We start from the raw sequence: 72,089 nt of genomic DNA on the forward strand, positions 1-72,089 counted from the left end.
AGATATTTTACAGAGGAGGTAATATTTTAACTCGGTCTGAGAGAATGAACACAATTTTATCACAATAAAGAGAAAGGACAAAGCATGTAGAAGGAACAGCATATAACAAGGAACAAAGGCTTGGAAGATCATGCTGTGGGTGTCAAAATGGGAAAATTTCAGTGTTTTGGTTGATAGTGAGATATTGGAATAAGGGGAACCAGATAGTAAAGTGAATTCTTTGAGCAATTGTTATTCTCAGTAATCTAGCAGTCACTATCATATCATGCACTTCCTTCTGAAATTTTCCATATAAAAGCCTTTTCTCACTACCATTTTGAGAGATTTAGGGGGATAAGTAAGTGTGATTTGTTCTCTGAAATGTTTTCTTTAGTCTTATCCTCCACTGGTATTGTAATTCTTTCAGGCTGACCATATTACTTGGGATTGGTATTGTAGATAAATATGATTTCTCAGAAGGGCAGTAAAATGGGCCATTAAAAACTTAGCACAAATTAGCTTTTTCAATGTAATTGACTGCACACAGAGGAACCATAAGGGATTTGGGACATGAAGCAGGACCATTTCAATGCAAATGAAAGGGAACAAAAGTGTGCAGATATAGGATGCTATTCATTCAGAGCAGACCTCAGCAGAAAACTAAAATAGATTTTCTGGATAATTTAAGAGGCAGCATGAGACTTTTAATTATCAAAATGCAAAAGGTCCCTAAAGCAGTGATTGACACGTGAAAGCAAATATGACTAAGCCAGGCCAGGCCAGTGCCAGGTTCTTCCAGGTTTAGTGACTGGAGAGAAAGAAAAACTGTTTTCACTTTGGCTTACTTTCAGCATTGCAGATAAGAAGTGCGAAGGATTCACATAGCATTAAGTTTAATAGAAGCGGATGTGGCATGCTGCTGTTGTCCTCTCTTCTTCATAAAAGCATATTCAATTTTCTCTGGTCCAAGCAATCCTTATGGAATTCTTATCCACAGGTGAGAGAGCCCAAAACCACCTTTGCTTTTCATACTGCTTATGTCTAGAGGATTATTAGGGATATGTCAGCACTCACAGTCTACACAACCCCCATATAAGGAGATATTTTCACATATTTTGTATTGCACCAAGTCATCTCATCTACTAGAGGTTCCCATGTAACTAGCCTGGCCATGTCTACCACAGTGGATTGTCCCCTTTTGTTTCTGCCTAGGGCTAATAGAAACAAAAAAAGATAGGAAAAATAAATCTGTATCATTTTTACATTCTTCTGAAAATCCATCTATAGAGAGAATACATGATTCAAAAGAATTACTTTTGAACAATAAAGATTCTTCTATTTTATTTCATTTCACATAACATTTTAAATTTCTTTATGGAAAGAAATCAATATCTAATTTCTTATTCGATGGCAAGTCATACAAATTATAACTCTTCTTTGAACTTTCAATTTGTTTCTCCAGATATCCCAAACTGTCACCTTTCAATTAACTATCTTTAGGTGACCTCCTGTTACTTAAATAATGCTTGAGTCTGGATAAGATTTTAGCATTTTAGTATTCCTCTTATAATAAGAGGTAATATGTTTAAGAGCTATAAACTTGAAATTTAGTTTTTGAATTTAAGTTCTAACTCCAACATCAATAAACCAAACATGGAAAGTAAACTCAGTTTCTCTCAGTCTCTTTTACATAAAGGGAATGAAAATATTAAAGCCTTTATTTTAGGGAATTTTAAGAGGATTAACCAAGATGAAACACAAAATGTATTAGTGTGCATACTTATACCAATAAATCCATGTGTTGAATCTGAATCATATATAACATCTTTATAACTAATGAGATTGTCTAGATATCTGACATCCTGTATTATTCTCCCAAAAGGGTGCCAAGACAAAGTATCAGAAATCTATTGGCTTTTATAAAGGATATTTATTTGGGGTAAAAGCTTACAGTCCCAAATCCATGAAAAGTTCAACTCAAGGCACCACAAGAGGTACTTTCTCACCAAAGTCAGCTGCCACTTGTTGAAGCAAGAAGTGGACCCTCCCTGCTGGGTTTCAACCTTCCTCTTCCCCTTGAGGTTCCGTGGGCCCAGCTTTTTTCCGATCTCAGTTGCAGGTTGGCATAGGGCTTATCTCTCAGAGCTTCCTATATCAGTCTTGACTCTCTTCCCAATGTCAGTTGTAAGCTATCAGGCAAATAGGTCATCTCTCCCTGGGGCCCCAGAATCAATAACAAGAGAGTTCTCTCTCTTCCCATGTGTCTTCTTGAGTGACTATCCACTTTTATCAGCTCATCAAGGGAACAGGGACTCAATCTGAGTTACATCTTACTGATGAAGCCCAATCAGAAGCCCTAAATAAATTTTACCAAGTAAACTTAATCAGAGGCCCCTCACTGAATTTAATGCAATCAAAGGGTGTCACACCCAGAGGAACAGATTCGTTTACAAACAAAACCTTTCTCTTTTTGGGATTCATAAATAATCTCAAACTATCACACATCCCTACCAATTAATTATTTTAGTAAGCCATATTTCACAATTGATTTATAACTTAAAACTCTGTGTGCACTGAGGTGGTTATGGAGTTATCAAAAGAATTTTTTAATACAAATGCAGAGCTCTGTTTACATGGCATTTAGTATCAAGTATTAAGCAGCTATACACATCAATGTGTGTGTGAAAGAAATAATTTCAAAAATGTTCAGTAAATTTTACTCATGATTCCCATTGTTTTCTGGCCATTTTAGATGATCACATAGCAAACTAAGAGGGAACCTAGATAAAATGGTGAAACAGTAATAAAGAGAAATTCAAAATTCATATTATGGGAGTGGGTATGGAAAAAATATAGATGGTAGTTTAACATTAAAGAGTCAAAAGTAATATGGAATCCTAAAGAGTCAGCTCCAGAGACAGAGAGGTTTGTCTTGCCCATGCTTCAATGTTACTGTTCCATATAATTTTTAGGAGTAATAAAAGTGGCAGAAACCCTTTCTAATATTTCAAGATGATTGATGGAATGAATATATTTTACTTTTTGAACTTCTATTTTTCTTTCAACCCCATTTTCAATTCCATTCCCTTGTAACCACCCTAATGTGCATAAATTAGAACTTTTTGAATTCACACTTGTGTATTTATTTAGATGTGAATCCATGAATGATATTCTACTTTGCTACATGTATGCTTTGATTTACATGCATTTTATGTCATAAATATATCAAGTTTCTCACTTTGTTGTTGAACTTTATTCATTTCAGATCTATACATTTAACTTCAGGAAAATCTAAATATTAACCTTTTTTCATAAAATGTGTGCATTTATTTTATGCAAATTCAAAGATACTCTATAGCTTTTATTGTTATTGAAATAATATACTATTTTCTCTTGATTTTCAAGTTGATTATAGTTGGTATAGAGGAATGCTATTGATTTTCATATATTAACCACATATAATAAAATAATTATTCTCTTCTAGTCCTTATTTCAATTATTTCACATTCTTATTGTTTTGCCGAGGGTCTCCAATACTTTGCTGAACATCAGTGGCGATAGGCAAATAGGCAAGTAAGCATCTTTGTCTTCTTTCAATACTTAAAGGGAATTCATCAAAATTTCTACGTCTAAAACAATACTTGCTGTAGTTTTTGGTATTCCAACTTTACCAAGTTAAGGAGATCCTCTTATCTTTTGACTTTTGTGCTTTTGCTTGTTGAATCGTATGTGCTGAATGCTCGTGAGCCTAACTTCCAACCTGCATTTTTTGCTATTGAATCCCTACACTATCTCTCTACAGCAAATGGTGAAGCTACTTTGCTATCTCCAGCTAAATCATCTACTCTGCTGATTTGTATTGACAAAGTGTTGGGCAGTGATCTCACCAGGTCTGTGTATGACAGATGAAGAGTAATAATTTGAACATACCACCTTTCCATCCTATTCCCAACCCATAGTGCCTAGCCCTCCAGACAAATATTCTTCCCAAAGCAGTACCCAAAACTTTTCTTCTCATTGGGTGGTGTTCAAGTGAAGGAGTGACTGTGTGCTCAAAGTGCCCAGAATTAGTCAGGCAATGCATCTTGGAAATACAATCCATCAAGAGGTTTATTTGGACCTTGATTCTGCCTTCCTTAATTGATTTTAAATAAGTTATTTTTGCATTGCATTTGTTGTGCAAGGATTTTTTTTCCATTCTGAGCCAGTTTAATCCTTCCTGAATCACATAAGATATTGACCAAATACTGAATTATTCATACAAACGCAATCTACCTATAAAATAATTAAATATGTACATTATGTCAGGTAATGTTCTAGATTTGGGGATCTGAATCAACCCAGTGAAAAATCAGCAGGGACACTTTTTATGAAGCTTTTAAGGAGCATAAAGAGAGAAATCAAATAATCACATTAACATATAATGTGAGATAAATATTCAGACCTATAGGAACATGTACACTACCATAAAATAAAGGAATCTTACCACATATGGTATCATAGAACTCGTTTTCTAAGATTAAGGTGGTAGTTTGAGTGTAAAATAAGGTCCAGAAACCTGTAAACGTAGTTGAAAATACATCCTGTAAATTATTTAAAAAATATATCTCAATAATTCAATATGATTCATTCCCATAAATCTATGTCCCATAAAAGTCACATTCTTCACTATTTTCATTGGTTGATTTCAATTCTAAATGTTTACATACTTGCTCTATTTCATGTTCATAATAATTTTTCAAAATGCTCATTTTTTTCCTGTGTACTTCAAGAAGCACACTAATAAAGACACACTGACACTTTTTATTTGAACCTATAATTAGCACTGTATTTGTTAAATGTATGTCCGAAAGACTTAAATCTGCATGCTATTCATATGCCAGTTGAGGCCGGAATCTCAGCAGATTGTAGCCAACACCTACTCTCCAGGTCATGGTACTCACCCAGGACAACTAATGAAAGGATGATGGACAGTACCCATCCCAGGAAGTAGAGAGTGTCTGCAGCTGCAAGCAATATACTTTCATCCACTCACTCCATGGGACCTAAGCCCTCCCTCAATCAGAGGCAGGGTGGGTATCACCATCCCAAAATCCTCAAGACTGAGGAATGAACAAACATAAGTGGGGGAAAGCAACTACGGACTAAAGTAGACACATTGTTATTCTAGCAATGGAAAAAATTGTATCACTGGTATAAAGGCAGTGGCCACCAGAGGTTTTTGAGGGGAGGGAGAGGGAAGAATAGGTGCAACATGGAGGCATTGTTGAGACATTGGAATTGTCCTACATGACATGGCAGATACAGGCCATTATACATTTTGTCAAAATCTATTGAATTGTGTGGAGCAAAGTATAAACTATAATGTAAACTATGGACCATGGTTAGTACAATGCTTCAATATGTGTTCATTAATTATAACAAATGTCCCACACTAATGAAAGATGCTGTTGGAAAGTGTGGGAGGGGTGGGGGTGGGGTACATGGGAATCCCCTTTATATTGCTTATGTCACATTTATGTAATCCAAATCCTCTTTAAAAATTAAAAAAAATTTAAAAAATAGAAGTCACACTGTTTATCAAAATTATAAGCTTTTCTTTTAAAATAATGTTTTTGTTTGCTGAAGACTGGTAAGGTAGCATACCAGAAACAGGTTGACTTTTATAATAGGAATTTATCAGATTAAAAACTTACAGTTCTGAGGCTATGAAAGTATTCAAATCAAGGCATCATCAAGAGATGCTATCCACCAAGTTGCAGCTCTGGGCTGTCAGGGATATGGCAGTGTCATCTAAAGATACTTTCTCTTCAACCTCAACTGTGGATGACCAAGCACATGGCAGATCAGAATCTCCCCTCTCCACCGGGCCTCTTCAACTTTGAGCTCCTCTGTGGGCTTAGCCCCTTGGGGTCCTCTTTTCATGCCTCTGTGCCCCACTGATTCCAGCCTCCAGGACCTCTCCTTCTGTCTCTGGGACTTGCTTTCTGTGTATGTGGCTTTTTAGTCCTCCATTGATAAAGGACTCCAATAAGAGAATTAAGACCCACCCTGAGTGAGGTGGGTCATATTTTAATATCCTACCTGCCAAAAGATCCTATTTATAATGGGTCCACACCCACAGGAATGGATTAATATTAAGAACATACTTCTCTGAGGTCATGCCATTTCAACTATCACGGATGATATATATCCAATAAATGAAATTGATTTAGAAACTTAGTTTCATATTTTCAGTGTGCTGATATTATGATTTGTATTACACTGACTATTCATCCTCCAGTTTCTAACATTTTTTTTTGCATCGGAGAATTTGATGGCAAGTAATTGAATAAGTGATGGATTTTTACATGTCAATTAGTTTTGTTTAAAAAAAATCTGTTTATCCTGTTTAAAGTCTTCAAGGCATTGTAAATATGGAGATTGAATCATGTCCTCTACAAAAGGCCTGTTTGGTCCCAATGCCTGGTCCCGTGGTGTGAACCCATTTGTAAACAGGGACTTTGAAGAAGGTAAGATGGGCCCAATCCAAATGAGGGTGGGCCTTAATCCGATGTGGTTAAAATCCTTATAAGCAAAGGAAATTGTAACGGGAGAAGCAAAAGAAAGCAGTCCAAAGCCAGAAATCAATAGAACCTGGAGGAGAAAGAAGAAGACATGTAAGAGAAAAGTCAAGGAGCCCCAAAGATTGTCAGCCAGCCAGAAGATACTGGTCCTGGCAGGAAGCAAGCCTTTAAGCCGCTTAAACTGTAAGCCAATAAATTCCTGTCGTTAACTCATCCTTTTATATGGTGTTCATTTTAGCAGTTAGAAAACTAAAACACTATATATTGAATTTTGTTCTTGTACCTCCGTATTTGTAACATGAATTTTAATTAAAACCTCAAGTCAAATTAGGATGTAGCAAAGAATTTTAATTTTAAAGAAATTGGTTTATATTATAAAATCTATTCATTAATATTAATAATAATTTTCAAAAGAGCCTTACATATTCTTTCTAATCGAGATTTAAGTGGCAGAGTTACATCAACTTTCTTTTCCATTGCATATTTGACAATGGTTTTTAATTTATGTTTGGTGAAGGTGTTTTTCCAGAAGTTTATGATACCAAAAACAATTGTAGAGTTCTTGAGCATTAGGAAACAGTTTAATAATGTCAAATAATATTCTGCTGCTTTATTTAATACCAAATTTAAAAACTGTATTGAACAAAGGTTATAGAATTGTATAGATTTTTTTTTTTATTTTAAAATTTAAAATTCTTTCCATTATGACATTTTTATATGCCGGGTCACTCAGAGTTTTTGTGGGTATTTTTCTAAAAATATATAATGCTTTTCCATCTGTTGGATAATATGTCCCCAAAATATTCAGCTGTAGACATTTTTACTTTTGGAAATTTGAAAATGTAACAATGATACTTACCCATTTTAGATAGTTTACACCAAAGGCTGAATATAAAATAACTGAAAAATGCTTAGTATTTCTTACCTAATTGAAAAATGTTTTAATCATCACATGTACTAAAATATTATTTTTACTACTACTTATTTTCCTTTAAATAATATATAGTATCATTTTGTAGCAGTGATAATGTTCTGTGTAAATTTTATCATATGAAACAATCCGAATTTGCTATGCATTCTAGTCATTTAAAAAAATTTCCCTTATTATGTTCCTAAATTTCTTGGATGGTCTTCAGAACACTAGTCATTTCCTTGCAGAAAAAAAATTGATTTATATATAATATTTATACTTTATTTTATTAGCTTTTCTAATTTTCATATACTGTTATGTACCATCAATAGTTTTACATTTTCAATTCATGTATCTGCTTGAAAACTCAACAGTATCGTTAATGTGTATTTTACCTTCTTCATGGTTACTAAGAAAGCTCCTGAACTCTGCACTCACTCTCATTCTTGAAGTTACTGTTCTGCCTTAACAAAGTTTCAGTTACACAAAATATACGCTCTTCTGAGTTAAAATAAAGTACTGATGATCTAGTGGGGGTTTTTTCTACCCTTTGGAAAAAATTCCTGTGTGGTAAGTTTTCATTGACTTCTTTTAACTTTTTTTGGTGAAGTTTATCTTTCTTACTTTAAGTGAATAATTTTTTTAAAAGTTGCTAGTCAATTTTAAAAAGCATTGTACCTGTATTGGCAAAAATTACACTTTGTTTAATAAATTCTTAGGGTTATTATCTTTCCTTCTTCTAGATGTTTTTGAATTTTCTGAAGGGATGACATTATGGTAGGTGGCAAATTCACATCCTGCTTCAATATCTCTGCTCCATTTTACTGGAATTGTCTCTCTTTTCTTTGGTGCTCAACTTATTTTTTCAAAACATATTGAAAAACTTAAACAGTTTTACTTCACCTTCTTTTCTAAATCTTTCTGTGTTCTATTTTCTGACCTTCTATTTTAATTTTTCTTTCTAGCATTTGGGGAGAAATAATATTAGTTTACAATCTTATCTTAGAACTTGCATCCAAATCAGAACTATGAGAAAGAATCCACTTAATTTTGAAAATATGTAGTATGTGTACTGAATAGTTTTCCATAAAAATATTTTTTAATATATTAATGGGTCATTACATAATAATCTCTACATACTATATGTACAATTAATAGAATATAAATCCTAGTTATTATGTAGCAACTCATTTCATAATAAAGGTTCTCAGAGATTTAACTGTTATAATTTTCAGACAGTAACTAAGCAAGCAGCAAATACCATGAGCTATCACATAAAATGTAAATTTAACCAATGTCTTAAAACCAATAGACTTTTAAAAAAAATTTAGGATGCTCATCAATTGTTACCTCAGACATTAAAACATCTCAGTAGCATGAAATCAAGTGTCTTTCAAGTAGAAAATTCATTTCCCCTTTTTAAGTCAAAGCCAAGCAATATACAGCGATTGATTTAGAATAAGATACTTTACTTCCATCTGCTGGAAATTATCATAATAAAAGTGTAAATCACCCACTTTTGAGTCAATAAAGACATAATATAAATATGAGACTTTTCAAAATAATAAGAGTTCTGTACTGCAAATTCTGCTGTTTTAGTCATGATGTCTGTGGATAGTATACTATCAGAACAACCACATTAACACTACCAGCTGCTGTATGCAGAGTAAAAAGGGTACAAGGACGAGATAGAGAGGAGGTGCAGTGGATTCTATGGTATGTCATCCAGAATAACTCCATCAGGACTGAAGTACTCATTCTTCCAGAAACTGGGAGTGTTCGTAGTCAAAGACTTTCTGCTGTGTCTTCTTTGAGAATTGTGTCAGCTGACAAAAGCAGACTTATCCAAGGTCATCATCTCCCAAGGGCTGTCTTTCTCAAAAATCAGGTTGGAAATGGGGTTGTAAAGGTGTGGTCCATTTATTTCAAAGTGGGACAAATCAGAAAGGTAATCTTAGTTACAGAATTCCCTGTGATTGACTGACACTTTGTTGCTTCTGCAACATAGTCCAAATCCCTCTCAGGCTAGCCATTTTTTAAAAATTAATTATTTTTTTAAAAGAAACTTTAAATTACATAAATGTTACAGAAAAAATATAGGGGATTCCCATATGCCCCACTCCCTCCCATACTTTCCTACATTAACAACATCTTTCATTCATGTTGTACATTTGTTACAGTTGATGAACACATATTGAGGCATTGCCACTAGCTATGGATTACAGTTTACATTATAGTTTATACTGTGTCCTACACAATTTTGTAAGTAATGACAAAATATATAATGGTTGGTATCCATCATTACAACATCATGCAGGACAATTCCAATGCCCCAAAAATGCCCCCATATTACATTTATTTTTCCCTTTCCCTCCCCTCAGAACCTCCCGTGGCCACTGCATCCACATCAATGATAAAAGTTCTTCCATTGCTGGAAAAAGAATGCGTCTATAGTAGAATAATAGTAAGTCTACTTTAGTCCATTGTTCATTCCCCAATCCTAAGGATTTTGGCATAGTGATGCCTACTCTGCCTCTAATTGAAAGGGACTTAGACCCCATGGGGCAAATAGATGGGACTATCTTACCTGCAGTTACAGACTCTTTCTGTTCCTTGGGATGGGCAACTGTTCATCATCATCTCCTTTTTAGTTGTTCTGGTCCTGGGTGATTCCAATGAACTAGAGAGTAGGTGCTGCACCTCTGTTGAGATTCAGGGTCTGACTGACGCATATAAAGCCCAAAGATTTAAATCTCTTGACATTAACCTATCAACTCTAGTACTAACTATAGGTTCAAACAGAGGGGGCAGAAAAGCCATGTGCAGGGAAACCACAACTGAGTCCAACTATCCCACACTGGGGAGCATAAATTCCAAGGTAAGACTCCCTGGCAGGGCACCAAATACCTGAGCTGTCTGACCTACCTATAGTACTGGGTGTCTCTAGAGCCCTTGGGAGCCCTGATAACTGAGGCATTATTTACTGTGCCCCTCTGCCCAGTCTTCCTTCACTCTCCCACAAGTGTTGATCCAGGGATAGTCCCCAACACATTTCCTGCATGCAAAATGTCATCTCAGAGTCTGTTTTCTGGCGACTTCAGAAGTACTTTGAGAATTCAGATTCTGAAATGGGATTTTGGAGCTGGATGTTCTGTCCACTCCCTGACGATGAGGACCCCATCACTGGAGGTAGGGAGCATTGACAGCCCTTCTATTCTGAATCAGTGCAATTGTAAAAATATCCCTGTGGTGAAATGGAATGTGATACTTGTTGAAGGTAATGCAATGCCATGGCAAGAACAATATTTTACGTTTCTAAGAGACTCCAGTAAAAAACTAATTCTATAAAGAATGAAATCAAATAGGTATTGCTGAGTGTCTTCTCTGCATTAGAGAAAAACAATGGAAATCTGATGGTAATTAATCATCCATAAAAGGTGAAGTCTGAAAACCAGAGAGATTCCTTGGATGCATATAGAGAAACTCATAATTTCTTCACCATAAAAAGCTGATGTCTTAAATATAGGAATAGCAGAACTCCAGAGAATGTTGAATTCTCAGTCTTAGCAAGTCTACTGTGGTAAGGTTAAAACACTGGTCAAAAAGGAATTGGGCCCTGAAGCTTGGAATTGATTGAATAGGTATAACATGGGATGTTTTGGGGGCATTGGAATTGTTCTGAATGGCATTGCACTGACAGATACAAGGCATTATACATTTTCTCAAAACCTATAAAACTGTGTGGTGGAAAGTGTAAACCATAATGTAAACTATATAACATGGTTAATAGCAATGATTCAATATGTGTTCATCAATTGTAACAAATGTACCACATTAATAAAATATGTTGTTAATGGGGGAAAGTGTGGGAGGGTTAGGGTATGGGTACATGAGCATCCCCTATATTTTCAATGTAGTGTTTATGTAACCTAAATCTTATTTAAAAATAAAATAAGAAATAAAAAAGAAAGATAGTGGTTCAAGAATAAAAGATGATAATTTCATTGTCAAAACCCCCCACAAAATCCTTAATGATGCACTCAAAAACGTCAATGGCCCATGTCCCTTGAACACTCTGGGCTTGAAGAAGTGGTCTAATTCTCCCTGACTTCTGGTCTACAGCTCACTGACTTAAAGAGAGGTTGGTTTCCCAAGAAGAAAGAGACTCTGACACCAAAAATGTAAACTGTTAAGTGTTCCTTTAGTTCTTTTCCAAAGAGACCTATGGCTATTACTTGGGTAATTGTACACTGAGCAAATGAGAAAATACACATACATTTCAAAGACTCACAGACGGATGGCTCAAGTCATCACTGATATCCATGGGCCTGACATATGTTCAGGACCACCCTGTTGATTACTTGGCATATATTGTTCAGGTAATAAATGGAGTCCTGCCCCAGGTTTTTTACAGTATCGTTTCCCTAGATGTATTGCCCAGTGATGATTTTACTGGTCCTTGAATGTGTAATTGGAATGGACATACTTGATAATTGACAGAAGCTCACAATGGTTCCCTGGCCTGTGGGGTAAGAGCTATTTTCATGAGGTAAGTTAACTCAAGGCCTTTAGGGCAATTCCCTCCCCCCAAAAAAAAGATAGTAAATTAAAAACAATATCACATCCTGGAAAGAAGGATAGGTATATATGGTAGAAAACTTAAGACCTAATAGCTGCATGGTTGAAGGAATCCATTTCATTCGCCAGTTTGCTCCTTTAAAAAAAACAGACAAATTTCAGCTCATGACAGTGAGTAGAGTAACACATGCTCATCTAAGTAGCAGATCTAATTACGGCTACTTTGCCATAAATCACATCTTTACTACAGCAGATTAGCAGAGTCTCAAATGCATGGAATTTGGCCATTAAATAGGTAAATGCATTATTTTCTGACTCATCAGGATAAAAGAGTCAGAAATTGATTACATTTACATGGGACAGACAGTAGCATAAATTCATAATCTTACCCCAGATTTACACTAACTTTCCTGGCCTTTGTTATGATATAGTGCAAAGGAAACGTCATTGTACATTTTACTGAAAATTATATTTGCCCCTATAATGATATGAAAATTTTTGTGTTTTTTTTTTTGTTAGATTTCAAGAATTGGCAACTAAGCTTACAGAGGGTGAGAAATAAATTCTCTGAAATTTCAGAAGTCTTTCAGATCATTGACATTTAAGCATCCTTTGTTCGGGCTGTGCTGGAACATCCTCTCCAAAATAAAAGACAAAATATTCCATTTCACAACTTTCAACACTAAGAAGGAAAATAAATGCCTTCAATGTCTTCAGATTTTGGAAGAGGCTTATTCCATACTTAAGAATATTGTTTTAACCAATTTACTGGGTAATACAAAAGCTGCCAGTTTTCAGTAGGATGCAGAGCTGGAAAGGGCTCTGTATCATGCCCTGAATATAGTGCAGATGGCCATATCAATGGTGGGAAAACTTGCAGTGTGGCGTTTATGGGAGGTCTAAAAGGAAATCACAATGTAAAAGGGAAATCATGTGTGCAAAGTTAGGGCATGCCATCCTCAGTGGAGAAATAGACATCATCATTCCAGAAGAAAGAAAGTTTGATTGTGGGACTTCAAATGACCATGATTTCACACATGAACTCTCCTCTTGTTAATTTTGCCAGGAAAAGAGGCCACCAGGATCCTGAAAGAACTTCTCCAATAACTAATTTTATACAAGTGTCGTTGCTATTGTGTCACCCAGATCCTTCCTTCTGAACTGAGTACTTATTTCCCCAGCTATTGGGGAGTGTTTGTACTAAGTGCTCTCAGCTAATGAGTGTTACACTGGTCAAAACCGTGTCACCTCTCTATCAGCTGTCTTAATAACAGCGACTGGTAGATGTTGGAAAGTATAAAATCCTGGAGCTCTTACCTCAAGATGGTACAATAATGAAGACATTGAAGCTCCAGAACAACTTGATTTATCAACTGAGGTCTTTGTTATGATTGAATAACAGTTCAACTCTTGATTTTGAGGACAGTCTCAATAAAATTCTTCATTGTGGTGCTCTGTCTCTGAGAATGTGACCTAAGACAGAATTATTTAGGCATGATATGGTGATGATCAGCATTGGCCAAATTAGTATATTACAAAAGTAAACCCAAAGAATTGCTGATGGATTATATTATAGTGAAAAGTAAGAGTTATTCTGCTAATGTAAGAGGAAAGAAGGATGGAATTGGTACAGATGTTTGCAAGATTATTGAAAAAGCAACAGTATTTCTATCAATGAACAGCTGAGAAAACTGTAACCTAATGCTATGAGCAAACTCTGTTTTAGAAATTTCTGCTTCAAAATTCCGTGCCTGTGATACCATTCCTGAGAGTGGACCAATATGGTTTCCCACATTACAGAAATTTCTTTTTCCATAATTTACTGTGTGAGAGAAGTTTTATTATTCACAAACATTTAGATTCACAATTGGGAATAAGATAACTATATAACCAGTCATATTGGCATTTAAATGTTAACATAACAATGGGTAACGGCAAGGAAAATGTGGAGGTGTCAAAAATCTTCGAGTGAAAATGATTTTAAAAAATGCATTTCCAGTACTTTTCAACGGCTCCTCATTGACATTAAAATAAAATCCATACTCTTTACCAAAGCCCAAATAATCTTATCTAATCTGATCCCTTCTCTGTCTCCACACTTATTTCATACCACTTTCTGCCTTTTTCATACTCTATTATTATATTGGACTTTTTGCATTTTGGCTTACGAATTCTGTTATTAGTCAGCCAGAAGGGGTGATGATGCAAAATACCAGAAATCTGTTGGCTTTTATAAAGTGTATTTATTTGGGGTAGAAGCTTACAGTTACCAAGCCATAAAGTGTAAATTACTTCCCTCACCAAAGTCTGCTGCCACATTTTGGAGCAAAATGGCTGCTGATGTCCTGGGTTCCTATCCTCCCAGGGCTCGTTTTCTTCCAGGCTCAGCTGCTCTGCTCTCTCTACAAAGCAAGCTGTAGACTGTCAGGCAAACAGTTCATCTCCCTTCGTGGGGCCTCTGCCTCTAAAGGAGCCGCCTCTCCTTCCTCATATATCTGCTTCTCTGTGCATTTACTTCCAGTGCTCCAATATCAAAACTCCAAACTCCCGTCTCTGTGATGTGGTTTCTCTGTGAGTCCCCACTCACCAAGGGGGCAGGGACTCAATATCCTACTGATGTGGCCCAATCAAAGCCTCAATCATTATTTAATCAAGTAGAAGTGAAACCTCTGAATCCAATATAATCTAATATTCCCAGAGGAACAAACCAGTTTACAAACATAATCCAATATCTATTTTTGGAATTCATAAAAAGTATCAAACTGCTACAACTTCTAATTGTTATTTCTTTTACCTATAATGCTCAATCCCTAAATTTTCATGTGGCTATGTTTTTCTCATCATGCATGAATCAATTAAAATTTCAGCACTACCTGTAGAGGCCCTCCCAGATGCAGCTATTATTGGTACTTCTCCAAATAGTATTCCTCTGTTCTACATTTTAACACTCAGAACATGTGAAATTACATTCACTTGTTCATGTACTTATTGTATAACTTCACTCACTTAAATATACACTCTGTACAGACAGGACCCTAAAGTTCAGTAGGCACTCAGATATATTTTGAATGAATAAATGGTGTATTTTATTAACTTAATCTTATGGTGTCTTAGTTGTACTTATGTGTCAGATGGTAAAAGAGAAAAGGAAATCAACTGTTGAATGTCCATTTGGATTAATTTTTGTTTGGCAAGTGTATATATCTATATCTCTATATTTCTATATCTTTATCTATACCCAAGGCATTCCAAGCACCTCAGTACTTCAGAATGGCCAAAATATGAAGATTAAGAAGTTCTATACCAAATCACCAAAATCTTGATAATGATGTTGATGACCAACACTTGTTTGGGATATCACATTTAATCCATGCTGCTATTCTAAGATTTTATTTATTCCTCTTTACCAAGGTCAAAACAGATTCTAAGAGAGTTTAAAGAACTTGCTCATAAAAGAAAAATAAAGCAAAGCTGGAATTTAAACCCATGTTTTCATTTCAAAATCCAAACTTTTAGCCCTTGTATTAAATAATAGTTTCCAAAGGTGGCCTTGGGATTTCCCCATAAAGAGTAACATTGGACTTGGCCAAAGATCATCTTCAGATAGCTGACCAAAGTTTTAGCCAATTTTTTAATGTTCCCTATTTCTGATTTCAAGAATTGGAACACTAACATCCATGTGGAATCTGAGCCTCCTCTTGACATAGAGGTGCAATGGACACAACCAATCCAATGTCCACATAGAAGAGGTGGCATTGGATTGGGAAAGTGGACATGGTGGCTGATGGGTATGGGGAAAGGCAGGAAGAGATGAGAGGTGGAGGCGTCTTTGGGACATGGAGCTGCCCTGGATGGTGCTTCAGAGGCAATCACTGGACATTGTAAATCTTCACAGGGCCCACTGGATGGAATGGAGGAGAGTATGGGCCATGATGTGGACCACTGACTATGAGGTGCAGAGGTGCACAAAGATGTACTTACCAAATCCAATGGATGTGTCATGATGATGGGAACGAGTGTTGCTGGGGGGGGGGGGGGAGAGATGGGGTGGGGGGGTGGGGTTGAATGGGACCTCACATATATATTTTTAATGTAATATTATCACAAAATCAATAAAAAAAAAAAAAGAAAAAAAAAAAAAAAAGAATTGGAACACTGAAGACACAAAATCCTTTTTCCAAGTCAGGTGAGATGCATCTCTAAGCTATCCCAACTATGCTGGGTTAGATCTGACTGCTATTCAACACTATTCAATTGTGGTTGGGGATCCATTGTTGAGGAATCAATAGGATCTGTATGTAGAAGTGCACATACAATTAAATTTGTTTGCTACATCAGAAAATCCATGAGCCTACGGATCTTTATGCCAAAGATGTATCCTAAAACAGACAGAGGAGAGAATAATATCTTGTACTATATTATTCCAATGAACACTTTAAAGTAATCATAATAAATACTTGTTTGAAGAGCACAGATTTTAAAGCATATTATTAGAATAGTCCACGTGATGGAATTAGGGGAAAATAGGATTATGCTTCTCCTCCTGAAAAGTAAAGAATGCCTCCATTTTTCTCTCTGAAATGATGTCATTGAATCTTTTGTAAGAAGTTCCAGGAAAGCAACATTCAGAGAACCCATTTGAAATTGAGATTCCTAGTGTCATCAGAAGCACTCATTCTAGGAAGTAATGTTTGGAACTCAGATGGAACTGTATCTGAGAAGACTTTCTGTGTGTCTCATGCACATTACCTCAGTTTCTTGTATCCCCCAATTCAACTCCACTTTTCCCACTTCCAGGTCCACTCCCCCAACACACAGACACAGATACTTAGCTACGCAATCCAGGATTCATTGAAGAACAGATATTACAGGTTTAAACCAATGAACTAGAAGAATATGGAGGAAAAAACTACTTCAAAATCGTTCTAAGGGACTTAATTCACTAGTTTCCCCTACTGTCATTTTGTGAAAATTAGGCAAGGGAATATTTCTTTCTTACAAAAATTATCACAAGATATTTAGTGGAATGCATGAGTAAAATATATAAGACAAACTATTATAATTTTGTGCAGAAATGGATGTTTATATTTGAAATGATGAGTAGAATGACATATTGGAGGCCATAAGCTATGATAAAACAAGAATGGGTCTGGGACAAGATAACTGTAGCAAAAACTTTTTGTCCTACTAAATAGTTTTGCCATTATTTATCCCACTCGTAAATGAAGAATTTGGACTTTGTGACCTTTGGTTCTCTTCTTGTTGGCCTCTATAACTATTAGAGAGAGAAAGCAGAAGAAATCATAGCAGCAGTGAATATATTTCATAGTTTCATATGGGATTTTTTGTTTACTTCATAAAGTTCAATAGCTTTTCTATTGATCAGAATAAAGTCTGACAGCTTTATATAAGTGGGTTCGTTGGCAGTAAAGCCACAGTTGTATTTCACTCATAAAATGCATAAGTATTTACCTCTGAAAATGATTACATTAAAGCAAAGGTGATTTTGAAAGCATTAAAAATATGCTTTTAAAGAGAAGTATGTCCTTCCCCACAGAGATGTGAAAAGTTAATTATGATTTTTGAGACTCAGGACTTCCAGAAGTAGAAAAATTCAGTAGAGCACAGACATTTTTAAAAAAATTCCACAGTCTTTTGCTACCACCTGGCAGTCATTAGGAAGTTAAAGGAAGATGGCAGAATTCACCTTCTTACACCCTTCTTTAACATGATTTAAGTGGAAGCAGGTGTTTGTACGTTATTAGATGTAAATGACCCCTTGCAAACACCTGCCAACTACAACCCTGAGTAGGATCCTTAAGTTTTGGTTTGCCACCAAAACTTATCAAAAAGTGAGTTTATATTTGTACATTCCAGTTCATCTAACGTTGAATAGATTTTCAACAGATGGATCTAGATATGAGAAACAAGACTTAACATCATTTTAATGTACCAAGACAAATATGGGGTCATTGAATATGTCTAGGAGAAAAAAAAAAAAAACAACAAAAAACCTTGTCTTTAATAGCCTGAACATATGGGTAAATCATTTAAAAATGCAAAAACAGTTGAAGTGATTAGTATGCTACATAGTTAAGTTTGAACATAAATATAAACAATCGGTACAGAAAATAAATTAATCTAGAAAGTCGCTGAACTACTTTATGTAGATTGCTGTACTCAATGCCAAATGTGCTCAGAGTAGAAAAAAATAAATTTGTGCATTGTCAAAGACATTTATAGAGAAATTTTACATTGTCAAAGACATTTATAGAGAAATTTTACCTTGACCATTTGTTCCCTCTTCCCATGATACACTTACCCTAAATCTGACATGACTTGTTCCTTCTCAGCATTTTGGTCTTAACTGCAACATGAACTACTCTGTGATGTTTTCCCCTCCTGGACTGCAAATACCTTAGTTTTCATTCTATGTATAGCAGCAAGTATCTTAAACAGTGTTTAACATTCAGTCATTTTTTAAAAGATTAATGATGTTTTGATATTCATTAAAACTCACTTAATATCTTAGATGTTAAGTATTTTTGAGGCATGGCCCAACATCCCTAACATAGCCTAAAGAGGCCCTCTATCTGACTTGGGACTGGCACAAAATTTGTTAACTGGAACTCATAAATTTTATATTCTTTCAAAAGCAGGTTTCACTTTGGCCTAGGATGTAGGTTTCACTCTCTGGATTCATAGCTACAGAATATCTCCCATTTTATACTAACTGTGCGTTATGAAGCTCTTGCCTGTGTGCCACAACATTTATTTATATATAAATATTTTTTCTTCCATATTCCCAATAAATGCTATTTATCATACCTGTAGAGCCAAGCAGCCTGACACAGATTATTGACCTGTATTACTCCTCTCTATGACTATATACTAACATTCTACATGGGAGTTAAGACCAGACCATGCATCTCATATTTTTTTGAGTCTCCCTTGTTGTTTAGTTAGTGCATGGAAATAAGCAAGCAGTGACTTTTGGTCAATATGGCATATTCATGAATTGAGAGCCCCTCTGCCATATGTATGCATCAAATGTAGATGAAATGTAAATGGAAAAATTTCAATACCACAGCAGTTTAGAAAAATATGATAAACATATCCATGAGCCAGAGTAGAACAGAAATGAAAAGAGATAAACAGGACCAAATGTCAGCCCCTGCAGGGCTCCAGTACCAGAAAAGGGCAAAGAGGTTTTGGACTTCATCTCCTAGATGATAAGGATATATTAAAACTGCCGACATGGGAAGCAGCTATGGCTCAAATAGTTGGGCTCTCATCTACCATATGGGAGGCCCTGAGTTCATGTCCCGGGGCCTCCTTGTGAAGGCAGGCTTGTCTGCATGCCACAGGGTGCCGCCCGGTCTGCAAGTGCCATGGAGAGCCAACTCAGCAAGGTGATGCAACAAAAGGGAGACAAGTAAAAACACAGAAGAGTGCTCAGCAAATGGACACAGAGAGCAATAACAAGCAAGCCACAAGGGGGGAATAAATAAATATAAAATACAGACACACAGAAGAATGTACAGTGAATGGACACAGAGAGCAGACAGCAAGCAAGCCACAAGGGGGGGAGAATTGAAAAAAAACAAAAACAAAAACAACTGCCCACATTAATAAGATCCAGGCTGTAAGAAACTCTGCAGGACAGATAACCTAGTTTCTTAAATAAATCAATGAAATCTACAAGAAAGGATGAGGAGGAATCTCTAAATCAAAAGACACTTAAAAAGCCTATCGACCAATAACAATGTGAGGACTATATCTTGATTAGGATTCAAACACACAAACCATTTTTAAAAATTACATTTGTAAGATAATTGGAAATTTGAAACTTGGTATATTGGAAGACATTTCAAATACTATTATAAGGTATCAGTGGGGAATTGGTAATTTTTAGGTGTGATGTATTTTTGTTTTCTTAATAATTCTTATTTTTAAAAGACATACATGGAAATACTTATGAATAAATATACATATGAAGTTTCAAAATAACATGGGATGGGATGGATATAGATATAACAAGAATGACTATGAGATGATAACTGTTGAAGCTGAGTGATGGATGAATGTTGTATATGTGTGAAATTCTAGAAAATGTTTCAGACAAGGGTGATGTCCATGGAATTCATAAAGTAAAAATAAATAAATAGAATTAAAAGGACGAATTTCCAAATCACAAACTCTGTAGGAAAGCACTTCTATAGGGAAGTTCTATACTAAGCAGACAGAAAATTAATAAGGATAGAGAAGTTTTCAACAATGCTATAAAGAAGCTTTCCACCTCCCTACTAGAAAATATACATTCTTTTCAAAAATACAGTGGAATATTTATAACCTATTACCACAAAGGAAATTATAAGAATACCCACAATTGATATCATGTTAAACAATTTTTAAAATACAGTAACAATAGGAAAAATAGCCCAGAATTCTTATTCAAAAGAATCTTAATTATTGATGTTTTAGTTTCCTAGGCTGCTGAAAGTAGATATTATGAAATAGGTTGGCTTAAACAATGGGAATTTATTAGCTGTAAGCTTGAGGCTGAGAAAATGTCCAAATTAGGTCATCATCAAGGTGATGTTTGGCAAGCATTGAAGCATCTAATGGTTTCATTTCTCTCTCTTTTTCTCTCTCTCTCCCCCCTTTCTGTAATCACTGTGTTCATAAAGGACCCCAGAAAGAGCATTAAGACCCATCCTGAATGAGGTGGTTCACACCTTTACAGAAGTAGCCCAGTCAAAGTCTCTACTTACCATGGGTCCACACCACAGGAATGGATTACATTTAAGAACATGCCTTTCTGGGGTATATACAGCTTCAAACCATCACATTCTGAACCCCCAAAAGACATGTTCTTTTTACATGCAAAACACATTCATTCCATCACAATATCCCAAAAGCCATAAGAAATTTCAGGAAAGATGCTAAGTACAAAGTCTCAGCTATATTGGTTACAGATGTACTCTGTCCTAGGGTAACATTTTCCTCCATCTGGGGACCTGTGAAACATAGAGAATAAGTTATCTGCTTCCAATATACAAAGTTGGGACAAACATAGGATAAGCATTTCCATTCCCATAGGGAAAAATTGGAAGGAAAACAGGGGTCACTCAAACAATTCTGAAACCCTACATTAGATTTCAAAGTCTGAGAGTGATCTATAGAATGATGTTTTCTCTCCTGAGCCTGCTGGAGCAGCAACCCCACCCTTTCCAAGTACTTACACAACAGTCTTGCTCTCCCCAAACGCTGGGGTGAAGGTTCAAACCTCTAAGAACACTGAGATGGCAGCACTTTTCCTGAATACCAGGTGGAAGGCTCACCCTCTCCAAGATCAAGGGCAGACTCACCCTTTCCACACACATGATTGGGTCTGCTCTCTTGGCCCGAGAAGATGTCTTTGGTTCAGACCTAAGGTTCCATGGTTCTGCCTTGAAGTGATTTTTCCTTCAATCTCTCTCTTTTCTGTTCCTTTTATTTCAGGTTGGCAGTAGTACTTTTCACAGATATCACAAAAAAATCTTGTTGATTTTGCTTGTAGTCCATAGGGATCCAACCCCTTAGACATTAGGATAGTCCCCAGATCCTTCCTGGATAACTATACCTCTAATTCTGACTTGCACTGAAATGGCTAACTGGATCCATGTTCAGTTAAACCCTCACATGGAGCACTATTTTCTGGGGACTTGCTTTCTAGAAGCTCAGAATTTTCCAATCCATCAATTTCTGGTCTCTTTTTGCCCAGAGGTTGAGTTTTCAGTTTATCCCTTTCCTCTCATATTTTTCAAGAAACACAAGGCTGCACTTCCTACATTTTGCTTTAAATCTCCTCAGCTAAATATCCAAGCTCATTGCTTTTAAATTCTGCCTTCCATTCAACATCAGAACTCCATTTTGCCAAATTCTCTGCCATTTCAAACGAGGATCACCTTTCTTCCAGTTCCCAATAACACAGTCATCATTTCATTGTAAAGCCTCATCACAAGTACCTTTAGCATCCATATTTCCACCAACAGTCTCTTCAAAGCTACCTAGGCATTTTCTATCAAGCAGTGCACAGTTCTCCAACTTCTACCCATTACCCAATTCTAAAGCTGTTTCCACATTTTTTATATTTGCAATAGCAGCATTGTACTCCCGGTACCAAAATCTGTTTCAGCCTCCTAGGCTAATTAAAGCAAATATCATGAAATAAGTTGGCTTAAACAATGGGAATTTATTAGCTTACAGCTTGGAGGCAAAGAAAATGTCCAAACCAAGGCATCATCAGGCAAGACTTTATTCCCAAAGACAGGCAAGCCTTGGCTCCTCTGCTATATGGCTAGGGATATGGCAGCATCTGCTAGTCTCCATTTTGTCCCAGGTTTCAGTGATTTCAGCTTCTTGCTTCTGTGGCATTCTTCTCACTCTTTGTATTCATTGTGTTTACAAAGTACTCAAGTAAGAGGATTAGGACCCATCCTGAATGAGGTGTGTCACACCTTAACTGAAGTAGCCTAGTCAAAATGTACTACTTAGAATTGGTCCACACCCATAAGAATGGATTAAGTTTAAGAATGTGGATTTCTTAGGTATATACAGTTTCAAATTACTACAGTTGGAATTGAATGAAATTTAATAGAGATTGTAGGTAAAGTTTAATTTTCGTGCATTATAACCAATAGTAGACCTACGATATAATCTGTGGTAAAGGCTTCGAGAATTTGATTCAGTGCAAATATGTCAACAATGAAATGAGAATAGTATAAAAAGAGAAAGTTATTACATTCAGAGATACTATATAGTATGTAATGATATATATAATACTACTACTATACAAAAATGTAATGTTTATACATAATTACTGACATATGCTCTTTATTATGTAAGTTATTGTAGATCCAAAGGACAAAGATGGAAAACCAAGAAAGAACTCAAAATCGCATCATGCGAGTAAAGAACAAAGAAATGGAGGCTATCTTATCATTACTGAGGCTTAATGGAAACAAAAAGCTATTATAAATAGATACAGGTCTCTCACATGGGATTGGAGTAATTGAATCCAGAATGGACTTTGAAAACTAAATAAATGGACATTCTAGAAATATAGATGTCCTTTCAATATGACAAATAATTCCATAGTAATGAAAATGGAAAATATGATCAACTGTCTCATGTGTTAAAAGATTTTTCATATATAAAAGTGATTGAATAAAGTATAGACAGTGACTTTTTTTCATAAGTAAGTACTGCTTGAGGTAGGGAGATGACTATTTCATATAGGAAATGTTGTGATTCTGTGACCTCAAATGATAAAATTACTTTCTCAGTTCTCTCTCTCTCCCATGACCTTTGTAACCACAACATCCTACTTTCACTCTTTTTGTCAGTCTTTTGCAGAATGTCATTTACTGAGGATAGAAAAAATTCACCTGTCCTTTCACAAGTGTCCTAGAGATTCTATGATGATCTTCCTAATTTTTTTGTTATGACCACCAGGACCATCTCCCACTTTAGAGTCAGAGCCCCTAAGTTTGGGGGATCATATAAAACCTCTGGTCTTTACTAAGCACCAAGATCACTACCAGGTGCTGGGAATACATCAGGGAACAAAAGAGTAAAAAATTATCTGACCTTATGGTGCTTATGTGCTTTTATTGATTTGGCATAATTTCCTCTTTTAGTGGCCACCTATTATTTACCAAACCATCAATGTTCAGATTAGGTCTGATTCATTCAACAATATTCATTCAACAAATATCTATTGAGCACTTACTACAGGTCACGCAATATTCTAGTTTGTGGTGATATATAATTTAATTCGAGAGAAACAAATCTCTAATCTCAAATGGCTTATGTGAGAAGGGGAACTCAGACATTAAAATTTATGTTAAAAATTTTAGTGACAACAATTTCTGAATTCCCTATTCCAAAATAATTCTGGGTACCTTGCACATTACCATAACTCGATTCTCTATATAATGAGGGGTAAGGAGCAGATACTTCATCAGGAGAGACTACTTTCTTCCCATCTGGCCAGGCTTACCCAATTTCCAAACTACTTAGGTAACACCTAGGGGAAATTTTATTTATAGATATAGATATGGATATGGATATAGATATGAATACAGATATGAATATAAATATAAGTATATAGATAAATCTATATGTATACACACATGTATATGGCTATCTAAACATATCACTTTTCCCATCTATGGTCTGTTTTACCATGTAAATAAGTCAAGTTTTAGAGTTATCCTTGGTTAATAGAGCTTTTTAACTCAGCGAGAAAGTATAAAAGTCATTTTGTAGTTATATGGTAAATCTAAGGCATTCTGCTGTAAATTGTTCCCCAGCAATAATGAAGTAATCACAACTGAAATTTTAAGTTCACCTGGCCAGGCATAGTATACTGCTGTTTAATTTAACACTGGATATTTGTACATCAATGCTGATGTATTCCAACCCTGCTCTGTGCCCATTTCCTGTCAATATCCCCCACTCCTGCTACAGTAACAAGCACTATTCTAATTTATGTCCCCTTATGTAAGCTTTTCCTGTTCTTGAACTTTGAATATATGGAAACACATAACATTTAATCTGTTGTGTCTGACTTGTTTTGTACTTCATAATGCTTTTGAGATTCATCCACTTTGTCGTACATCAGTAATTCATCTTTATTTTTGCTGAGAAGTATTCCATTACTTGAATGCAACACAGTTTGTTCAGCCATCCACTATGATGGATATAATGGGTTATTTCCATGTTAGGCATCTTGTGAGTAAAGAACCTATGAATTTTATTGTATGATATTTTTTGTGTATGGATATACATTGGCTGAATTCTTAGGTGTGTAATTGCTACATTAGAAACTGCCAAGCCATATGCAAACATATTCCAAAGAGGTTCTATTATTTTACACTTGCACTAGTAATTTTTGAGGTCTCCATCTGCAACACAATTTTACCAACACTTGATATAACAACACTTGTGTTTTGTTTTGTTTCATTAGCAATTCTGGTGAATATGTGGTGGTATCACATTTTGTTTTTAATTTGCATTTTCATGCTGATCAATGATTTTAACAGGTATTTATTTATTCATGTAGTTGGTATTCCATATTACTATATATATATTCCATATTACTGGTATTCAGTATCAACTGAAGTATTTTTCCTACTTCTAAAATTGGGTTATTTGTTTTTAATGATTTGTAAGACCTCTGTATGTGATTTCATATGATTCTTTGTTGGATAGATGAAATATATGTGCCACAGATAATTTCCTATAGTCTAATGCTTTCTTTTTCACTTTCTTAATGGTCTCTTTTGGTAAGCAAATATTTATCTCAATTTTCAGGTCACGTTCAATTTTATCATTTTAGTTTTAGTTTCCATTTTCTTTTTTTTCTTTTATGATTAGTGCCTTCTATATAGTAACAAAACCTTGCATACCTACCACAATTTCGGAAAGATAGTCTCCCATGTTTCCTTCTAAAATAATAAGAATTTTCACTTTCATATTTATACCAAATATTCATCTTTAATAACTTTTTGTGTTTGCTGACAGAAATTAAACTTTTTCTATAAAATATCCTGGTTTTTAAATACCTTTTATTGAAAAGAATTTCTTTTCCTCATTGATATAACTTGGTGCTCTTGTCTAAAATTAAAATTAGTTAACCACATTTATGATATTATTGTCTAAAATTAAAATGGACTATATAAGTCTATGTTTTAATTCTTTCATCTATTCCTTTGATCTATATATCTATCTTTATGCCAATTACAACCCTAAATTAATTACTGTAACTTTATAGTAAATCTTCAAATCCACCCTGTGATGGTTTGGAACTGTGTATGCCCCAGAAAGTCATGTTTTTAAAGCTATTACATTCCTGTGAGTATAACCTAATGTAAGTAGGTTTTCAAGCTGTTACTTCAGGTAAGGTGTGGCCCAGGGTGGATCTTCATCTTTCTTCTTACCAGATTCCTTTAATAATGGGGTGAAGAGAGAGAAAGGGGGGGGGGGAGAGGGAGACAGAAAAAGAGAGGGGGGGAGAGGGAGACAGAAAAAGAGAGGGGGTGAGAGGGGGAGAAAGAGAGAGAGAGGGAGAGAGAGAGAACCACAAAAACAAGAAGCTGAGAGCAAGGAAACCTGGAAGAGAAAGAACCCAGCAGATGCCACCATGTGCCTTGCCACGTGAAGAAGAGCCCAGGATGACCAGCAGCTGGTCTTTGGGAATAAAGCCTTAACTAATGATGCCTTGATATGGACATTTTTCTCAGCCTAAAAACTTTAAGCTTGTAAACTAATAAATCCCCCTTTTCAAAGTCAGTGCATTTCATGGTATCTGCAAACTAAAACAGTTACACTCTCCAATATCATGTCCTGTAGATTCCAGCTGCCTTTTTAATTCTAAACTCCATCCTCTGTTTTCTCCAACTAGTGAAAATGCTCTTCTTTCTTATACTTAGTTCTTTGCATCAGTTGTAGAAAATGTTTCCAAACAAAAATTTGTGGCAAATTTGAAGCATACTTCATTTCTCTTAGGAATTGCAGTCCTGAACAATGTGCAATATATTACAGTTTCTTCATATAGTTTTACAGTTGTATAGTTGTTTACTATAGAATAAAAGTGTAAAATCAGATATCCCATCATGTATGCTCAGCCTTCAATTGTTTTGATATACCAATTCTTCTGTTCTAACACTTTAATGTACATATACATATATGTGCACATACTCATGTATTCGTACATGTGATAGTTTTTGTTTTGCTAACTCTGCTTCCCTTACTTCCAATACAGAATGACAACCTTAGGGATACCTCTCATTCTTTTGCACTCCACTCTCTATAATTAAACAATAATTGTGATTATTAATGGGATGGGTATGGGCAAGAAGCTATCAAGGTGGAGACTCAGCTTAGAGAGATGTGTTGAACATCCAGTAGTTAATTTATGTCGACAGAGGTACACCTATAATGATGGCAGCAGAAAGAGCAGCCTCACACAGAGATCATAGTTAGAAGAAGCTTGCAGGAGTGTTTTTTGAATAATGTTTTTTTTCCATGAGGTTAGGGCAGTTAAAAGAACAATGCTATGTCTCTTTGGAGATATAAACTTCCACTAGTAACCTGACTTAATGGTAATTTTTCATTTCTTTCATTTTTCATTTTTATCAATTCTCCCACTTTGAACAAGCATGATTTAATCTTTCTGAATGTGATATATCTTAAGATATTTTTTGGTTATGAAAATCCTTTATTTCATGTTGTTGACAAACTTTTACACAACAGTAATAAGAAAAATACACCACCTTAGAATTTTGATGAGATTTAAAGAACCATTAATAAGAAGACACTAGCTAAACATTTGCATCCCATTTTAATAATACTTAATTTAACAAGTATTTGGTGAATGCTTACCTTGTTTTATGAACTTTTTCATATACACATACAAAGAAATGTAAGATGCCATACCAGATTTTGAGGCCCTAACACTCCTGGAGGGAAATATACCTGAGAAACTATTATAAAATGTACTACCAGTGTTAAAATAGATGTATCTTTTTTTTCGAAGAAAGCTGGTGATGGGATCACAGAGAAAGTGGTATTCTTGCTGTCTAAACACATCAGTTATATCCTCCTATGTTGTCCAGTAGGGTGAAGAATCTTCTACATCAAGGAAAAATCATGAGCAAAGGCTGATAATTGTAAATACATATGACATGTTCAGAAAATAATAAGAAAAGAGTTTAAGTTAGAGTATAAATTTTATGGAAGAAAGTGACAGAATGTGATACCAGAAAGAGGTTGGGAACATACTATGGAAGTTTTTAATGCCATTGTAAGAAGTTAGATTTTATATGAATAGAATTCAGAAGCAGATGAATTATCAGATTTTTAGAAAAATATGAGATTAAATATTGTATAGATAATTGTTCTTTTACTGACTGAATTATACTGCTCTCCAGAAAAAAAAAAATTAAAAATCATTAGGTCCTGAGTAACATGCATTACTTTATCACATGGAGGAAAACAAAAATAAATATAATTTTGTACTATTAAAATTATGCATGCACTTCTGGTAGACCAAGGCGGTTCCATAAATTACTCTGGTAATGTTTCCTGACAGAATATTTGAACAACTGACAGAGTCATCTTCCTCAAAATTCCAGAAAACAGTCAAAGGATTACAGTAATTGAACAAGGGCTAAATCAAGAAAACTCAACTTCAAAGACAATAGGAGAAGTTCGTGGCACCCTTGCTGACCCCTCTCCCACCCACTCTCCTACACTGTGTGGAACCAGCCTGCACCCACTGTACATCCCTGGCCCTGTTCTGGAGGGAGAGAGTAACCCTATGCACACTCTAAGTTTCTTTATGACTGTGCTAATCTATCTTGTGGTAGTGTGAAAGACAAACAGGAAACTCCTCCCTGGCTCAACTTTCCAGAACTTGCCCTGGAGGCAGAAGCAGCTTATGGCCGTGTGTGAGGAGAATCTATTTCATAGGGAGTATAAATGAGGGAAGTTCTAAGGCTATGAACAAGTGAGCACAAGCCCAATTCAAGGTGAGGCTCTGCTCAGGAAAGATGGAGAGGACCCTGATCTGCACATTTATCTCAGGCCGATCTTGATAGGAAGGCTAAAATCTAAAGGAGAGCACCAGCCAATCAGAGCCAATTTGCAAAGACTCTGACAGGTGTTTATTGCATTGGTTTGTTTGTTTTTGTTAGCTCTTGACACACAAGGATATCTCTGTCCTATCACTTACTGAATAGAAACATAAAGAACAGACAGCTCAGGGACTGAATCCCAGAGTTGATACATTAAAATATTAAAATCAGCAGTGTGCAACAAAAGATTACAAGACAAAATTATACAAGCATTACATGTCTTAAATATGGACTAAAAGTATTTTATGATTTTAGTTTTTACTGATCAGAAAGAATTTCAATATATTTTTCTGAATCACCTATAATTTTAATTCAGAATGTTGAAGATGTATAATCAATATTGGCTCTTTTTTTCTGCCAGTTATATGAACCATATACTTAAGTTTTGTTGTTCCCCTGAGTTGGTTTTTTCATTTGTTTTGCTTGTTGATTGTTTTTTGTTTGTTTGTTTTTTAGGAGATACCAGGAACTGAACCTGGGACCTCCCATGTGAGAAGCAGGTACTCAACTGTTGAGCCACATCTGCTCCTTCATATCCTCTTTTGATGTTCAAATTCAAAAACCTTCTTTCACATCTTCTACCACTTACTAAAAGGTTATAAGCAAGTCAAGTTACATTGTCTGGGATTAAAGTAAAACTATTCTTATTTTTTCACTCAAAAACATTTATTGATAATTTTTTTCCACATAGTGTCCTCAGCGTCTAAAATTCATTTTCACCAGATTCTTCTTCCAGTCCTTCTGATAACAGAGAATATATTAAGACGTTACAGTCCACTCCTATCTGTTCTCTGGGACTGGGTCTTCTAGGCTCCTGGGCTTTCAAAGACTCTGTGAACTACCCAATATCCATTCGAAATATTTCTTTTCTGCATATATCCTAGTTAGATGTATTTTGTTGCTTGCAAATCAGATATCTGATGCAACATGTGTCATCCATTTGAGAACAGGGACAATGTCTTTAATCTTTGCAATATTTAGGACAACACCTGGCAATAATTGTGCAATTGCTATTGAAAACACATAATCAATATATTATTAAATAAATGATTAGCAAAGATTTATGTTTGAAAATTATGGATAATATTTGCAGGCAGATGTACTAGATACTTTGTATACTTTAAATAAAAGAATATATACTGTACTTTTTGGTACAATGAAGTATCTCAAAGCTTCCAGAGTTCAAATGGCAGCATCTGAATCTGGAAGACCTTTTTATGAGCTACTTAAATTTGAATAGTCTCAGTCTACATAATTTGGGGATCATTGTGAGTAAACGCCATATGGTATCAATAAAGAAGTCCTACGTGGGTTCTCTTATCTACTAAAACATTATAAAAAGGTCAATTATCCCTAATTAAGTCACTTTATCATTTAGTAAGGATGTGTGTATGTGTTTTCCAAACAAGCACCGAGAATTACTGACTGTTTCTCACATGGCTTATTAAAGACATGTCAAAGATATGAGTCGGGAGAAAAGTTGAAATGTGTTTCTCTTGTAAAAAGATTGAAAATTTAAAACAAACACTTATTGGGGTTTTTTCTACTTATTATAACACTCCAACTCACATATGCTCTGCGAAGTTTTTTTCAAAACCCAAAATCTCCCTTCACCTAGTTTGATAGGATGTAAGAATTACCTGGAAAGGGGTCATGCCACTTCCATTTCTTAAGGGCTACCAGGTGCTATATAATGACTTAGGCAAAATCCACAACAGCATATAGCATGTGTTAAGGAACAGACTTTATGGGGAAAGAGAAAACTCTAAATGCCAGGGTCAGCAAAACAGGGATGCACATGAACCCTAATCTCTCTTCTTGCTCCAGAGAGGAATAAGAATGGAAGCTAGACATCATTGAATATACCTTCCTTTGTAGACTAAACTTTGCATATAGGTAAAATAAATCACAAAACAAAATTCAGTAAAAATCAGTCTATAATAATAAAAGCACCATGAAAAATCTTTTTATCTGGTTGGTCTCATGTTCACATAAATAGGAATAATGCCAAGTGATTTTTACATACAATAGATTAACTGTCCATTCTTTATTGGGATATGCCTTAATGACCAAAAGTACTGCAAAACTCTTAAGCTGTTTTTAGGTATTACATGATTGGTAGTATTATTGGAAGTTTTATTCTCAGCCTGTTTTGTATGTATTTTAGAGGAAATTTACTGGTAATTATTTTTATTCCATTGGAAACAGGAATTTTAAGTGTACAAGAAAGGGGGTACAGGTGTAAATTGATGAAATTAAGTAAAAGATCTGTTACCCTGATTTTAAATGGAAGAATCATCATTAGATCAAAATGAATTATGTCAAAAGCAAAAACAAAACATATTTCTTTGCCCACTTCAATTAAAAAACCTAAACATGACGATCAACCCATTTAGCACCCCTGACAGCCAAATTGCTGACTGGATATCATTTCATGTTAAAGGAAATAGGGCTCCTTAGGAAAAGTCTGGTTCCAGGTATAGAGTAGGAAATGTACAAAATGAGTACAGATTATCTTGTCAAATTACCAAGGAAGATCTCAAAGATGAGTACCCAAAATACTCCAACTTAAACTAGTCAAAAATGGATCAGTTTGGACATTAATAGGAATAAGAACTGCTGGATTGAAAAATATAAAAGATGTTGAAATCCATGGCTTAGTAATGATTGATGAGAGAGACAGAGAGAGACAGAGAGAAACAGAGAGAGAGACAGAGAGAGAGACAGAGAGAGTGATAAACTCATCTGTTATCATTTTTGATGATGCTGGAGATACAGCTCATTATTTTGAAATCTGGTAAATGCAGGAAATTACTTTTTCATTAAGAATTCAAATAATCAATGGCTGATGGAGTAAGCTTCCCTTAATAGAAGTGTAGCAACTAACAAAAGGAAAGAGATGTTAAAATTATAATATCGTTATTTTGCAAACTCTACTGAAATAATTGATTTGGGCAATGATCATTCAAATGACTTGTAGCTTACAAGAGAACAAAAGCATCATATTTTTTCCTAATGGAAGTTCACTATACCACCTGTGAAGTGTACTCGGGAAAGTTCTAACCTCACTCTTGAGTCTCTGTAGAGCTGTAACTACCAATTTGCAGGCAATATGGTAGACACAAGAAATGTTGAAAGACAGCACAGAGATGCCATTGCAAAATTCAGATGGAGAAACTACAGATTTTTTTCTAACAAATTAACAGCAGTGATTGAGAGGGAGGGAAGACAGGAGAGAGGGAGAAGAAAGAATAATTGATTGCAATGTATGGATCTCATTTTCATGTTGAATCTAAAAAATAATTTTGGATTGTTAAAATGTCCCCAAAGAAGATGATTATATAAAATATGTTCAAGCAATTTGAGGTAATATTTTACAGACATTAATAATAATGTTTCGAAGGTTATTGAAGAAATTGGAAAGGTTTATGATATTACTTTCATTGACAATAGTAAGTAGAATGACTATTATACCTATCGCTTGATTATATCTAAAAATTAATATATGTGTGTATACAAATATATATTTAGTGTCCAAGAAGCAAAAGTTCGTTTCAAAAAGTAATAAACTTGAAGGTGGTTTTTCTCCTTTTTGGCTTCTGAATTCATATTTTCAATATATTTTGTCTAATTATATATATTAATGAAATAAAATAAAATTATAATTAGTTGACTTTTATCATCTTTTGGACCCTAAATTAAACTAATTTTGCATTGAATAAGAATAGTAGGTAGAAAGAAGAAGAAGAAGAAGAAAAAGAACAGTAGGGTGGGAAACAACAAGATTCTTAAAGTCATACCTGGTTATAAATCTCACATCTTCTATTTTTGTAACCTGGGTTGTGACTTCACAATGTAATTTAACCCTTTAAAGGGTTAAATAAGTGGATATTACTACACAACATCAACAGGAATTCTTTTGCAATTTGGTGTCATATTGTAGCTCAGTACATTTTAATTTTCTTTCTCATATCCTTTTTTTTTTAAGGCACCAGGGCTGGGGATTGAACGTAGGACCTCAAATGTGGGAAGTTGGCACTCAACAACTGAGGCGCAGCAGCTCCCCTGAGTTGGTTTTTTCATTTGTTTTGCTTGTTGATTGTTTTTTTTGTTTTTTAGGAGACACCAGAAACTGAACCTGGGACCTCCCATGTGAGAAGCAAGTACTCACATGTTTGAGCCACATCCGCTCTTTCATATCCTCTTTTGATATTTAAACTCAAAAACCTTCTTTCACATCTTCTACCACTTACCAAAATGTTATAATCAACCCAAGTTACACTGTCTGGGATTAAAGTAAAATTATTTTTTCATTCAAAAAACATTTATTGATAATTTATTACTTTCCACATAGTGTCCTCAGTGTCTAAAATTCATTTTCACCAGATTCTTCTTCCAGTCCTTCTGATAATAGGGAAAATATTAAGAAAATCTACATTCTGGATTTTGATTTTCTGTAGTAGTAAAATCTGAGGTGGTGACTAAGTATAGCTTTTATATTCTGTATCATTTCAGAACTGAGTAAATTACAGCTGTCCTCATTTTTACCCCATAAAATCTCTCAACCTGTCTCCTTTAAAGGACAAATGCTATTTTAAAACTTAAAATTTTGCTTTGGCCTACAATTTAATCAGCTCTCTAAATCCTGTCAATCACCTTTGGACTAAAACAGCTCTTCCGTTCAGATCAAAATATCACCTTTAGTACTTGTCTGTCATTTCAAGTTCATGCCATTGATAGTCAAGTCTGTGTCCTTTGTAGTACTTTACACTGAGAGGACTTAAAGGAGATCTCAGTTTTATTCTGCTTCCCACATTTCAGACAATTTCAGACTTAAAACAACCCCTCTTTCTGAACTCAGTACAGGCTTGCTTCTCTCTAGTTCTGTGATTGGCTCCCTGTTAGGCTGTGTAGAAAACGTTGAAATCCTCCTTACAATCCCATTACCTTCTTATTCATGTTTAGTGGCCTATTTGCATATATAACTTGGAAAGCCATTCTGTAAAACTCTCTACAGGATGCACTGTATTTATATATTGCAGCAGAACAGAGGGCGTCTAGTGAAGAATGGGCTAGAAAGTATTGATTACTTATTAGGGTAGTAGGTTACTCACTACAATTTCCCAAAAACTCTGTCTAACCACATTTAAAAGTGTCAAATTGATGGACATAAATTTAAAAGAGAATCATGTTTACAGATTAAATTAGTAATTCATCCTTTCTGTGTAACTTGCACCTCACCCCTTCAATCCTGCACTCCCTGTCCTTCTACCCTGCTCTACTTTTTCCTTTTCCATAGCATCTACCCCATATGTGTGATAGACTGGAGCAATGCCTGACACATACAGATACTCAAAAACCTGTTATGAAATATATATATATACACATATATATACACACACATACATATATATATATAAAATTTTTGCTTTGTTGGGAAGAGGATATAGAATATTATATTTACATACCCTGTTTTCTTTCATTCAGGTTATTAGAAAACTTTTTCTTTCTGTCCATGAATATGCTTAAAAGTATGTTTTGCTCACATATTAACTAGGACCTGAGAAGATGACTTCCTCACTTTAGTAACACGAATTGGATGTAATAGCCAAAGTGATACACAATATGCTGTCCTTGCTAGTAAAGGTAACATATTTCATAAATAAAGGAGTGGACTCATTCAAATGAAGTGCTCAGCAAGAATTTAATGTAAGGGTAGCTTGTCTTTGGATTTCTTATTCTCCACTTTTCTGGTTCTTTGCCCTTTGGCAGTGCCCTTTTCTCCCAAATCATACATGTTCCATTATTCTTCAATACAAAAACAGGTTCTCAGAAAATGGTTTTTAAATATGGATGCAACACAATGATGCAAAAAGTGCTAAAATTTCATTTATAAACTCTCCAAGAAGAAACTGTATTTTCACATGGAGCAAAGACTTGCACTAAAGAGGTGAAATGGGGAAGCGGACTTGGCCCAATGAATAGGGCAACCGCCTACCACATGGGAGGTCCAGGGTTCAAACCCCAGGCCTCCTTAACCCGTGTGGAGCTGGCCCATGCGCAGTGTTGATGCGCGCAAGGAGTGCCCTGCCACACAGGGGTGTCCCCCGCATAGGGGAGCCCTACACGCAAGCAGTGAGCCCCGTAAGGAGAGCTGCCCAGTGTGAAAGAAAGTGCAGCCTGCCCAAGAATGGCACCGCAGACATGGAGAGCTGACACAACAAGATGATGCAACAAAAAGAAACACAGATTCCTGGAGCTGCTGATAAGGATAGAAGCGGTCACAGAAGAATGTGCAGCCAGTGGACACAGAGAGCAGACAACTGGGGGAAAGGGAAATGGGTGAGAAATCAAAATAAATAAATAAATAAAGAGGTGAAATGGGAAATGTCTCTTGACAGAAATTAAAGTATATAAATGTGGAAACAGAAAAAGATTTTGACAGAACGACCTTTCTTTGACTTTGATGTCATTTTAATTAGTGGTCAACTAATTGAGATCTAACCCTATTGATTCCCCTCACAATCCTCAATGGTCCTTGAAAGACAGCATTATATATCTAAAAACTACAATGAATGCTATAATTGACAAGGTCAACCCCCCTTTCCATACACACCTGAAAAGACACTCTCAGGACACATGCAAAAGGCAGACAAGCATATTTCTTGTACTTTCGCCCCAGTTTTTTAAGGGTTTGCCAGGAAGAAGGAATGAAGGAAATTCAATTGTATTAAATGCTTGACACTGCACTCAGCATCCATACCTCTTCTAATAAACCCATTTTGCTATCAGCAGACTGCCAAATAAGCCATTATTAGTTCAAGGTACTAAACCTTCCAGATAGTTTCAATTTTATAGGGTACTTTGAACAAAGAATTCATTTTCAACATTGAAATTTCAGAAAATGAGTGAGAATTTGGGGTCAGGGTAACTACAGGAGTCAAAAGTGCCATTAAAATTTTAAATGTTCTCTGCATCCAGAGAAACAATTTAAAATCAATGTGTATAAATTTTTTCATGTTTTAAATCAATAATTTCCTTAGCTCTATAAAATATAAAACACTATATACATGTTGTCTAATATTATTAACACTAACTACAATGTCTCCATAGTTTTGTAGGTAGCATTTTCTCACTTGGACTATACAGTGTTCTTTTTAAACTCTTTAAAGTTCTCTCTACTCAAATACTTTTCCTGGCACAAAAATTCCTCATGGATCAATCTCTCACACCACTATGTTCTTATTTGCTAAACCACACATTTGGGATTTAATCCTGAAATCATTTTATTAAAATCTAGTAGTTTCAAGCAACCTAATCATGATGACTTTACCTAAACTGTTCCGTTGCACCTGGCAATTTTTTTTTAACATAGTAGGTACTAATAAATATTTACTGGTATAATTTGTTTCTGAATTTTGTATTTGTATATGTATGTGTATTTATATGTATAGGTACATGTATGTATATGTATATGTATACGTATATGTATATGTATGTAAGTTTTTAGTGTATGGGTCCAAAGTCTCACAGTCAGATTGTGATTTTATTTTTAAGCCAGTGACATCTATTCAGTTGTCTGCCTGATTCAGTTCTGCAGGTATGAATGTAATAATCCTCTAGTGAGAGAATGAATGTCATGAATACTCTTTGAGCATGTGGTTATTCACAACCAAAGTATACTTTCAACAATTGTCTCTAAAGGACATAGACCATAAATTGCTGCCACACCAGAACTCTGTGAAACTAATAAGCTAATGTAGCACTGTGCACTTCTTTTATAACTTTGTTTACTTTGGGATCTGTGTTATCAACCAAAAGTGAGCAGGCCTAAATAAGACTGTGAGATAAATTATTAATATTCTGCCCATCTATTTCCTGCTTATCAATTGTTTATAATGCCATGATCTGATGTAAAGGATTTGTTTGTATGAATATATGCCTAAATCTGTGATCCTTCAGATCTGCAGACATGGTCTGATTGAAGACAGGTCTGTTCATAGGGTAAGGTCTCTCTGAACATTTGACACAAATTGGTTAATATTTTTAGAGTATCTACAATTTTCCACAAATATTATAAAGACATGAGGTTTCATGAACCCATTATTATGCTCCATGAAAGCACATTATATTATATTATATTCTGTTTGACTGTATTCATCTATCAGTCAACATGAATTTGTATAGTACCTAGAGTATCTACTATGTGTTATGTTTTGTACTAAGCCCTAAATATACATCTGCAATCAAAACAAATTTCTGTCCTCATGGAGCTTTCATATTAGGGAAGACAAACAAATTTAAAAGTTGTGGTAGAGTGTCTGGTAATGATATGGTCTATGAAGAAAATAAAGCCAAGTAAAACAATAAAGATGGAATGGGTGGGGGAGTCTGATAAAGTCTTTGAATAAAGACTTGAATGAAATCAGGGATTGAGCTAAGTGCAACCTGGAGAACCTTCCAGCAGGGGAAAAAAAAAAAACTAGTAAAGAGTAAGTCTCTATTCTTATTTGGAGTACTGGTAAACAACAGGAGGGACAGTGATGATTGTAACTGGAGTAGAATGAACAAGGGAGAGTGGTGAGTAGCCAGTGGTCAGATCATAGAGGACATATTGTTCATGAATGGCAGTTTGGTTTCCACTCAGAGTGTAATAGGAAGATATTGAAGGATTATGAGGAAGGATATAGCACTATCTTCCTTGCATTTTAACAGGTTCCTTTGAAGAAAGGAGGCTATAGGAGAGCAAGAATGGAAGAGAAGAGCCTAACACAGGCAAGGTATCACAGTGCTTTGAGCTAGTGTAGGTGGTGAGAAATGGTCAGATATGGGGTATATTTAAAAAAAGAAAGATGACATTATTTTTCATTAGATTGGATTTAGTCTGTGAAAGAAAGTGAGAAATTAAGGATGAATTCCTGATATTTTTACTTTGGCAAATGGAGGTACTATTTACTGAGATAAGGAACATTGAGGGAAGAGCAGCTAAAGGAGGGGAAATCAGGAGCTGGGTTTTAGATATGAAACATTTGAGATACACATCAGAATTCCAAGTGAAGATCTTGGTAGGAATATAGTAATATTGCAGGGGCAGAACTATAGCCCTGTATGGATCAGAACATAGGTGGTCCGAGTCTTCATTTGACAGATAAAGGATATGAGACAAAGAGAATCTGGATTCAACAAAATCACAAAGTAGGTCAAGGTATATGCTTCAGAATGATGTATTCAATATTTTCAGTAAAACAGGCAGTATTTGAAATTATTCCAAAAATGGTAAGAAAATAATTTCAATAACCAGATTGGTTTTGAAAACTTATTTCAAATATTTTAATGGTGATTGATTAGCAGTTATCTCTATATCAACTGAAGTTATAAAATCTATTATTTGTTAATATTATCAAGTTTTAAACAGAACTTAGCAATTCCATGTAATATGTAAGAAATGATTTTTTCCAAATTCTCTGTGCAAACTGCCATTTTCACATTCACTTTAAGTAAATGCTTTACCCTTACAGAAAATTGATTGTTATATTTTTTTCAAGGACACATGACAATTGGACAAGCAATCCTCATAACAAAATAATATAATTCACAATTTTGTTAGGACAAAAACATCTATCACTACTCTCACACAGGTTTTGAAAATTTTAACCCCAAAAATGACAGTCATAGTTAGCACTATTATTTTCATAAAATATTCCATTTTATTAAGAAGCAGTTACTTTTCACCTTCTCTGAATTACTGAATCTTCTAAATAATAATGGGAAATTTTAATATTTATAAGCCAAGGAAATGAACACTGACTCAATAAATATAAAATGATGAAACTATGAGAATTTCAAGTTATATATGACAATAGTTCCAAAGCGTGGAGAGAGATGAAGGGCTTACAATGATGTGCATATTTCTAGAATCTTATTGAATTAAAACCAGTGTAGAAAAATATTTTTACTAGAGTATTATAAGCTAAAAATATTCATTAATATGCAGTTTATTGAAAGCACAAAGGAAAATTTTCTATATTCAAGATGTAGTGCAAGTACTTTATTTTGAGCCAAATAAAACATATCAATTGTAAAGAATGAAAAATTGAAAGACCCCAAGAAAATAATCATGCATTCTTATAAACATACTCTGATTTTACACTTACCAAGCACATTGCTGAGCTTAGAAATATGTTCAAACATATTTAATAACTAAAAGGAAATTGCCACTTGGTTTGTTTTATAACCAAAAGCCATAGCAACTATCTCGTTATTTTGATTTCTTTTAAAGATTGGCTAATAATGTTTTATGATGAGGAAAGGGGTCAGTATGCCAATCTGCTATGTCAAATGCCATTTAGTGGGTTGGCTTAAACAACAAAAATTAATTTTTCTCATGGTTTCGGAGGCTAGAAGTTTTGCTTCTTTCTAGGTTGCCTAGAAGTAGCAATCAGTTTCTAGTTATCCACATCTTTGGGTTCCTTATCTTGAATCCTTGCTTCCCACCACATGTTGATGTCCTTCTTTTCTCTTCCCAGTTCCCCCTGACTTCTGGCTTCCAGCTCCTCCTTGTGGCTTTCTCTATGTTTGAATTTCTTCTTTTTATAAACTACTCCAGTATCCCGGAATAAGATGCTACTTCAGTCACTTAAGGCCCACACCTTAACTAAAATTAGCATTTTTAAGAGGTCATATTACATTGGGTTCATATCCATAGGAATGTGGATTATGAATATATCCCCTAGGGTTCATAATTCAAACTACACAAGAGCTAATTCCATTTTTTGAAGAAAAATAAATTAAATAAAAAACACAGGAAGTGATTTGGCTCAACTGATAGATCATCTGCCTACCACATGGGAGGTCTAGGGTTCAAACCCAAGGCCTCCTGACCTGTGTGGAGCTGGCCCACGTGCAGTGCTGATGTGTACAAGGAGTGCTGTGCCACTCAGGGGTGTCCCCCGCATAGGGGAGCCCCATGCCCAAGGTGTGCACCCCGTAAGGAGAGCTGCCCAGCACGAAAGAAAGTGCAGCCTGCCCAAGAATGGTGCCACACACACGGAGAGCTGACACAACAAGATGACACAACAAAAAGAAACACAGATTCCCACGCAGTTGACAACAACAGAAACGGACAAAGAAGAAGACACAGAAAATAGACACAGAGAACAGACAACCGGGGCGGGGAGGAAGGGGAGAGAAATAAATAAATAAATCTTTGGGAAAAAAAAAAGAAAGAAAAAAGCAAAGATAAAAAAGTAGATTAGAAATACTAAAGAAAAATGAAAAGGGAGAAAGGAGAGATACAGAGGAGATGAGAAAAAGCAATAATACCATAATATTTTACATATAGTCATAAATTCAATGTTTAAAAAGATTAATTTAAAAATATATTAACAAAACAATTTCCTCAAAACAAAGTTATGTAAATAAGCTACTACAACTAGCTGTGTAGTGACATGTGCAAGCTACATAAAAAGCCTAAGAAGTATTAATTATAATTTTTCCTAATTGAGCTTTATAAAATAAATTCTTACTTAAATGAAAAAGAACTAAATAATATTACTATTTATTCATTTTAGTAGCATCATGAAAAAATAAATATTTTAAAAGGAAACCAAATCAATGAGTCATATTTAATTGCCAAGCTTTCGTTGTTTTAAAGAATGTTTAATGCATGCTTATCACATCCCCTAACCAAATAAAATATTTTTTACATGGTCCAATCCTCTGTCTCATTATTAGTTGATAATAAATAGCTAGGATTTCCAAGTAATCAAACAAGTTTGACATCACAAGAACAAATTGTTTGTGCATTAGTTTGTTCCTGTGAAAAAAAGATGGTATAATAATAATATAACCGTATTGTCCCCAACTAAATCATGCAGTCATTTTTCAAAAATCTCCCTGGTTTCCTAGCTCTTCTTAAATTTCATAGAAAGAAAGCACCATTGGTTAAAAGAAAGACATCACCATTTTTCCTGTTCTTTGTGCCTAGTCTTTGCCACCATTCATTCTATACAAGTGGAAATAGCAGAGAAAGAAAGAGCAATCTAAAATTTTACCTTATCTGAAATACTTAACTCAAGCTAGTATGTGGAATTTTCTACTTTTCTTGCCTAATTAAATATTGCCAACTTCTTATTGGCAATATTTATTGTCTCTGAAATTTTAAAAAGTCAAGGTTAAAATTTGTCCCTAATGAATTCTTGCAAATTTAATTTTATGTGGGCTACCTTTAATAAGGAGACCATACACTTTTCAAAATATTCTTTAAAATGTTTTGATCTCATTCTTTAGAGTGAATAAACTTTTTAATTTACTTTCAACAAGTTTGAGTCAAATGATAAGATCCTTGACAAAATTAAATCCATGGAGTAATAAGAAATCAAAATAAAGTTACAAATAAATGGAAGTCACTGATGAAGAGAGATGGTAACAGGCCACTGGGATAAGGAAATAATTTGCAGGGAAGATAGGAAATAGGCTGCCTCTCTTGTTTTATTTTATTTTATTTTTTATTTTTTAAAGGTGATTTTATTTTATTTTATTTTTCTAAAGATTTATTTATTTATTTAATTCCACCCCCCTCGCCCAGTTGTCTGTTCTCTGTGTCTATTTGCTGCGTCTTGTTTCTTTGTCCGTTTCTGTTGTCGTCAGCCGCACGGGAAGTGCGGGCAGCACCATTCCTGGGCAGGCTGCACTTTCTTTCGCGCTGGGCGACTGGGGCGCACTGCTTGCGCGTGGGGCTCCCCTCCGCGGGGGACACCCCTGCGTGGCTCCGCACTCCTTGCGCGCATCAGCACTGTGCATGGGCCAGCTCCACACGCGTCAAGGAGACCTGGGGTTTGAACTGCGGACCTCCCATGTGGTAGACGGACGCCCTCACCACTGGGCCAAGTCCGTTTCCCTCTCTTGTTTTAATTTTAAAATTGACTTGAAAGCTATTGATAAACTTTATAAAATATATAAAAATTAGATCATGTTTCTTTTATTCTTCATTTCATAAATGTAAATGAATCATTTTCCATGTAATATGAATGATTCTTTAAAAAATTTTCTAAATTTTAAATGGCAATTTGTCATTTTATAAAAATAAGAAAAAACATTGTCTCTAATGTTGGTGCCATTGGATATAACTCAGAATTATCGTATAATGTTATTTTTGATACTTTTGAAATGTTAAATATAAAGAGATATATATGACATAAATATCCAAAGAACAGAAATTTGTGGCTACTAATGAAAATACTTAATTTGTTCATCATATGCCCATATGCACATCATATGCTTTGTGACAAATACAAACAAATGGCAGCATCTTTGCTCCTGCTTTGATATATATTAGCATGTTTTAATTCCGGGACATAATTATTAGAATTCTACATCCAATCCCCACTATTAGTAAAAGTGGTGTTTGTTTTGTTTTGATTCGAGTCTTCCCTTTTGACCAGAATTTTATGAACATGGAGTCTGAATGGTACTTGCTAAAATTTAAAACAATTTCACCAGCCTCTGCTCCTTTCCATTGTATCTTGATAGTATTTATTCCACAAGCAGGAGGTTAGGCATGTTAAGGCTGCGTGAATTTGGGTGATTATGCAGGATATGAGTACTTTTAGGTGATGGACTAGTGGAGAAGCTTCTTTCAGAAAAATTCTCCAAGAAAGTTTCGTTATGTTGGCCCCTGACAATGCTTGTGGGGAGTGGCTTTTAATCTAGCCCACCAAGGATTCAGTTGAAGACTTACATTTCCACTAGGAATCTTTCTTCTTCTTCAGAATGATGGCTTTTTCATTGTCCAGATATAACTCTTTGTAGACAGTACATTAAAATGCACCACTATCTCAAAGAAGAATCCTTACCTTCAGGAGCAATTGGTTTAAGATAGAGAGTGCAACTTTAAGTTATTCAAATTAGAGCATTCTCTCAGGAAATACTAGCATTGATTTAATGGAAGAATAAAATGCAAGTGTCAGTCAATATTGCATGATGACAGTGGATATTGACTTACTGGCATTAACCCAGGATTGTGTTTTCCTATTTTTAAAATGAGATTCTGTATTTCATAAACAACCATATATTAACCAATTTTCTTCATATCTTTCATGCTTGGGATATATCTGTGATCCTGGAAAATGTCATTTTTCCTTCTGATTTAAACCCTGATTATTGAAATTTTATCAATATCCTAAAAATGGAATTGGGAAATAATTTAGCCAGTCAAATGTGACAATTTAATTTGGTCTTCACCTTGATAGCTATATCTCAAAAAAAACCTCAAAAACCCTGCTTTAAACTATGAAGAAAATGGCAGTTTACAATTGCATTAAAAATACCAGAATGAATGAATCTCATTACTCAAGACACTTTCATGACAGGTCTCTAGTTGCTATTTATTCAAAGTGCCTGCTAATATTATTTCTCCTGAACTTGGGACTCTATTAACTTGTTGGCAATATTAACTCTTTCAATGTCAATTCCAAGGAAACTGCATTTCTAAAAGAATGTGTGCTCAAAATTATATATATATATATAAATAATATATATGTAAAATGATATATATAAAAATATTTTTAAATGATAGCTGAAGGGGAATGATTATTTCTCTTAAAAGAGAATTTTTCCTTCCTTTTTTTTTTTTTTAAAGATTTATTTATTTATTTAATTCCTTCCCCCCCCCCACCCCCGTCCGTTTGTCTGTTCTTGGTGTCTGTTTGCTGTGTCTTGTTTCTTTGTCCGCTTCTGTTGTCGTCAGCGGCATGGGAAGTGTGGGCGGCGCCATTCCTGGGCAGGCTGCTCTTTCTTTTCGCGCTGGGCGGCTTTCCTCACGGGCGCACTCCTTGCGCGTGGGGCTCCCCCACGCGGGGGACACCCTTGCATGGCAAGGCACTCCTTGCGCGCATCAGCGCTGCGCGTGGCCAGCTCCACACGGGTCAAGGAGGCCGGGGTTTGAACCGCGGACCTCCCATATGGTAGACGGACGCCCTAACCACTGGGCCAAAGTCCGTTTCCCTCCTTCCTGTTTTTTACCTTTAGTTCCCTGTATTTTCAGGCACACAGCAGAGAAGTAAATAGGCTAATAAAAGACTTGAAATGAAATTTGAAATATGTTTTTTGGATTGCTCAATGGACAACAAAACACAACTCTCTGGAAGATCCATGAAGACATGACCTTTAAATATTTTTTCCCTTCTCTCTTCACATATTAGTATGGTTTTTTAAAAAGCATCTTTCAAAAAGAGCTTTGGTGTCAGATTGCTTCATGTTGAATTCTGGCCAGGCACTTTTCAGCTGTGCAATTGTTGGCAAGTTATTCCACAACGGCTTAGATTCTTAACTTGTAAATAGTAGTTGTCTCATAGGGTTTTGTTTCAAATACTAAAAGAGCTAATTACTACGCTTAGAACAGGCATACTACAAGCCAAAATACATGTAAAAAAGAAATGATGCACCCTGCCCTTGCTTTGTGGTTTATCAGCGACATTGAAAATAACCTCTCAGTTTGTTTTTATGTATTTTTCCTTATCCAAATAACCCTTTTTCATATCTAAGACTTGTGGAGCTTTTATAAAGTTTACACATTGATTCATGTAATTTATGGTTTTCTAAATGTAGTATTCATGGCCACTCCAGGATAGATATTATTTTAGTTCTATTTTACAAAAGAAAAAAAGCTGCGATCACATGATGCTCTAAAATGAGCATCTGTTAAAAAACAACTTGCCCTATTTGCCTTTGGTTGACCAAAAGTACCTGTTCTTTATTAGAAAATGAAATGAGAATCATTAATAATAATTACTATTGACAGGGCTAGTCATTGTAGGTACATTATATTTCATGTTTGCAGCAACCCTGTAAGATATTTATTATTATGATCATCGTCATGGAGACGGGGAACCTGAAGATTCAGCGAAGGTAACGAACTTAGCAAGTAAGTGAATGAACCAGAATAAATACCAAATATCTCAATTCTAATGCACTGAACTTTATCTCTACTCACTGCACATAAATAATTTCTAGTATAAAAGATAAATGATTCAGGTTAAGCCAATTGAGTGATTGCTTTGCTGTTACAGCTTAAGTATATAAATTATTAAGCCAAAGCAAAATAAGCATAGTTTTTAGTGCCTAAATACATTTATCATATTTAGATGAATGATTTCTAATATTCTTGGACCTTTAATTCCTGTCATTTGATATTAATTTTGAGAATTGGGACCTAAGAATTTTTTAATCTTTTCCCTCAAAAATGTGGGTATCAAGCACTCTCATAAATACATGCATAAAATGCAATCATTTAAGTACATAAGCAATATATTTTGCATAATAATATACTATTTGTAATATTTGAACTAAGTATTCTGGGATGTTCTAAAGTCCTAATTCTAGTTCTATGTACATGTAACCAATAACTTATGAATGGATTAAACTATTAACATAATCATATAATCCTCAAGTATCTGTTTTAAGAGCTTTTATATATGAACACCAAATAGCAAAACTTTTCAAATCAAATAGTTATGCAGTGCTATTTTTTTTAAGTTTTCTTTTATTTATTTTTCTCCCCTTCCCCCCATTGTCTGCTCTCTGTCCATTTGCTATGTATTCTTTTGCATCTGCTTGCATTATTTGGTGGCACTGGGAAACTGCATCTCTTTTTTTGTTGTTGTATCATCTTGTGCATTAACTCTCCATTTGTGCAGTGCCACTCCTGGGTGGCTGCCCTTTTTTTCATGCAGGGCAGCTCTCCTTGCAGGGCACACTCCTTGTGCATGGGGCACCCCTATGCATGGGTGCCCTGCATGGCACAGCACTCCTTGTGCATGGCAGCATTGCACAAAGGCCAACTTACCACATGGGTCAAGAAGCCCCGGGGATCGAACCCTGGACCCTCCAAATGGTAGACGGATACTCTATCAATTGAGCCATGTCTGCTTCCCTGAAGTGCTATTTAGAGAGGAATAAAAGGAATAAAGTTTAAAAAGTGTAACAAATATTTTGACTTTTAAAAAAAATCAATTAGTTTTAAATGTTGATCAAAGGAAAGAAAGAAGGTCGAGGGAAACTTTTGCTTTAAATAGATGGATCAGATTTCAAATATGTATTGTTTATCAAAACAATATCAAGAATTAAAGGAGCTCCAATACTGAAAATGATGTTATACTTTAAATATACAAAATGAAAATACTTTAAATGCAGTCATTTAGTGAAAGAGTATTTTATCCAAGGATTTTAATGAAAGAGAATTGCAATTCCTCATTTATAGGTCCAGTTAATGATTGGTTTTGTAATGAATAATACTTATATGAATATAATATCTTATTGACTATACATTTTAGACTCTTGGTTACAAAATAAAATGTAAAGCTACAAATATTGACATTTTAGAAAGAATAAAATTGTCAACCCTTTGGGAATGAGAGTGCTGGAAATGACTGATTTCTTCATTTGAATAGTTGGGAGTTAATACAATGTCAGAAGTTGCTGATCAAAATATATATATATAATCATAGAGTATACCAGTAAATAAAAATTATTTTTAGAAAAGAAAAAAATGAGAGGTAAATGATGGTAAAATTGCATTTAATTTGTATTCTTCTAAATTAGGGGAAGCAGAAGTGACTCAAGTGATAAGGCCTCCCTCCACCTACCATATGGGAGGACCCAGGTTCAATCCCTGAGACCTCCTGGTGAAAAAGAAGAAAAGAAGGCGTGCCTGTGTGGTGAGCCAGTGCCCACGCCGTGAGCTGAGTGCCCGTTTGGGAACCAGTGCCTGCACAGTGATCCAGTACCCGTGCAAGTGAGTCATGCAGCAAGGTGATGATGCAACAAAAGAGAGACAAAGGGGAGAGTCAAAGCAAAGTGTGGCAGAGGCAGAGATCAGGAACGAGGTGGTGACAGGGAACCTCTCTCCACATCAGAGGTCCCCAGGATCAAATCCCTCTGAGTCCTAGATGAGAAAGATGAGAAGACAAAAAAGAGAAATAGATACAGAATATCACACAGTAAATGGACACAGACATCAAAACAAAAAACAAAAAACAACAAAACCAGGAGGGTGGGGGAGGAGGAGAGGAAAAATACATTTTTAAAAAGTGCAGCAATGAAGACATTTACTTTAAAAAAAAATTAGGAGTCTACAAAATTCTGCCCAAGTTGGTAAATTAAGATGTTATCAGATAGGCATATTATTGGAATTTATAAAGATAACTACTAGAAGAGCTGAAACCTAGTCACTATTAAAAAACAGATATTGGGAAACGGACTTTGGCCCAGTGGTTAGGGCGTCCGTCTACCATATGGGAGGTCCGCGGTTCAAACCCCGGGCCTCCTTGATCTGTGTGGAGCTGGCCATGCGCAGTGCTGATGCGCGCAAGGAGTGCCGTGCCACGCAAGGGTGTCCCCCGCGTGGGGGAGCCCCACGCACAAGGAGTGCGCCCGTGAGGAAAGCCGCCCAGCGTGAAAAGAAAGAGCAGCCTGCCCAGGAATGGTGCCGCCCACACTTCCCATGCCGCTGAGGACAACAGAAGCGGACAAAGAAACAAGACGCAGCAAATAGACACCAAGAACAGACAACCAGGGGAGGGGGGGAATTAAATAAATAAATAAAAAATCTTAAAAAAAATAAAAAAATAAAAAAAAAAATAAAAAACAGATATTGCTGGTGAGGGAAAGTAGGAGGGGGACAAAGGTTAGACTTTTCAATTTAGACAATTCTACATAAATTTCTGTCTTGCTTTTGTTTTGGCAATGGCAGTTTACTTTTAAATTAATAATAATAATTTCTCCTTCCAGATGACTTTCTCCACATGAGTTAAACCCCATTCATTACTGTTATTTTTATTTTTTCAAAATTCTCCAATTATTCACATTTTGTCTTGGTGGAGAAAAACACAGTGTAGCAATAGGTCTGAAATAGGTCACTTATAAATATTAGAATACAGGAAGGATATGAATTGGAAAAAATGCATTGCCATTATGTGTCATCCACAAATAAGTCATGTGATATGTTCCTTTCCTTGAAGCATCCATGGTAGATGTATATAAATTTGTAATTATCTATTAAAGATCATTTGGTCTTCTGGGAACTCTCTAATTAAGATGATGATTAGCTTACCAAGTAATTGCCTAATAGCTTTTATATTGATATGATACTTCTTGCATTATCAGATTTGGGATTGAAGGGGAGTGATGAGAAGACATAAAAATTCTTTTTCTCTTTTTCTTATTACCTTTGTGCCCAATTTTATTGGTCCCACATGACTCAAAGAAAATCAAGAAATCTGGCAAATAGGAAAATTAGATGCTTATAATTTTTTTGACAGTTTTGGAAACGGATTTGAAATAAGGGGGAAAAAAAACTATTTAAATGAGAAAAAATAAAAAACATCCAGTCAAAGAAAAATACATTTCCAACCAGAAATAAGTGGCCATGCAAAGTAACTGACTCTTCATTTGCAATGTTGAGAAGTAAAATTGTTGAAACATTATCTATTTTTATTTATAATAGTTTGGCTACTGATAAGTTACATTGATTATCTAGTCTTATTATTACTTGTAAGTAAAAGTAAAAATCATTCCAATGTTAAATGTCATAACTAAGGATTTCATGGCTTTTAATTTTGTGCTAATGTCCTATTTCTTAGAAATATCAGATAGCTAAAAGCACTTCTCTTCCTTGGAGCATTTGATGTAAACTCACTATCTTTTGCCTAAGGTTTTAAAAGCATAGGCATTGAAATTTTTAAAAAATATCCAAATTAAACTTTAAATATTGAAGTGGAAAGTATTTTTTGATAAATAAAAATACATTTCAAACTTAAAATATTGAATCAGAAAGTATTTTTGATATATAAAAATACATTTTGACATTCTCTTTGGTAGAAATTTGAATAGTTAAGGTTACTTATGTGAAATATTTTGGAAAAGAAAAAGTTAGAGTGAATAGCCTATCATTAAGTGTAGTCCTTAAAATATGAAGGATTTGGAAATTAAATATAATGACAAAATTATCTTAGAAATATACTTAGAAATAATTAATGTGTCCATTGATTTCCCAAATATTCATTAGTTACCTATTATGTGTCAGACAAATTCCAGGGCTATAGTAATGAAAGAAAATGCTCCTTGTTTTATTTACATTCTAGTGGTAGGCAACAGGTAATGATCAAATGTAAAGTACAATATAGAATATGGTAAATGATGTTAAGTGCTATGGAAAAGAAATAAAAGAGTGCAGGAGGATACGGAGTGTGTGGATTTGATAAATACAACTTATAAGATACTAAGAAGGTAATTTTGAGCAAAACATTGAATGAGATAGGTGGAGGATTGAGTCATGACTAAATGTGAGGGCAAAGCATTTCAGACCTAGTACAAGATGAGTGCAAAGTTCTAAGCCCTGGAGAAATGGAGGAACAGCAAGGAGGCAAATACTTAGGCTGTGATCAATGAGTTTTAAGAGGTGAAATTAGATGGGGAGAGGTTATATGATATATATAAGAATTTTGGTTTTAATCTATATGAAATGAGAAGCCATTAGATTATCAAAATGGTAGAAGCAAAGAAAGACTGTGATTTTTCTTTCTATTGCAAAAGATTGCTCTGAGTGAATTAACTGCAGGGTTCAGAACAAAAGTGGAAACAGGGAGAATCATTAAGAGATTGTAAATTCCTAGGGAAATTGATGGTGTCTTCTGGGCTCAGGTGATAGCTCTAAGCAATAGAGAAGTGATCAGACTCTGATATATTTCTGAGGGTAAAAGAGACTAATTTATCCAGTCATAGTAATTCTGGTAATGAATCTATTATAAGGGAGTAATCAGATGTCATCAAAAAACTTAGAAAGGACATTGTTCCAGGAGATATACTGAATCATTACTTCTATTAGTCAATACAATAACCATCTAACTAAACAAAGCATACTCATGAGTTATAAACTGAACATTTCTGCACAATAAGTGAACAGATTTTTACTCAATACCTTTAATCTGTGCACTTGTTATTAGATTAATATGACCTTCAATAAAATAAAAAAATTCTCATGGGCCATTGCATGGATAGGCCCCTTCCATTATTGAACTTTCTTAATATAAAACAAGTTTTTCCAGTGTATGAGTGTGCTACAGGGCTGCCAATGCAAAGCATCAGAAATGGTTTGGCTTTTATAATGAGAATTTTATTTAGGGTAAAAGCTTACCATTCCTAGGCCATGAAATGTTCAAGTCAAGTCATCAGCAGAGATGCTTTCTCACAAAGTCAGCTACTGGTGATCCTAGCCTCATGTCACATGGTGAAGCAAGATGTCAGTCAACCTCTGCCCAAGTCCCTGCCTTCCCCACTGCACTCACTATCTGCAGAGCACAGCTGTGGGCAATCAGTCATATGGCTTTTTTCTTCTGGGCCTCCTCTATCAACTGCACCTGCTCCACTTTCTTCCGGAGTTCAGCTGTGGACAATCAGGCACATGGCTGTCTCTTCAGCCTTGAGCTTCTGCACTGGCCCAGCCTCTCAGAAGCCTCTGTCTGAGCCTCTGTGCTATGCTGATTCCAGACTCTGGGATCTCTCTCAGCCTTTTGGGGTTTCTCTGTCTTCCTGCAGTCCTCTCTCTCACAGGGCAGGACCAAAATGGCAGCTTTCTTTCTCTGTGTCCTTTCTCTCTGTGTTCTCAGTTTATATAAGACCCAGCAAGAGGGCAGAGACCTAACGTTCCTCATGCCTCACTAAGGTGGTCCAAACAAAAGACCTAATTGAAAGTGAATCTAAGTCATTCAAAGGGTACCATACCCACAGGAATGGATTAGTTTAAGAACATAATCTTTAGGGATTCAAAACAGATCCTCATACTGTCACATCCAGTGACTGCATAGTCATAAGAGAATGCAGGCCTCAAAAGCAATGCTTATAATTACCATGAAGATTATATACCTTTAAATCCAGAAACCAGCTTTTTCAGATTAAAGGCATTTCTGCAGTTTCACAATGAGGTTCTAGAACCAATTGGCATGTGCTAAAGAGAGACAATTTTTAGATATTCGATGTTTATCAAGTTCATTAGCATCACATTGGTAGCTTGAACTCAACCATGGAAATTGGCAAGTGCTACAAATTGCAAACATACCTCAGCTGGTTGTTAAGCATTTACCAGAATACCACTGAGTTTACCTATCTTAATTCTAAATAGTACAAAGACTGAAAAAAATATGTTTTAGCACATATGGTGCATTGGATTAAAATATAGTTCAAAATAAGTAAATTTTAGACAGCTTATATCTTAGAAGTAATATTTTATGCGTGTATTAAAGCTGTGTTGTATTTTTGGAGCTATATTAAGTATTTTCTACCATTCTTCATATATCAAAACTTCTGGGGATAATGGGATTAATGGAAGGAAAAATAAAACCTTACACATACCCTTAATATTTTGTGACATGGAGAGAAATCAGGCAACCTAAATTCAGGATTTTCAACAACACATCTTCCTTCAAAATATTTTAAAATATTTTCAATATCAAAAATATTTTAAATGGATAATTATATATGAATTAAGAATTAATACATAGAATTTTATATACCTGGATAAATGTGTTAATCTTTTAAAAACCATGTGGTTAAATTGTTTACCTAATTGTTTGTCTAACTAATCTGCAGACACTGAAGGAGAGACATAGCAGTTCTTTGGAAAATATCTATCATTGTCACCTCCTTGCTCTGGCTAATACTTTTCTTTTCAGATTTCTCTTTCAGAACATACATCCAGTATATCTCCTGTACAGCAGTAAATTGTTTTTTTCCATTGAATTCATGAATTTTTTACCACATAAAATATTCTAGAGCAGAATCATTTCTGAGCTGTCCATTAGGATTTGGCTGGGTGGCGTAGCTGTGATGCTTCAACCAACCATGAATAGTCTGGTAGGTCACACCTTCACCACAAGGGTTATGGAAAAGTAAATTGTCCATCATTTGTTTTAAATATTGAAAATCTGAAGTCTTTGTTTTTTAAATCATTTTAGAAAAAGAATCCAATTTTATTATGCTTTTAAGTGCTTAGATTCACAAATAAGTAATTACCTATTAAATTTAAATGTATGTTAAAATGCTTTAATTATTTTAAGCAGCTTTAGAATTACATTTATGGTAGCTTTTCTGAGATAGGCTCACTCATAAACTGTAGTGTTTATATTTGTGGGGAGTTTATTCATCCCTTCCCTCACTCTTCAAAAATTCATCCCCAGCCTCTGATTAACATAGAAAACTACCTGGCCCTGATCTGAGAGCAGTTCCTTTCAGATAAGGGACACTATAGTGTTGAGATTAACACCATGGATGACAAATTCCAGCTGGGTTCAAATCCCAGGTTTATACCTCACTTCATTTATGTGAACATAGGTGTTTAGCAATTTATTTATTCTCTTTAATTTCATCTCTGAATTTTAAGTAAAATTGTGATCTATTGCATTGGGATTTTATTTTTTGGGTATTAAAAGCCATCACATAAATAAACTATATGTGCTCGATGTATTTGATATTACTAATATTACCATTATCATATCAAGACATACTGGAAAATTGTGCTAAAAGAATAAATATCATCCAATTAACTCAGACCACTCAGACTCAGATTTTTCCTCTGTCTGAATTATTATAACTATTCATCTATTTCTTCCACACTTAAACATTTTCCACCTCCACTCCTACCTCTACCTCCATGCTTTTAGCTTACCTACTGATTATTAATTTCTTGTTTCACTTTTATCCACAATGGCAAATATTGCAGAACCTCACATAGTAGTTGCTTGTTCATCAAGAGAAATAAAACTAGAAACAATATAACAGATCCTGGAAATTCAGAGCATCTTGTTTCCTCCAAGGTGTTTAAGTTAATTTGTTAAGTTGCTGTCTTCATGTTAGATTAGATGACTTAGTCTTTTCTTCAGTCTGCACAATAGCGATGCAAGCAAGAGGGCCTAAATGTATAGAAGCCCAATGAAAATGGGTCCAGAGGAGATAAAGGTAGAGTGGGAAATTATTCCATCTGTGTACCGTATCCAGTGTTGTGAATAGAGAACCTGAGATGTGTAACTTTGGGGCTGTAGGCCCATGAGAAACTGAATTTCTAAGTAAATCTGAATACTTGTAAAAAAAAAAAAAGTAAAGTTACATCTTTATGAAAAGGATTTAAGCCTTAAATCATTTTTTTAAAAGAAGTTGTAGGTTTACAGAAAAATCATGCATAAAATAAAACACAGGTTTCCCATATATTACCCTATTATTAACACCTTGCATTGTTGTAGAACATTGGTTACAACTGATAATAGCACATTTTTATAACTGCACTATTAACTATAGTCCTTGGTTTAATTTAGGGTTTATTCTTTGTAAAGTGTAGTTCCATGGAATTGTTTTTTAAAATTTTTATTCTGGTACTGATTTAGTTTCTTAGGCTGCTTAGGTAAATAGCACAAAATGGTTTGGCTTAAACAATGGGAATTTATTCACTTACATTTTTGTGGCAGGGAAAATTATCAAACCAAAACATCATCAAGGTGATGCTTTCTCCTCGAGGACTGTGGCATTTTGGGACTGGCTGCTGGCGATCCTGACTCCTCTGACACATGACAATGCGCACAGTGGCATCTGCTGGTCTCTCCCTTCTCTTCTGTCTTTCATTGATTTCTGCTTCTTTTTTCCATGGATTTTTTTCCTTCTCATGTCTGAATTACTCTATTTATAAAGAACTCCAGTGAAAGGATTAAGGCCCATTCCACTGAGATGGGCCATGCCTTAACTGAAGTAGCCTCATGACCACTGCATCCTACTGCAATGGGTTCACAACCACAGAAATGGATTACATTTAAGAATATACTTTTCTGGGGTACATACTGCTTCAAATCACCAAAGTTACCATATATACAATCTAACATTTCCCCTTTAATGACATTCAGATATATATTTCAGTGCTGTTAATTGCATTCAAATCATTCTACTACCATCACCACAATCCATTATCAAAACATTTCCGTCATCCCAAACAGGAACCCTGTACATTTTAAGCCCTAACTCCCCATTCCCTATCACCACCCCATCCCCTGTTAACCTATACGATAGTTTCTGACTCTATGAGTCTGCTTATTCTAATTTTTTCAAATCAGTGAGACAACACGATTTGTGTCCTTTTGTGTCTGGCTCATTCAATCAATGTGATGTCTTCAAGGTTCATCCATGCTTTCAATTCTTTTGGGTGTATAACTAGTAATTGGATTGCCAGGTCATATGGCAGTTCTTTGCTTAGCTTCTGAGGAATCACCAAACCGTCTTTGAAAGTGGCTGCACTATTTGACATCACCACCAGTAATGAATGAGTGTTCCTATTTCTCTGCATCCTTAACTCTTGAGATCCATGTTTCTTTGTGATCTCTGTATTACTTACCTCTATTTCACTTGGGTTGTGATTGAATCATATTTCAGTACTCTATCTCAGATTTACTAAATCAGAATCTAGTACTCATCAGAGGCCTGGGATTTACATTTTATTTAGTTCCTCCCAGATTTTATTTTTTATTAGTCTTATTAAAGTTCAGAAATTTGTTATCTTACCTCCAACTCAATCTACTTTGCTGAACAATTATTGGATCAAAGGAGCTTTCCTGCTTATTTAGGGAAAAAATACTAAACATGGGTCTTTTCTACACTCCCTAATCTATACTCTGTGGATATTATTCCCCACAAAAATGCTTTATTATTTGATGATAAAAGTAATATATTGTACTAGTATGCCAATAATAAATAAAGCACAATAATCACAAAAATCTTAGCAGCATACACTGATAAGCATTTCTTTATCTGATAGGGGTGGTGGTAGCTACAGATGGCATCAAGGCTGGATTTGGTTGGGAGGTCTGCCTCTTTTAAATGTGATACTCATCTTCTTCCTGGAACAAAAATATTTCAAGCCTTTGATGAATCATGTTTGCTTATATTCCACTTGTCAAAGCAAATCAAATGTCCAAGCAAAAAATAAATGAAACATGGGTGTATGTGGCTCCCATGATGTCATGGGAAGATGTTCTTTTTGAATGCTATTCCGGTTCACCACAAAGAGCAAAGTCACTTACATTACTTTATTTCCCTGGAAACTCCCTGGGCCTTTCTAGTTTCTCCCAGTTTAGAAAAAATTAAGACCACAACTATTACTGCATCCAACATTTGAAGAAGAAAAAAGAAAAAAAGAGGAAAGACTATACATGTGCAATCATTTTTATCATGTTCTAGAGAAGTCTTTGATTTCCTATAATAATTTCCACTCCCTACTATAGTAGTCTAATTGTGACTTCTTTTTCTTATGGTGTAAGGTGTAAAAGTTTGAGATTCTCTGTGTGGCATAGTGTTCAATTATAACTTTCTGTTACTTTGCTTTGCTCTGCATTATTTATATACTATTGCAGTAGCATACCACATAATAAATGTTTCAGGGAAAATCTTTTCAGTGTTGTTAAAATTCAAAGTTAACAATTGTAATGATGACCCTGAAAAAATTTGATAAATAATAAAGTAGTAAATTCATTTTTCATTTAAACATAAATAGTTTATTTTCAAATATTCCTCTTTGACATAAATAATATTTCTTGATCTGGTTCAAAATGCTTTCAGGATTTTAAAACTAATTATTTTGTCTTTCTGAACATTAAAATACTCTTTGGAATATGACATTTTAAATTATTTATACTGGCTTATTTTGTATAGATATGGTTTCAACAATTCAATTCAGTAGTTACTGATATCCCAGGTATGCTGCTGTGAGCTGGATGAATACATGATATTCTGTATTAGAATTCTCCAGAACCAACAATTTATATATATATATATATATATTCATTGTTATAATCTCCAATTCCTAAAACAGTCCCTAGAAAAGCAAGAGCACTATAAAATTTGTTGAATGCCTATTAAGTGTTAATGTAATAAAAACTATACTAACAGTAGGAACAATGTGCCATGCAATCACAAAAGAAAGAAATTTGTTGAAAATTTGAAAATAGGACATGCTAATTCTACATCATTAATTTTCCATAAGGAAGGCTTACCCTTGAAAAGAATGTAAATACAAAGAGTAATTTTGTGTTACTTGTCATTTTTATTTTCATTAGGAAAAATAATCGGGAATAAAATCAGCATGTGGTCCTCTGTGATCTGGGGTTGTTTTAATTTCCTAGACAGCAAAAGTTAGTACCTTAAAACGGGTGGGGTTAAAAAATGGGAATTTATTTACTCACAGTTTTGAGGTCAGGAAAATGTCCAAACCAAGGCATCATCAAGGTGATGCTTTCTTCCTGAAGACTGTGGCCTTCTGGGACTGGCTGCCAGTGATCCTGGGTTCCCCTATTACATGGCCATGAACATGGTGGCATCTCCTGGTCTCTTCCTTCTCTTCTAGGTTTCATTTCAACTTCTTGATGCCTGTGGCTTTTTTCTTCTCTCTCTGTCGGAATTTCTTTCTCTTATTAAGACCCATCCTGACTGAGGTGGGACACTCCTTAACTGAAGTAACTTCATCAAAATGACCACCCACAGGAATGGATTCGATTTAAGGAAATGTTATTCTGGAGTACATACAGCTTCAAACCACCACAGAGGTCATCATATTTTGACAATATAACTAAGATTGTGGGATTTTTCCTAACGTAAGTGTTTCTACAGCGAATTTTCCTAAAAATCCTGGGTTCCATGAAGTCCCTATCATAGAAACACTAGCATAAGAAATTCCGAATCACAGTATTAGCTAATCAAATCTTCTAATGGTATATAGAATACCTCATCATCATCTTCTGATTACTTTAGAGTCCCACAGGAGCTGAAACAGTAACACGGTTATATACAATCCTTGGAGTCTTTATCAGACAAAATGAAGAAAAGGTCATGCTATGTATTATTCAATGTTTCCCTCAGAAAGACCTATTGTATGTGGACCTTCTGATTTTCCATTAACTAGGTAGACCTTTATTTAGTAATGGTAATTGAGAAGAAAAAGGTGGCACAATACAGAAAAATGGCTAAGACCACAAGCAGCCCAGTCCTTTCAAACAGAAAACTAGAGTGACTGAGGATCCAGTCATTTAAACCTGGCCTAGATAAGAAACTATAAAAACATCTTACTCAACAAAAATAAGAACACATAGAAGCATTATAAACTGCAAATCCAATGAGGGACTGTTGTTCTTGACGCTCCCGGAACATTACAGTTATAATAGCTGTTGTATGTAACCCAGAGGATATAAAAGTTATCAGATGTCCTTAAGTGACCTGCTATTACAGCTACACATCTACTGCCACTCATATTCTCCTTGGTCTTTCCTATTACAGAAGACAAAGCATCCCTTTGTCAATTCTTTCAGTTTCTTAGGCTGCCCAAACAAATACCATGGAATGGGTTGGGTTAAATAATGGAAATTTTTCTACTCACAATTTCAGTCTTGGAAAAATTCCGTATCAAGGTGTCATTAAGATGATGATTTCTTCCTGAACACTGTGGCTTTCTGGAGCTACCTGACAGTGACCCTTGGTCCTTAGCTTGCCATATGGCAAGGTACATGGCAGTGTTTCCTGGTCTCTCCTCTTCTGGATTCCATTGATGTTCAGCTTCTTACTTACTGTAGTTTTCTCTCTCTTTGTCTGAATTTCTTTCTGCTTATAAAGGACTCCAGTAACAGGATTAGGCCCATCCTGACTGAGGTGGGCCATGCCTTAACTGAGGCAAGCTCATTAAAAGATTTTACTTACAATGAGCTCACACCCAGGTGAATGGATTAGGTTTAGGAATGTGTTTTTCTGGGGTACATAGAGTTTTACCCAACCACACTTATCAAAGGCTGAACTTTCTCACTTTTCTCCAAACTTTCCTTCTCCACTGATCATTTCCTTCATATTGTCACCATTCAAATGTCCTCAAATCTCTTCTTTATTGGAGAGAAATTTTGAAGAAAAGCAAAAGGTATTTGCACTGATGTACTCCACATTCTCCCATCCCATTCACTCCTTACTACATTTTGTGTGAATTTTGCCTCCATCATGATGTCCAAGATGGTAAGGCCAATGTAATCCTGCCATTCCTTACTTTACTTTAACTCTCATTCATTTTAACCTCATTGTCCCTTCCTCAAAATGTGTTCATCTGTAGAAGTGGTACCAAAATTATTACATTTTTCCAATCTCTGTCTCCTTTGTATACTTGTACTCTTCTACCTGACCATTAGAGACTTATTTTCCTCAGGATTTCACCCTTAGCTCTCTTATATGGTCCTTATCCTTCTTCTTTCTAACCTCTCCAATTTTATTCCTCAGCAAACTGATTAAGTGATTTCAAGTACTATCTATAGAGTAATGCCCCCCAAATTAATATCTCTGCCTAAATTCCTACTCTGGACTTGGGAACAATATATTCAGTTCTTAAGTTGTTATCTACAGTTGAATTATTTATAGATACAGGAAACAAAAATGTCCATAACCATAGCTTCTCCTCCATCTCAATAAATACCACCCAAAGTCATATATTTTCTTATATCTAAAACCTGGATTCAGACTTGATTAAAATTCTGTGGTTGGGAAGCAGACTTGGCCCAGTGGATAGGGCATCCGTCTACCACATGGGAGGTCCACGGTTCAAACCCTGGGCCTCCTTGACCCGTGTGGAGCTGGCCCATGTGCAGTGCTGATGCGCGCAAGGAGTGCCCTGCCACGCAGGGGTGTCCCCCGCGTAGGGAGCCCCACGCGCAAGGAGTGCGCCTCATAAGGAGAGCTGCCCAGCGCGAAAGAAAATGCAGCCTGCCCAGGAATGGCGCCGCACACATGGAGAGTTGACACACAAGATGACGCAACAAAAAGAAACAGATTCCCGTGCCTCTGACAACAACAGAAGTGGACAAAGAAGAACACGCAGCAAATGGACACAGAAAGCAGACAACGGGGGGCGGGTTGGGGGGGAAGGGGAGAGAAATATATAAAAAGTAAATCTTAAAAAAAAAGGTAATATTTTAAAAAAATTCTGTGGTTAACAGTACAAATATGAGAGCTTCCTCTCATAAACTATAACAAATGTACAATACTAATACATAGTGTTAATAATAAAGGGTGTATGGAAAGAATATACCACATGTTTGCTATGGACCTTCGTTAGTAGTAAGTGTGTTCTTTAATAATTTGTAACAAATGTTCTACACAATGTAAAATGTTGGTGGAAGGGTGATTATGCTTGATTGTTTTGTAAGCTCACAACTTCTCTAATAAAAAATTTTTTTAATTTAAAAAATTAAAAATTTAAGAAATATTTTTTAAAAATTAAATATATTAGATATCACTTTGATACATCTTGGGAGAAAAGAAGCCTATTATGTCAATTTCTTAAATTTCATTAGGTCAATCATTAACCTCTCCAATAAAATGGTGTGCATAGAATATTGGGAGCATTTAAATTCTGGAAACATTATGAGCACAAAAAATTAAAAATAAAAGAGAATGGTGTACTTTAAACTTCAATTCACATAGATTCTTTCTCTTCTTATGTGAATGAAAAGGAACAAGAAGCTTCCTGTAATATTGAAGGTTAATTATAAACTTTTCCTGGACTATTTCATACATGTTTCTAATTAATGTTCTAGGAATTGAATCATCACTGGAAAACATATAAAGACCATCAGAGCTTATAAAACATAGTTGTTTCACTTATTTTTTAGAATACACTTTTCATAGGAATGTTTATATTGTTGAAATTGTTCACATTGGATGTAAAATAAATTTATTTACCTCTCCCCACTTAATCATGCAAGCATTTTTCACTTTGTTTTTAGTCAGAAAAAATTCAGAAATACATAACTAATTTCGCCATGACAGATATTCAGCAAAATTAATGTTGTCTTCATCAGATTTAAATCTAAACAATAGTTAAAGCCTGATCTCTTCTAAAATATCCACAAACACTTTCTGATCGAAGATACCATGATCTCTTCAAGGACTATTAGAATCCAGGCTCTCTAGTTTCTCTGTTGCTCTCTTCTCATCTAGTATCCACACATCCAACAGGGTAATATTTTAATACAGACTGATGACAGTAACATATCTGAAAGAAAATAGAAATTTCTTAGGTTTAGATCATGAATAATCAGGTTATGCCTACCTCTTCAATTCTACCTTGTGCCATTTTCTCCTATATCCATTTGATCTGATTTGGATTCAAATACAGATAACTTTTTCTAGTCTAGAAAAAGACTTTGAATAAAATGAAGAAATGATAAAGACAATGAGTTTATATAGCTAGGAGACTTCTAAACGAGTTGGGAGGTCATCAGAGGGGTTGTGCTTATCACCGTCTCAGCAGGATCCCAGAGACAGCCAAAGTAGATTCAACCCCAGGTACTGGTGCTCCTGAGGGCTATGGAGACACACAGGTTCTACAGTCATGATAGAGGGCACTGGAATTCAGTGCCTTGTCAGTGGGCCCATCCTGAGTGTGATGGATTTGGACTCAGATGAGACCCTTCTACACATGCCTCTTCTGTCACTTTTACTGAACTGGTGGTTGGCACTGGGGTTGGTGTATACTCAGGAGACTTGAATCCCTGGACTGGCCATGTGCCAGCTGGGCCCTGAGCCTCAGCGGAGTTGCAACACCTACTCTCCAGTTCACTGGACTTACCCAGGTTAGCTAACAGGGAGGTGAAGATGGTCAACCACCACACCAGGGAACCCAGAGTACCTACAACTATGAGCAGGAGAATTCATCATCCATGTGGGATCTAATCCCCCTCTTGATTTAGAGGTGGCATGGACATCACCATCCCAGGGTCCACAGGATGGAGGAATAAAATATGGATTAGAAAGGACTTACTGGTATTATACTATAGAACTATTGTGACTCTAGCAATGGAAGAAATTGTATGATTAATGTGGAGACAGTGGCCATGGTAGTTGCTGAGGGCAAGGAGAATGAAGAAGAGATGTGATGTGTGGGCATTTTTGGGACTTGAAGTTGTCATAAATGATATTGCAGGAACAGGTGCTTGACATTATATATCCTGCCATAACCCACTGAATGGACTGGAGAAAGTGTAAACCAATATAAACTATAATCCATGTGGTGCAGCAGTAGCCAAAATGTATTCACCAAATGCAATGAATGTGCTGCAATGATGAAAGAGGTTGTTGAATGGGAGGAGTGGGGGTATGGGTGGGGGGATTGGGTATGTAGGAACCTCTTATTTTTTAATGTAACCTTTTTTGTGATTTGTGTATCTTTAAAAAAAGACAAAAAAAAAATAAACAAATACAGAGGACTGAGTTTCTCATAGAAACTATCAGCTCATGCAAGACCCTTCTCCCAATTTTATTTAAAAGTATTTCCTTTTATCCATGTCCTCATTTCCATTCACTACTTTCCCAGAAAACCATGTGTATTAGTCAGCCAAAAGGGTGCTGATACAAAATATCAGAAATTGGTTGGTTTTTATAAAGGGTATTAATTTGAGGAGGAGCTTACACATATCAGGCCATAAAGCATAAGTTACTTCCCTCACCAGTCTATTTTCATGTATTGGAGCAAGATGGCTGCCAACATCTGTGAGGGTTCAGATTTCCTGGGTTGTTCTCTTCACAGGGCTCCAGCTTAAGGCTTCAGCATCAAAATCCAGCATCAAAACTCCAACATCAGAAACCCCCTACTCTGCCATGCCTTTTATCTTTTATCTTTGCCATGCCTTTTATATTTGAGACCCCATCATTTTCCCTACTGACACAAGAGGTTTACATAATTTAATCAAGTGAATCTATGAATGCAATATAATCTAATATGCCCAGAGGAAAAGAACAGTTTATAAACATAATCCAATATTTCTTTTTGGAATTCATCAAAAATATCAAACTGCTACACCATGTTAATGTTTTTGGTCCACATCATTTAATTTGTTAGTATTCTTTAAAACATTGCTACATATTGTGTTGTTTTGCCTGTGTTTGTATTTTAGTTTAATTAAATGATAATGTGCTAAAGACTTGTTTCTTATTGCTTATTGCTTTTAATATCTTGACACATTGCTGTATGCATATCTAATTTGTTGCTCTGAACCAACATCTGCAGAATGTTCTATTGTATCTATCATAGTTCACTCATCTATTCTTCCTTGATTCATTCATCCATACACAAATATTTACTGAATGTTTACAGTGCATCAGGTTCTGTACTAGGGCAGAATATAGCAGTAAACAAGAATGACAACAGCAGTGCTCTCACAGAGCTGACAGCCTAGTGGTTGCCTCTACTTCTATTACAGACAACCTTGCAATGAACATCCATAAGCAGATCAACTATGGATCTGTGCTCACCAGCCACCAGTGCTCCTCCTATTGCTTCTTCCTGATATGCTATTATCTGCCCTCCTTATCTGACTCACTTCTGTTCTCTAAATGTCAGCTCCCAAGTTACTTTTTTTAAAAGATTTATTTATTTATTTATTTCTCTCACCCCCACCCCCACCCCCACCCCTGCCCCAGTTGTCTGTTCTCTGTGTCTATTTGCTGTGTCTTCTTCTTTGTTCGCTTCTGCTGTTGTCAGAAGCATGGGAATCTGTGTTTCTTTTTGTTCTGTTATCTTGTTGTGTCAGCTCTCCGTGTGTGTGGCACCATTCCTGGGCAGGCTGCACTTTCTTTGGCGCTGGGCGGCTCTCCTTACGGGAGGCACTCCGTGCGCGTGGGGCTCCCCTACGTGGGGGACACCCCTGCGTGGCTTGGCACTCCTTGCACGCATCAGCGCTGTGCATGGGCCAGCTCCACACAGGTCAAGGAGGCCCGGGGTTTGAACCGCGGACCTCCTATGTGGTAGACGGACACCCTAACCACTGGGCCAAGTCCGGGGTTTGAACCGCGGACCTCCTATGTGGTAGACGGACACCCTAACCACTGGGCCAAGTCCACTGCCCCAAGTTACTTTCTAAGGGAAACATTTTCCTCACTCCCCAGAGTACACCCTTACCATGAAACCCTCCAAGAACATCCAATTCTTCTTATTCTTTATGACTTTTCAGCACTATTAGTAAAATTGTATTTGATTATATCTTCTCTGATTTCATGCTTTTAATAGCTGGAAATCTTTCTCCACTGAATTCCTAGTATCTATAAAAGTGCTTTGCATACAGTAGATAATTAATAAAGAGCTATTAGATGAGTAAACGAATGAATTGCTTCCGCCATTTCACCTTTTTGTTCTATGCAAAGTTAGTGAGCCTACATACACATTCAACTGGCAAGACATTGACTAAAATACTAAATGATATCTTGTGACTTGAAAACATTCTCCTTGTTGCATGGGTGTCCATCAAGCACTAAAGATCAGTCTTAACCTGACCTCAACTGTATTGAAAAGAATGTAAATGTCTATGTATAGCTCTGCTTCATATCCCTTATTCCCTTGCCTTGTGGATTTGCAATCTGTTATATACTGCACTGAACTGGTAAACATGCTCTTTTCAAATTCTTTACAAATGTATAGATTGCCTGCTGTATCATGCTAGTATCTCAAGAAATATAACAGTAGCGTAATCAGTATATGATTTCTGAACTAATTTTAAAACTGTTTGAAACACACATACCACATTCCATATTTTTATCTTCTACCTTCAGACCATCTACTGTCTTCAATGAGTTGTCAGAATTAATAAGCAACTTTGCATTACCATCAATTTATTTTTAAATGCCTTTAATGTATTCATATAAATTGTTTTTTAAAGAACATTTTTTAAGTATTCTGCAGACATTTTCTTTCCCTTTTTCTCCCATCACAGGTTATGTCTCTCTCTCTCTCTACTGACTTTGGCTATTTATTACTAGTTCTTCTCTCAGAATTCTTACATTTTAAATCCTTTGTCTTCTCAAGAGCCTTTAACAAAGACAACTATTATATTCTCCATTAGCTTCTCTTTCTAATATTTGTCCCTGTCTGTCTTATGATTGTCATTAAAATCCATGAAAGAAAATAAACCAACAAATATCTTATACCTTACCATAACTTTGAGTACACCATGATGGACTCATACTAATAGCCAAATTCTGTAGAGAGAATGTTTTCAACATAGCATAGGGAAAGAACTATCTAACAAGCAAACCAATTCAACAAGAAAATCTCTGTCTTGGTATTCACTAAGACAAGCCCTGGCTGAATGATGGCTCAGTGAGTAAAGTGTTCGAGTGTTTCGAACACCAGTGGGGTGATTTGACCTCAATTTGATGATATTCAGGACTTCTTCCAACATGGAGATTTTGTGATATATTTGCTATATTTCCATATCTCAAAATTAGCATCAGGGAATCATTTGATATAGCAAAATAACTCAAATATTTTTGTATTTCAGTTCAAAATCACACCAGCTTAAGATACTACCCTGTGCAAAGGGTTTGCTTTGTTCACAGGATTAGTTGGGCTAACTGCTTTAAAGGCCAGGGTTCAGAGCTAGCAAGGAAACAATTTTGTAGGTTTATTTTATTTAGCAGGTTGTGCAGACTATTTCTAGAATTCAGTGAAATATTTGGGCCTAGGTAAAATGTTCGGGCAGAGCTTTAAAATGGAAGAAGAGCGGGGAGATGGAATAAAGACCAGGTTCAATAAGCCATGAACATCATATAAGAGAATAATAGTCCTGAGAGAAATGAAGGGACTGTACTAGACAGGTGAAAAGGATCTTAAGGAGAAATAAAGGCCTTCTAAACACTCTGAAAGAAACAGCAGTCAAAGAGGTTACTTCAGGGCCAGGGCAAATCGAAGCAGGGAAGACCTTGGTCAAAGGATGTTTGAAAAGCAGAGAAACAGATGGAAAAGTCCAAAAGAATCCGGTGCCTATACTTGGAATATGCCTAACCATGTTTTTGTTTTTGTTTTTTTAAAAGAAATGTCTTCATTAACAAAGCAAAAGGCTAGAATAAAATTAATCATACTTGTTTATCAGAATTTTATTTTTCAATCGTACTTTTTCTTGTTATTAAGGTAAAATGTACTCACTGTTTAAAAAACATTAAAAAGTCTTCAAGGATTAAGGAAGAAAACCAGTCTCCTATACTGCCACTACTCATTAGCACTGTTAAAATTTTATATTCTGAATTTTCATGCAGAGTTTTTGCTTCTGTTTTTAATGCAATCTATTTTATTGGCCAATTGCACATGTTCAAGGTAGCTTTAAATCCATGCTCCAGCAATTATTGGCTCCATAATATACTATGCAGCCTCTCTCTGTCAGGATTTTTTTTAATTTATAAAAATGGGAAAAATTATATCACTTCAGGCTGTTGCAAAAACAAGTAAAAAGAACCTGTGAAAAGGCTTAGCACAAAGCTTAGTGCCAATTAAGCACTCCATAGCTGATAGTATTATAATTTTACAAAACTGCTAGAATATATAATTTAATATCTAATTTGAATATCCATTATCTATATGTTGTGGTCCAAATTATGGAAGCATATTTCCCTGGAATTCAAAATAAAAACACCTGCATTTGGAACATCTTGCAGAATTCTGACCACATCTCTACATCATTTCTTTGTCTTGTTTCTCTCTTTTTTTTAAGTTTAGCCCTTTTGTAAACAGAAAACATGTTCTTCAAAGTTTTTATTGTATTTCTTCCCCAGGACATTTTTCATGACAAACTGAACAATAGGCTATAAAAATAATGTCCTTAAATGTCATAGAGCTTTAAAATAAAGGGGTAAGAGAGTACCTCCTATGTGTCAAATATTTTAAATGCATTTCTCATTTCTTTCTCACAGTAGCATTTTATATAGATCAGAAAATTGAAGCTCAAGAACTTAGTTGCCTGTTTAAATTTGTTTTAAAATAATTTGAAAGAATAAGCATTGCAAATCACCCCATCTAAGATTTTAAATGATTATTCCCCAAACACACTTAATATTGCACAGAATTTCCGAGAAGATACAATTTCATTTGAAATAACAATGAAAACATCCTTAAAATGTCCAACCCCCCGCCCCCCCCCCACCACCACCACCAAACTTGCCAGTCCTCAACCTCCCCTCAATCAGTTGAGTAGCATCTTCTTCAGCCTTCCAGTTGCTCAGGCCATAAATCTTGGAGCCAACCTTGATTCCAGCAGATCAGCAAACTCCACCAGCTCTACCTACAAAATACATCCTAAATCCTACCATTTATTCCCACTTCTAGGGCTACCTGCCTCGTTAAAGACACCATTATCTCTCAACTGCAATTCTGCAATACTTTTCTAATTGCTGCTCTTGATTCTGGCTTTAGAATGAATTGTTTCAATCTATTCTCAAAAAAGCAGCTAGTGTGATCCTTTAAAAATGCAAGTCAAATTATGCCACTCCTTTGCTCAGAACTTTATGGCAGTTTCCCACTTACCAAAAGGTAAAAACCAAATATTTATAATAACTTATATGGCACTATGTGATATATCCAAAATCACACCCTTCTTTTCAACTACCATTCAGAACTCATCTTCTATTATTCTCCATGTCACTCACTGGGTCTCAGCCATACAGGTATGCGAAGCACTTCAGTGCTTAAGAATCTTTGCACTTGCTTTCCCTTCCCCTGGAAACATACAGCTCTATACCCTACCCCTTAATATTGTCACAGTTAGTTCTTTTTCTCCTCTAAGTCTCTGACAAATGTCAAATTCTCATGAGTCCCTCTCTGAGTAATCGATTTGAGTAATAGCTCCACACCCACATCCACATCCACACCCTCTAAACCCTTTTGCTGAGTCCTCTTTCTTTTAGTACTTATCAGTCTTAGAGTTTTTCCATTTGGTTATTTGACTCCCCCAAGAGACTATAAGCTCCCATGAAGTAAGGAATTGCTGTTTATTTATTAATGTATCTACATTACTTAAAACAATCCCTCTCATATTTGGTAGTGAATAAAAATATGTAGAATGAATGAATAAATATTTATACATATAGGAAAGAGAGTTTTAATGCCTAAATGCTTTTCCCCAGTCTTTGAGGAGTAGCCACGCCATTTACCTTAAAACCACTTCAGTCCAGGCAAAATCAAGGACTTGCAGAATTGTCTTTTTCTTACAAGGTAGGTGTTCATTAAACAGCTAAAAAAAAATGATAAAAACAGAATACCAAATGATAAAATAATGAAGAGTAGTGCTGCTGTAAACCTCATTAACTCTGTTACCTAGAGCATCATATTATCCAGATTACTTTACTGACTAAACTCAATGGAGACATGGGATTTGAATATATCTTTTCTTTATAATGCATGACTATTGAACTATAAATAGTTAGCATTACATAGAAAGTGCTGTGAAGGGAAGTAGCAGATATGTTCCACTGAATTACTTTTAAATCAAGTAAGCTAATATGCAAGAGTTTTCATTCAAGTCATTGAAACAATAAAGCATCATAGCATAAAATTTCCAGCTTTTCTTTTCATTTTTCATATGGCAAAATTTCCATGTAAGGCTTGAAAAAGTGCCAGGAAGCTGGTCACAAATAATACATTGCCAGCATCCCGGAAACCACTGTGATGCCACTCTCCAATTCACTACCATCTCCCTGTCCTGACAGTAAATCATATCATAAGTTATTAGTTATCTAATTTTTATATTTTATCTTATTTTTTAGAAAATCTTTAGATTACATTAATCTTACACCAAAAATATAGGGGACTCCCATATATCCCAGCCCCTCCTCCTCCCATACTTTCCCCCATTAACATCTTTCATTAGTCTGATTCATTTCTTACAGTTGATGAATACATATTGAAGCATTGCTACTAACCGTGGTTTTACATTATGGTTTACACTTTGCACTGCAAAATTTTATAAGTTTTGAAAAATATATAATGGCCTGTATCCGTCATTGCAATGTCATACAGAAAAATTCCAATGGCCTCAAAATGCGTCATGTTATACCTATTCTTCCCCTTCCCTCCCCTCAGATGACAACTGCCTTTACATTAAATATCAATGTTACAAGTTCTCCCATTACTATTAATAGAATAATAACAAGTCTATTTTCCCCCGTAGTTGCTTTCCCCTTTATGTTTGTTTATTCTTCAATCTTGAGGATTTAGGAATGGTGATGCCCACTCTGCTTCTGATTGAGAGCGGGCTTAGATTCCGTGGTGTAAATGGGTGGAACTGTCTTGCTTGCAGTTGTAAATACTTTGTTTTTTGAGATAGGTGTTGTACATCATCATCCTTTTGTTAGTTGTCTTGGGCAAGTGGGATGAACTGGAGAGTAGTTGTTGGCTGCAACTCTTCTGAGATTTAGGGTTCAACTGGTATATGACCAGACTGAAGAATTAAGGTCCTGGGACATATATTTAATGGATATAGTGCTAATTATAGGTTCACAATAAAAGGGCATAAGAGCCATGAGTAGGGAAAATATAAATGAGTCTAATTTGATACACTGGGAAGATAGGTTACCTTGGAAAAAAACATGATTGGAAAATTGGTGACAAAGAGGTCTAGAGAAGAGTTATGTGAATAGACCATTCTGAGTGGGTAGAAAACATGAAAATATTTGTGTCCCACAATTTATTTTTTAAAATTTAAGTTTATTTTTATTTTTCTATTTAAGTATACTCATAGTATAACACAGAAGTCTTAAGTAAACACCTCATGGGTATATAAATATGTATACGTCCACATCCCTCATGTCCCCAGACAATATCTCCTCTCCCCAAAAGTAAGGATCATTCTGATTCATTTTGACTATTTTTAAATTCACAAAATGGAGAAATACAATATGTACCCTTGTGTAACCATCTTCTTTGATTCACCATTGTGACTGGCTGCTATTCCAGTTGCACACTGCAGCAGCTTGATATATATTTCATGATTATATTACATAATATTGGAAATAATTAATAAATCACAATTAACTTGTCTCATACTATTGATAGTATAGCAGATTAATATTTATTAATGAATTCCAATGAGAAATGTTGCATTATGTTTGTAAACTGATCTTTTCCTCTGGGCATATTAGATTATATTGGATTCAGAGGTTGACTTGATTAAGTAATCAATTAAACTGCTTGTGCCAGTAGGGCGTTTAGTCCCCACCCCTTGGTGGGTGGGGACACACAGATAAAAGACATGGCAAAGAACAGAGTTGGAGGGTGTTTGATGTTGGAGTTTTGATGTTGGAGTCTGATGCTGAAGCCTTAAGCTGGAGCCCCAGGAAGTAAGCACACAGAGAAAAGAGAAGCAAGCCCCAGGAAGAAGCAAGCCCTGGGAAGAGAGGATTTCTGAACCCAGAGAGTAGCAATCCCACAGAAGGGAGGAACCCAGGATTCCTGAACCCTCACAGACATTGGCAGCCTTCTTGCTCCAACATGTGAACATAGACTTTGGTGAGGGAAGTAAATTATGCTTTATGGCCTAGTATCTGTAAACTTCTACCCCAAATAAATACCCTTTATAAAAACCAACCAATTTCTGGTGTTTCACATCAGCACTCCTTTGGCTGACTAATACAGATAAGTACTTAGATTATTTCTACTGTTTGACTATTATGCATAAAGATTTTATGATTTTGTGTCTTTTTTATTAGAGAAATTGTAGATTTGTAAAAAACCATACAGAATGTTCAGAGTTCCCATATACCCCACCACACTCCCACACTCAATTTTCTCTATAATTAACACATTGCATTAGTGTGGTAATTTGTTAAAATTCATTAAATGAAATTATTATTTTAATTATACTATACACTACAGTCCATTATTTACAAAAAGGCTTCACTGTTTCTTCGGAATTCTTATACAATTCTGTTTGTTTTCTTTAAATTTTTGTTCTTCTAATATACATGCCACCTACTATTTACCATTTTAACCACTATCAAATACACACTTCAGGTAATTAAATTCACACAGTTGTTCTACCACTACCACAATTCATTACTAAAAGTTTTCCATCACCCCAAAGAGAAACTCCATACCAATTAAGCATTAACTTTCCATTCCCTATCACCACGCTGGCCCCTGGTACCCTGTGATCTAGTTTCCGACTCTATGAATTTGCTTATTCTAATTATTTCCTATCAGTGATATTATACTGCATTTGCACTTTGGCTTATTTCATTCAGCATGATGTTTTCCAGGTTCACCCATGTATCAGAACTTGATTGATTTATACATCTGAATAATATTGTATTGTATGTATATATCTATTCATCTGTAGATGGACATCTGGGTTGTTTCTACCTTTTTACTACGGTGAATTATGATGCTATGAGCATTGGCATGAAAATATCTGTTCAAGGCCCTGCTTTCATCTCTTTTGGGTATATACTTAGACATGAAATTGCCAGGTCATATGGCAATTCTATACTTAACGTTCTGAGGAATTACCAAACTGTCTTGGACAGCAGATGTACTACTTTACATTCCCACCAACAATGAACAAGTGTTTCTATTTCTCCACATCCTCTCCAACATTTGTTATTTTCCATATTTTTAATAGTAACCATTGTAGTGGGTATGAAATGAAATGTCAGTCTTCTGCCCATATTTTAATTGGGTTGTTTTTGTTGAGTTGTAGGATTTCTTAAAATTCTGTACATTAAACCCTTATAAGATATGTGGTTTCCAATATTTTCCCCCATTCTGTAGATTATTTTTAAGTTTCAGGATAATGACCTTGGATTTACAAGTTTTTTTAAAATTTTTAATTTTGATGAAGTCCTATTTACCTATTTTTTCTTTTGTTGCTAGTACTTTTGGTGTAAAGTCTAAGAAACTATTGTCTAATACAAGTCCTAAGGCTATTTCTCTGTTTTCTTCTCGGAGTTTTATAGTTTTGGTTCTTAGATTTCGGTATTTCATCCATATTGTGTTAATTTTTGTATATGGTGTAAGGTAGGGATGGAACTAGTTACCACAAGAGTGTGTCATGGGATCATATGTTCAGAGCACAACAGAAACTTTCAGCAAATTATCCCTTTATTGTACAGAAAAAAAAGTCCAAAAAGAGCAAATCTCCTTGCCACTTACATACTCCAAAGGAGCAGGGGAAGAAATCACATGACTGGTCTCCCAGGGTGACTGAAAACTGCTCTGGATTGAGATCAATAGATCACAGCTCTTTATGCTCCACCTCACACCAGAGAAGAAAGATAATCCAATACTGTTTGAGTATGATTTTTGTCCATCTCTGCCTCTGAGAGTTCCTATTCTGATAACCATTTGAGGTTGCTTGTTCTCAGTTTCCAAACTTAAAAGTCTGGCAGGCCCTTTACATTAGACTTAACATCTTCATCCAGTTGTAGAATGGCACACAATAGAAAAAGATGTGGAGGCAGTGGGAAAGCTGGAGAATAGCCACTTTTTTGTGACATCACCAGAGGAGGCAGAGGTAACTGAGGTCTGAGCAATGGAAGTGTAACAGATGTCTGTGACTTCCCTCACAGTAGGAATATACACTTTTGTTCTTTTGCATATGGATATCCAGTTTTCCCAGCACCGTTTGTTAAAGAAACTATTTTTTCTCCATTGACTAGATGTGGCACCCTCATTAAAAATCAATTGGCCAGAGAGTGGATGGAGCTCATGTGGTTGAGCACCTGCTTCACATGTATGAGGTCCTGGATTTGATCCCCAGTACCTCCTAAACACAAAACAAACAAACAAACAAATGAAAAGCCAACTCAGGGATGTTGGTGTAGCTCAATGGTTGAGTGCCGGTGGCTTCCAACATAGGAGGTCCCGGATTCAATCCCTAGCCCAGCACCTTAAAAAAAAAAAAAAAAAAATCAGTTGGCTCTAGAGGACATGTCTTCTAGTAAATACAAATACTCATTTTTCTTGGGTGTTGCTTAAGTTTTCCAGCTACTAAAATAAGTGCAGTGCAATGGATTAGTTTAACCTACCAGAATTTATTGGCTAACAGTTTTAGGCTAGGAAAAGCCCAAAATTGAGGTGTCAGCAAGATGACACTATGTCCTCAAGGACTGTGGTATTATTGGGCTGGCTGTCAGCAATCCTTGCTCCTTGGCTTTTTTTGTCACGTAACAATTTACACAGGTTTTTTTCTCATTTCTTCAAAGGGAACCATTGACTTCCAGCTTTATCCCATGACTTTTTCTGTTTATATCTGAATTCCATTCTGTTTATAAAAGGACTAGTATTCCAGATTTAAGCCTGACATGATTCACTTGGACCACACTTTAACTGAACTAACATCTTTAAGAGATTCTATCTATAAGGACTCCACACCCACCAGAACGCAGACCAAGGCAAATAACATGTCTAGACTGGAGTACACAATCCAATACACTAAAGTTGCCTACCTACTCAGGAATATCTGAGTTTCTGAATTTATATATATTTACATACAAAATTATGTCTTT

This window comes from Dasypus novemcinctus, chromosome 5 (assembly GCF_030445035.2).
Source record: "Dasypus novemcinctus isolate mDasNov1 chromosome 5, mDasNov1.1.hap2, whole genome shotgun sequence".
Taxonomy (NCBI): Eukaryota; Metazoa; Chordata; class Mammalia; order Cingulata; family Dasypodidae; genus Dasypus; species Dasypus novemcinctus.